Source organism: Macaca fascicularis, chromosome 14, assembly GCF_037993035.2.
Source record: "Macaca fascicularis isolate 582-1 chromosome 14, T2T-MFA8v1.1".
In the NCBI taxonomy this organism is placed as follows: domain Eukaryota; kingdom Metazoa; phylum Chordata; class Mammalia; order Primates; family Cercopithecidae; genus Macaca; species Macaca fascicularis.
The window spans coordinates 104,063,360-104,135,448 of record NC_088388.1 but is presented as its reverse complement, the minus strand read 5'-3'; the positions used below and the strand labels follow the sequence as shown (position 1 = coordinate 104,135,448).

The following is a 72,089-nucleotide window of genomic DNA, read 5'->3' as shown; positions in this document are numbered from 1 at the left end:
TCATCAAATGCTTTTCATACATCCATTGATATAATAATATGATTTTTGCCCTTTATTCTGTTGATGTGATGTGTCGTATTTATTGATGTTCATATGTTAAACTATTCTTGCATCCCTGGGATAAATCCTACTTTATCATGGTGAGTGATTTTTTTAATGTGCTGCTGGATTTAGTTTTCATTGATGATTTTTGCATGTGTGTTCATCAGGGATGTTGACCTGTAGTTTTCTTTTTGTATGTGTTTCTCCCTGACTTTGGTATCAAGTTAATGTGAGTCTTTAGAATGAGTTTGAAAGGATTTTCTCCCCCTCAATTTTTTGGAGGAGTTTGAGATAAATTTGTACTAGTTCTTTTTTAGATGTTTGGCATAATTCCACGGTGAAGCCCTAGGTTCTTGGCCTTTGCTTTGGTGAGAGACTTTTCCTCACAGATTCAATCTCATTACTTGTAATTGGTTCTGGTTTTCTACTGCTTCTTGGTTCAGTGTTGGCAGGTTATATGTGTCCAGGAGTCTATCTATTTTTATGTGGTTTCCTAATTTGTCAGTGTAGAGTTGTTTGTATTAATAACAGTTGTTAATGATACCTTTTATTTCTGTGATATCAGTTGTAAGTTCTCATTTTTTGTTTCTGATTTTATTTGGATCTTCTCTCTTTTTTCTTTGTTCACTTAATAATTTGTTAATTTTGCTTAGCTTTTTAACAAACTGGCTTTTTGTTTTGTTGATCTTTTGTGTTTGTTTTGTACCAATTTTGTTTATATGTGCTCCAATCCTTATTATTTTATTCCTTCAGCTAATCTTGGTTTTAGTTTGTCCGTTATCATTCCTTGAGATGTATCATCATGTTGTTTATTTGAAATCTTTCTACATTTTGTTTTGAGAAAATATGTCACTTTGTCACCTAGGCTAGAGTTTAGTAGTGTGGTCATAGCTCATTGCAGTCTTGAACTTCTGGCCTTCTACCTTAGCCTCCTGAGTGGCTATGATTACAGGTGTGTGCTATCACACTGAATTATTTCTACATTTTATCATGTAGATATTTATTGCTATGTTTTCTTTTTAAGGTGCTTTTGTGAATTTCATGGGTCTTGGTATATTGTGTTTCTATATTTGTTTTAAGAATGTTTTAAAGTTTCCTTGTAATGTCTTCATTGACACATTGGTTATTCAGGAGTATGTTTGATTTCCATTTATTTGTAAAAGTTTTAAAGTTCTGCTTTTTATTGATTTCTAGTTTTATTCCACTATGGTTAGAAAATATGTTTGATATGATTTCAATTCTTTTCAATTTCTTGAGACATTTTTTGTGTCCTAACATATGATCTGGCCTATAGAATGTCCCATGTGTTAATGAAAGAATGCACATTCTGTATCTTTTCAATGAAATGCTCTGTAAATAACTGTTAGACCCATTTGTTCTGAAGTGCAGTCTAAATCAAATGATATTTTGTTAATTTTCTGTGTAAATGATCTGTCAAATGTTGAGAGTATGTTGTTGAACGTCCAATTCTTATGGGAATGGAGTCTATCTCTCATTTCACATCTGATAATACTGGCTTTGTGTATCTATGTGCTCCAGTATTAGGTGCATATGTATTTGAAACTGATCCTCCTGTCTCTAAATTGATTCCTATACAATGTAATGACCTTCTTTGCCTCTTTATAGTTTTTCACTTAAAATCTGTTATTGGATATTACTATAGCTGCTCCTGTTTGCTTTGCTTTCTGGTTCTGTGGAATATCTTTCTTGAATCCTTCACTTTTAGCCTATATGTGTCTTTACAGGTGAAGTGAGTATCTTGTAGGTAGCATAAAGTTGGGTCATGTATTTACTTATTCAGCAAGTCTATATCTTTTAACAGAAGAATTTAATTGTTTTACGTTAAAGGTGATTGTTGATAAATGAAGACTTATTCCTGTTATTTTTTTATTTTTCCTGGTTGTTTTGTGTATCCTTTGTTGTTTTCTTCCTTCCGTATTGTTTTATATATCATATTCCTCTTGTATTGTGCTTGGGTGGTTTTCTGTAGTGACAAGGTTTGACCTCTTTATCTTTCTTTATTGTATATCTACACTCCCAGTGAGTTTTATACTTTTGAGGTTTTTGATGATAATTATTATTTTCTGTTTGTTTCCAGGTGTAGGACTTCCTTGATCATTTCTTGTAGGTTTGGTCTAGTGGTGATGAATTTCTTTAGTTTTTGCTTCTCTTGGAGAGACATTTTATTTTACTTCGTCCTCATTTCTGACAGATAATTTTACTGCCTGTAATATTATTGGTTTCTATTTTTTACAACACTTTGAATATATTACCCTGTTCTCTCCTCTCCTGGAAGATGTCTTTGAAGAAATTTACTGTTAGTCTAATAGGGATTATCTTCTATGTGACTTAATACCAGTCTGTGTGTTTGTATAATTCTCTCCTTGTCTCTCTGACTTAACGCTTTGACTATGATGGACCTCATAAATGACCTATTAGGGTTGAACCTTTTAGAGAACCATTGAGCTTCCTGGATCTATATGTTCATGTCTCTCTACAGACTCGGGAAATGTTCACCCAGCATTTCATAAACTTACCCTCTATCTTTTTTCTTCTCCTTTTGAAACTCGCATAATATGAACATTTGTTTACTTAATGGTGTCCTATGTATTTTGTAGACTTTTTTTTTCATTATTTTTATTCTTATTCTTTTAGTATTTCTCTGAGTGGGTAACTTGAAATAACTTTAAGTTCAGAGATAGTACCTTTGGGTTTCAGCTTTATATTGACTATTCATTTTATTTATGAGATTCTTCAGCTGCAGGAATTGTTTTTATTTTTAATTTCTATTTTTTGTTAACTTTTTCATTCATATTGTGAATTGTTTTCTTGATTTCATTAAATTCCTTATCTGTATTTTCTTTTATCTTAGTTTCCTCATGATTATTATTTTGAATTTTTTTCTGACACTTCATTGATTTTCTTTTCATTGGGATTTGATACAAGAAAGTCATGAAATTCTTTCAGTGGTGTCATATTTTCTTGTTTTTCATGTTTCTTTGTTTCCATGTGTTGGCATCTGTGAATATGATGAAACAACTGCCTCTTCCACTTTCACCTGAACTTGGGTTTTAGTGTGCCAGTAGGAAAGAGTACGGTGGTTCTATTTTTGGGTAGGTATAGTTGTATAGATTCCATGCCACTTCTTTAGGTGCATTCAATTTTGGCAATGACTATGGATACTTCAGTAGCCTAGGCTACAGCAGCTTATAGCAGCAGTATCAGTGACATACGTTGTTAACGCCCTCAGTGTTAAGAGGTTTTGGATCTCTCTTATTGTCATTTTCTCCACAACAGGGAGACTTAGTAAAGGGGATTCTTCTTGTTGTTAGAACTGACATGGCTTAAAAATAGTTGAGTTCCAGATTCAGTTCTTGGAGCAAAAGTGTGGCTGGAGTCCTAGCATCAGGGTCCTACAAACATATTGTGGCATATAGGTCTTGAGATCCTTGTTCATTCTCTGTGGCTGGGCTGAATGTAGGTTGCTCACAGAGACTGGACACATGACTCTGAAGCACTCACTAGGGTCACCAGCAGCTTGGACCCAGGGGACTTGTTTTTAGCTGTAGTTTTACCCCTCATGGGCAAGGTACAGCCCTACCCTGACTCTGTGAAAAAAGGGATATTTTGGAGGTTTGGGTCCAGAAAACAGGATATATCTATAATTTTGAAATTTAAACTAGTAGGCCTTTCTGGCAATTCAGGTCCCAGGAGATGGGATACTTTATAGTTGTGACTATAAATATGGAGATGTTGGGGTTCAGCAGTGTCCCAGATTCAGTGAGGCCAGGTACAGTGGAAGGAAGTAGTCCAGAATGGCAGAGCCCAGCTGCCACTTGGACTGTGAGGAAAGGCAGGGAGCAGCACAGTGATTATTTTACTTTCCAGCAAGTGGGGTATCTGAGCAGCTCATACTGTAGGACACTAGTCCAGATGCAGAGAAGCAAGGTACTAGAGTTGTTTTGCCTGTAGGGCAGAGTGTCTCAGCTTGGCCATTGGTTTGTGTTCTTGGGATGTGGGCTACTGCATCATCTCAGCCTTGCAGTTCACAGTTGGCCAGCTTAGCCAGGACATTGATTCCCCAAGTGGGTAATATGCTGCTAGAATTCAGACGTGGGGGATGTGATTGTTCTAGGAAGCCCAGGCATTGTTTCCCTGAGATGCAGGTTGTCACTTCAGGATAGATATTTGGGAGGTGTGATTGCTCTGAGTGGTCAGGGTACTTCTTTCCCAGGAGATTGCTTCAGTTCTGACCCAAGGTGCTAAGGGGAAGGATAGGTCTAGAGGCTCCACCTCTGTTTGGCCTCACAGAAGAAGATGTAACAGCTGCTTGCGGCATGGCTTAAGAATTTTGGGCCACCAATTTTGTGGTGGTTCAGCAGTGCCTCAGCCTCCAGGTTGAAGGAATGTCATGGTTACTTGCCCCAAGAACAAGACACACTCCAATTGTAGTTCTAATACCAAGATGGCATAGCACAATGTGGCCACAGGGCATGAGACAGATGGTCAGCTCCTTCTCTGGGGCAACACAGCGATGCAGAATCCAGGCAGTAGGAGATCATAATAGTGAAGTCTGAAGAAATCTAATATGTAGATGAGGGTTGCTGGGATCTTTTTGCTTACCTCTTCACTGAAACAAAAAGTGTTTCCTGGTTCCCAGAAGATCTTGGCTTGGGAATAGGTTGGTAGATACCTAACATTGTCTTCCTTTCTTCATGTGGCTATCAAAGCTTCTGCACTAACCTGGATTTCTGTTACTCCTCTGATGTACTCTGGCACTTCTCACTCTGTGTGCTTATTCTATTTATAATTGACAGTGTGGTACTGAAATCTCCTACTTTTTCTTGGTGCTATTTATCTTTTAAGTTCTGCCAATGATGCACCAAAGTATATTTTGAAGTTACAGTAATCTGGTTTTGGTAGAAAAACAGACACATAGGCCGGTAAAACAGAGTAGAAAACTTGAAAAGAAAGTCGCACACCTACAACAACAGAATCTTCACCAAGGCTAATAAAAACAAGCAATAGAGAAAGATATCCCTATTCAATAAACGATGCTGGGACAACTGGCTAGCCATATGCATAAGAATGAAATTAGAGCCTTACCTGTCACGGTATACAAAAAATAACACAAAATGGATTCAAATGTAAAACCTACAACTATAAAAATTCTAGAAGAAAACCTAGGAAATGACCTTCTCAACAACAATCTTGGCAAAGAACTTTTGGCTAAGTCCCCAAAAACAATTGTAACAAAAGAAAAATTGGCAAATAGGACCTAATTAAATGTAAGAACTTCTGCATAGCAAAATAAACTATCAACAGAGTAAACAGACAATCTACAGAATGGGAAAGGGAGAAAATATTTGCAAGCTATGCATCAAACAAAGGTCTGATATCCAGAATCTGTAAGAAACTTGAACAAATCAACAGGAAAATAACAAATAATCACATTATAAATAGAAAATGGACATGAACAGATACTTCTCAAAAGAAGACATACATGCATTTAACAAACATGTAAGAAAATCCTCAACCTCACTAATCACCAGAGAAGTACACATCAAAACCACAATGGAATATCATCTCACACCTGTCAGAATGGCTCTCATTAAAAAGTCAAAAAATAACAGATGCTGGTGAAGCTGCAGAGAAAATGTAGTGCTTACATACTGTTGGTGGGAATGTAAAAAAGTTCAGCCACTATGGAAAGGAGCTTGGAGTTTCTCTATGGGCTAAAAGTTGAACTACTATTCAGCCTATCAGTCATGTTACTGTATACATACTAAAGGGAAAATAAAATATATTCCAAAAAGACATGCACTTGTGTTCATCACTGTGCTATTCATAATAGCAAAGACATAGAATCAGCTCAATTGTTCAACAATTGGATAAAGAAAATGTAGTATATATATAACATGGAATACTACACAGCCATACAAAATAACAAAATTATATCCTTTTTAGCAACAATGGATGGAATTGAAGGCCATAATTCTAAGAGAGTTAGTCCAGGAGGAGAAAATCATGTACCACATGTTCTGACTTACAAGTGGGATATAAATATTGAATATATATTGTAATGGTTAATACTGACTGTCAACTTGATTGGATTGAAGGATACAAAGTATTGATGCTGGGTGTGTCTGTGAGGGTGTTGTCAAAGGAGATTAACATTTGAGTAAGTAGGCTGGGAAAGGCAGACCCACCCTAATCTGGGTGGGCACAATTTAATCAGCTGCCAGCATGGCTAGAATATAAAGCAGGCAGAAAGGTGTGAAAAGAGATTGACCTAGCCTCACCTACATCTTTCCCCCATGCTGGATGCTTCCTGCCCTTGAACATTGAACTCCAAGTTCTTCAGTTTTGGAACTCAAACTGGCTCTCCTTGCTTCTCAGCCTGCGATCAGCCTATTATGGGACCTTGCAATCTTGTGAGTTAATACTCACATGAGTATTGTGGGATACGTATATATAGTTCTATCCCTCTAGAGAACTCTGACTAATATAGGTTTTGGCACCAGGAGTGGTTCTAGAGGGAGAGAATAATAAGGATAGAGTTCTTTTGTTGATTTTGAGGTTTCTGGAGTTGGCTGCTTAATATGATTAGACCCAAAATTGCTTAGGACTGTACTTCCAATAGTATAGAGAACATTAATGGTCCTTGGCATGAATTGTTTAGAGAGTTATACAAAATAAATGCATTTGACACTCCTGATTTGTTGATTGTGAGAGGTAAGGAGTTTAATGAGTCTATATATAATACCTTTGAACATATGAAGAGAACCAAGGAACATAATGAAGTTGATTCATTGCTCCTGAGTTCACTGGACAAAGTGATGAAAGAAAATGATGAACTCAGAGATTCTGTCTCCCAGCTTCAGAAGCAGATACTGAGCCTCATTTCTGCTAAGATTGCCCTGAGTGAGAATCTTATCTCCTGTAGAGAAAGAGATGAAATTGTGAAAAAACAGACACAAGCTCTTATCATGCGAGTGGCTGTCCTGCAATGAAATGTGCATTCACAGCCTTGCCAGATGTCTATTGTTAAAGTGAGGGCATTGATTGGAAAATAATGTGATCCTGCAACTTGGAATGGGGATGTGTGGGAGGACCCTGATGAAGCTGAGGACGCTGAGTTTGTAAACTCTAATGAATCTTTTTTTGCCAGAAGGAACAGCTTCCCCATCCCAGTAGTGGCAACATCCCCTCCCCAATCCATGCTACCCTTAGCTTTTCTACATTTGTCTGAGGAGATAAACCCCGTGCTACCTGAGGCAACAGTGATGGCCTCCCCTGAGGCAGTTGCCTGGCAAGATAATGTTGATTCTCCTCAAAAGCCACCCCCAAGATCCCTGTTTGCCTCTACACCTATAATTATACTAAAGTCCTGGAGGGCCCCTAGAGATGAAGTTGAGAGTATGACCCATGAAGAGGTGCATTACACTCAAAAATAACTGCTTGAGTTTTCTAATTTATACAAACAGAAATCTGGAAACAGGTATGAAATGGATATTAAGGGTGTGGGATAATTGTGGAAGGAAGATAGAGTTGGATCAGGCTGAATTTATTGATTTGGGCCCACTAAGTAGGGACTCTGTTTTTAATGTTGCAGCCTGTGGAGCTAAAACAGGTTATAATAGTTTATTTGCTTGGTTAGCTGAAATATGGATTAACAGATGGCCCAGAGTGAGCTGGAAATGTCTGATTTCCCTTGGTTTAATGTAGAGGAAGGGATCCAAAGGCTTAGGAAGATTGGGATGGTGGAACGGATTAGTCACTTTAGACCTACTCATCCCAGCTGGGAGGGTCCAGAAGATATACCCTTGACCAGTACTTTGCAAAATAGATTTGTGTAGGGAGCACTGGCATCTTGGAAGAGCCCTGTAATTGCTCTTCTCTGTATTTCAGATCTAACAGTGGGAACTGCAGCCACTCAATGACAAAATTTAAACACAATGGTAATAATTGGATCCCAAGGTGGCAGGGGCCAAGTGGTGGCACTCAACCATCAAAGACAAGATGGGCATAGCTACTGTAATGGACAGCAGAGGCAAAGCAGCAATCAGAATAGTCTGACTTGTGTAGAGCTCTGGCATTGGCTAATCAATCATGGTGTTCCTTGAAGTAAAATTGATAGGAAGCCTACTACATTCTTACTTAATTTATATAAACAGAAAATTTCTAAGTTGAATGGACCAAAGACTAATTTGAATTATAAAAAACAGAGAATTACAGCCCTTCAATCAATTTCCAGACTTGAGCCAATTTACTGACCCAGAACACCTTGAATGAAGGGGAGGCTGGGTCTCCTTCTGGCAGGACCCCACTACATTATCGACAATTTATGCTATAATCTTCCTCCCATCCTTCCACAAGAAGACCTCCAGCCTTTTATCAGGGTAACTGTGCATTGGTAAAAGGAAACTGATCAGACATTTCAGGGACTACTGGACAGAGGCTCTGAGCTGACATCGATTGCAGGGAATTCAAAATGTCATTGTTGTCCTCCAGTGAAAGTAGGGGTTAGTGGATGTCAGGTCATTAATGGAGTTTTAGTTCAGGTTCTACTTACAGTAAGTCCAGTGGGTCCCTGGACTCATCCTGTGGTCATTTCCCGAATGCCAGAGTGCATAATTGGCGTAGACATACTTAGAAGCTGACAGAACCCCCACATTGCCTTCCTGACTGGTAGGGCAAGGGCTATTATGGTGGGAAAGGTCAAAGGGAAGTCATTAGAGCTGCTCCTATCTAGAAAAATAGTAAATCAAAAACAATATCACATCCCTAGAGGGATTGCAGAGATTAGCGCCACCATCAAGAACTTGAAAGACACACGGGTGGTGATTCCCATCACATGCCCATTCAACTCTCCCGTTTGGCCTTGAAGAAGACAGATGGATCTTGGAGAATGACAGTGGGTTACTGTAAGCTTAACCAAGTAGTGACTCCAACTGCAGCTGTTGTACCAGTTGTTGTTGCATTGCTTGAGAAAATTAGCACATCTTCTGGTACCTGGTATGTAGCCATTAATTTTACAAATGCCTTTTTCTCTATTCCTGTCCATAAGGTCCATCAGAATCAATTTGCTTTTGGCTGACAAGACCAGCAGTATACTTTTACCGTCCTACATCAGGCACATATCAAATCTGTGGCTTAGTGTTATAATCTTATTCTGAGAGAACTTGATTGCTTTTCACTTCTGCAAGATATCACACTGGTCCATTACAATGCCATTGATGGCATTACGCTGATTGGATTCAGTAAACAGGAAGTAGCAAGCACACTGGACTTATTGGTGAGACATTTGCATGCCAGAGGATGGGAAATAAATCTGACTAAAATTCTGGGACCTTCTACTTCAGTAAAATTTCTAGGGGTCCATCAGATATTCCTTTTAAGGTGAGGGATAAGTTGCTGCATTTGGCCCCTCCTACAATCAAGAAAGAGCCACAGTGCCTAGAGGGCTGATTTGGAGTTTGGAGGCAACATATTCCTCATGTGGGTGTGTTACCCCAGCCCATTTACCTAGTGACCCAAGAGGCTGCCAGTTTGAGTGGGGTCCAGAACAGGAGAAGTTTCTGCAACAGGTCCAGGCTGATGTGCAAGCTGCTCTGCCATATGACCCAGAAGATCCAATGGTGCTTGAGGTGTCAATGGTAGATAGAGATGCTGTTTGGAGACTTTGGCAGGCCCCCATAGGTGAATTACAGCAGAGGCCTCTAGGATTTTGGAGCAAGTCCCTGCCATCTCTGCAGATAACTACTCTCCTTTTGAGAGACAGCTCTTGGCCTGTTACTGGACATTGGTGGAAACTGAAGATTTAACTATGGGACATCAAGTCACCATGCAGCATCAACTGCCTATCATGAACTGAGTGATTTCTGACCATCTAGCCATAAAGTGAGTCATGCACAGCAGCCTTCCATCATCAAATGGAAATGGTATGTTCGTGATTGGTCTCCAGTAGGTTCTGAAGGCACAAGTAAGTCACATAAGGAAATGCCCATAGTCTCTGCTCCTGCCACCCTGCCTTCTCTCTCTTAGGCCTCATGGGGAGTTCCCCATGATAAGTTGACAGAGAAAGAGAAGACTAAGAACTGGTTCACAGATGGTTTTTCATGATAAGCAGGCACCACCTGAAAGTGGACAGCTGCAGCACTACAGCCCCTTTCTAGGACATCCCTGAAGGACAGCAGCGAAGGGAAATCTTCCCAGTGGGCGGAACTTTGAGCATTGCACCTGGTTGCACACTTTGCAGGAAAGGAAAAATGGTCAGATATGTTATTATATACTAATTCATGGACTGTAGCCAATGGTTTGTCTGGATGGTCAGGGACTTGGAAAAAGCACGACTGGAAAATTGGTGACAAGGAAATTTGGGGAAGAGGTATGCGGATGGACCTCTCTGAGTGGTCAAAAACTGTGAAGATTTTTGTATCCCATATGAGTGCTCACCAACAGGTGACCTCAGCGGAGGAGAATTTGAATAACCAAGTGAATAGGATGACCCATTCTCTGGACACAACTCAGTCTTTTTTCTCAGCCAACCCTGTCATCTTCTAATGGGCCCATGAAAAAAGAGGCCATGGTGGCAGGGATGGATATTATGCATGGGCTCAGTAACATGGACTTTCACTAACCAAGGCTGACCTGGTTACAGCCACTGCTTAGTGCCCAATTTGCCAGCAGCAGAGATCAACACTGAGCCCTCAATATGGCACCATTCCTTGGGGTGATCAGCTAGCTACCTGGTGGCAGGTTGATTATTTTGGGCCTCTTTCATCATGGCAATGGCAGAGGTTTATCCTCATTGGACTAGACACTTATTTGAATGTGGGTTTGCATCTATGGACTCACAGAATGCCTTATCCACCATCATGGTATTCCAAACAACATTTCCTCTGACCAGGTAAATGTTTTTACAGATAAAGACCAGGAATTCACTGGTCTTTCCATGTTCCCCATCATCCTGAGGCAGCTGGATTAATAGAACGGTGGAATGGCCTTTTGAAGTCACAATTACAATGCCAACTAGGTGACAATACTTTGGGGGCTGGGGCAAAGTTCTCCAGAAAGCCACGTGTGCTCTGAATCAGAGTCCAATATATAGTACTGTTTCTTCCACAGCCAGGATTCACAGGTCCAGCAATCAAGGGGTGGATGTGGAAGTGGCACCACTCACCATCACCCTAGTGATCCAGTAGCAAAATTTTTGCTCCTGTTCCTACGACTTTATGTTCTGCTGGCCACCAGGAGACACAACAACAATTCCATTAACATGGAAGTTAAGATTGACCCCGGGACACTTTGGACTCCTCCTAAATTTAAGTCAACAAGCTAAGAAGGCAGTTACAGTGTTGGCTGGAGTGACTGACACAGGCTATCAAGATGAAATCAGTCTACTACTCCACAATGGATGTAAGGAAGAGTATGCATGGAATACAGAAGATCTATTAGGGCATGTCTTAGTATTACCATTCCCTGTGATTAAGGTCAATGGGAAACTACAACAGCCCAATTCAGGCAGGACTACAAATGACCCAGACCCTTCAGAAATGAAAGTCTGTGTCACTCTAGCAGGAAAAATAAAAACAAAACAAAAAAAACAAAACAAAAAAACACAAAACCTGCTGAGGTGGCTTTTGAAGGCAAAGGGAATACAGAATGGGTAGTAGTAGAAGAAGGTAGTCATCAATACTAGGTATGACCACGTGACCAGCTGCAGAAGTGAGGACTGTAATTGTTATGAGTATTTCCTTATTTTGTTAAAAATACGTTTGTGTATGTATATACACTTGTACTAAGAAAATACCTTCATTTATTTTTTATTTATCATGTGATGTATGATTTATTGAATTCACATCGGCCTTTAAGTATTGTTAACTGTATGTAATTATATTGGAGTTGGGGATTGGTGTGTTTCCAGTTGTATAAAGGATAGTTGCATTAGGTTAGACATAATTATGACCTTATTGTTGTATTTATTTGAAGATTATGTATGATCTCAAGAGGTGCGTATGGGTTCAAATTGACAAGGGATGGACTTGTGATGGTTAACACCGAGTGTCAACTTGATTGAATTGAAAGATACGAAGTACTGATCCTGGGTGTGTCTGTGTGGGTGTTGACAAAGGAGATTATCATTTGAGTTAGTGGGCTGGGAAAGGCAAACCCACCCTTAAACTGGGTGGACACAATCCAGTCAGCTGCCAGCACAACTAGAATATAAAGCAGGCAGAAAAATTATGAAAAGAGAGACTGGCCTAGACTCCCATCTCTACATCTTTTGGAACTTGGACTGTCTCTCCTTGCTTCTCAGCCTGCAGACAGCCTATTGTGGGACCTTGTGATGGTGTGAGTTAATATTTAATAAACTCCACTATATATATTTCCATTAGTTTTGTCCCTCTAGAGAACCCTGACTAATACATATATGGACATAAACTTGGCAATAATAGACACTATGGATTCTCAGAGGTGGAAGGGAGGGACACATAGGTTGAAAACCGACCTATTGGGCACCCTGTTCACTACCTTGATGCAGTATGCCCATATAACAAACATAGATGTAATATACCCATATAACTAACATGCACATGTACCTGCTATATCTGAAACAAAAGATAAGATAAAAAACAAGTGAATAAGGAAATAAATTCTGTGGATGTTTGCTTCCCTCATTTGAGTGCTCTGATATTATGTGCATATATATTTATAATTGTTATTTCTTCCTAGTGAATTGGTTCATTTATCAATATAGGATGTCCTTCTTTGCAACTTGTGACAATTTTTAGCTTAAAGTCCATTTCTGTCCTGTAAGTATTGTCACTCCTATTCTTTTTTTGGTTACCATTTACACAGAATGTTTTTCTCTTTCGTTTCTTAATCTATGTTTCAGTTAAATCTCTCATAGACAGCCTATGGTTGGATTACTTTCTTGGTTTTTAATCTATTCAGCCATTCTATTTATTTTCACTGGGACACTTAAACTATTCACATTTAAAGTATTACTGATAGGAAAGAACTTATTATTGTCATTTTGTTAATTGGTTTCTGTATATCATGTAGCTATTACATTTAGTTCATTTTTTCTTCTCTTGCGACTCTCTTTTGTGTTTTATTGATGTATGATAGTGACATGATTCAGCTTTTTCCTCCTTTTATTTTGTGTATACTCTATAGGTATTTTCTTTGTTGTTAGGGATTACATAAAACATTTAGTGATAAAAATCTATACTGAACTGACTATAAGTTACCTTCAATCACATGCAAAACTTCTTCTTTGTATCCCCCTTTCTGTGTTATAGATGCCAGAAATTACATCTTTTTATATTGTGTATCTAGCAGCATAGTTTTATATAGTTATTTTTGATGAATTTTATCTTTTAAATTCTATACAAAAACTAAACATAATCAATTTACCACCAGTACATGACTTTGGACTTGGCACAAACTTTCAGACATGATACCAAAAGCAAGACTTAAAAATAGGGAAAATGTAAATAAATTGCACCTCATCAAAACTCAGAACTTTTGTGTATCAAAGAACATTATCAAGTAACTAAAAAGCACACAGAATTCAAGAAAATATTTTGTCATATACGTAATAAAAGTTTAATATCCAGAATATAAAGAACTCCTAGAACTTAATAACAAAAAATATAAGTAATCAAATTTAAAAATGGGCAAATAACTTTATATAGACATTTTTTGAAAGAACATGTATAGATGGACAATAAGCACTTGAAAAAGTCTCAATATCATTTTTCATTTGATAAATGCAAATCAAACCCACAATGGAATAGTACTTCACACCTTCTAGGATGACAATAATAATAATAATAATAATAATAATAATAAACATAAAACAACTTTTGGCAGGGATGTGGAGAAATCTGAATTCATTCATTGCTTGATGAGAATTGTTCAGCCACTGTGGAAAAGAGTGTTGTGGTTCTTCAAAAAGCTAAACATAGTTACTATTTTACCCAGCAATTTTACTTCTTGGTCTATTTCTAAAAAATATTGCCAACAGGTATTCAAACAGATACATATATTCCAAAGTTCATTGAAGCAGCATTCTGCACAATAGCCAAAAAGTAGAAACTACCCAAGTGTTCATTGATGGAGGAGTGGATAAACAAAATATGATATGCACATACAATTGCATATTATTTAGCCATAAGAAGAAATGAGGTTCTAAAACATGCTACAACATGGAAGTCCTTGAAAACATCTCCAGCATCTGTTGTTTCCTGACTTTTTAATGATTACTATTCTATGTGGTGTGAGATGGCATCTCATTGTGGTTTTGACTTGCATTTCTCTGATGACCAGTGATGATGAGCTTTTTTTCACATTTGTTGGCTGTATAAATGTCTTCTTTTGAGAAGTGTCTGTTCATATCCTTCACCCACTTTTTGATTGGGTTGTTTGTTTTTTTTCTTGTAAATTTGTTTAAGCTCTTTATGGATTCTGGATATTAGCCCTTTGTCAGATGGATAGGTTGCAAAAATTTTCTCCCATTCTATAGGTTGCCTGTTCACTCTGATGATTCTTTCTTTTTCTGTGCAGAAGCTCTTTAGTTTAGTTAGATATCATTTTTCAGTTTTGGCATTTGTTGCCATTGCTTTTGGTGTTTTAGACATGAAGTCTTTGCCTATGCCTATGTCCTGAATGGTATTGCCTAGGTTTTCTACTAGGATTTCTATGGTTTTAGGTCTTACATTTAAGTCTTGAATCTATCTTGAGTTAATTTTTGTATAAGGTGTAATTAAGGGGTCCAGTTTCAGTTTTCTGCATATGACTAGTCAGTTTTCCCAACACCATTTATTAAATAGGGAATCCTTTCCCCATTGCTTGTTTTTGTCAGATTTGTCAAAGATCAGATGGTTGTGGATGTGTGGTGTTATTTCTGAGGCCTCTGTTCTGTTCCATTGGTCTATATATCTGTTTTGTTACCAGTGCCATGCTGTTATGGTTACTGTAGCCTTTTAGTATAGTCTGAAGTCAGGTACCATGATGCCTCCAGCTTTGTTCTTTTTGCTTAGGATTGCCTTGGCTATGCGGGCTTTTTTTGGCTCCACGTGAAGTTTAAAGTAGTTTTTTTCTAATTCTGAAGAAATTCAATGAGAACTTGATGGAGATAGCATTGAATCTATACATTACTTTGGGCAGTATGGTCGTTTTCAAGATGTTGATTCTTCCTATCAATGAACATGGAATGTTTTTTCATTTATTTGTGTCCTCTCTTATTTCCTTGAGCTTGTAGTTCTCTTTGAAGAGGTCCTTCACATCCCTTGTAAGTTGTATTCCTAGGCATTTTATTCTCTTTTTAGCAATAGTGAATGGGAGTTCATTCACTCATGATTTGACTCACTGTTTGTCTATTATAGGTGTATAGGAATTCTTGTGATTTTTGCACATTGATTTTGTATCATGATACTTTGCTGAAATTGCTTATCAGCTTAAGAAAAACAATTTTAAAGATGTTCTTATATTTTTTCAAATCAAATAAAAGGTATGCACCAAATTTATGTACCTTCTTTTTTGTTGTTTATTTATTTATGTATTTATTTATTTATTATTTTTGAGAGTGAGTCTCACTCTGCTGCCCAGGCTGGAGTGCAGTGGTACGATCTTGGCTCACTGCAAGCTCCGCCTTCCGGGTTCATGCCATTCTCCTGCCTCAGCTCCACGAGTAGCTGGGACTACAGGTGCCTGCCACCACGCCTGGCTAATTTTTTGTATTTCTAGTAGAGATGGGGTTTCATCGTATTAGCTAGCATGTTCTCGATCTCCTGACCTCGTGATCTGCCCACCTCAGCCTCCCAAAGTGCTGGGATTATATTATTATTATTATTATTTATTTTTTTTTTTTGAGACAGATTCACACTCTGTCGCCCAGGCAGGAGTGCCGTGCGATGTCGACTCACTGCTACCTCCGCCTCCTGGGTTGAAGCAATTGTCCTGCCTTAGTCTTCCGAATAGCTGGGATTACAGGTACGTGCCACCACACATGGCTAATTTTCTTTCTTTCTTTCTTTTTTTCTTTCTTTCTTTCTTTCTTTCTTTCTTTTTTTTTTTTTGGCATTTTCAGTAGAGATGGGGTTTCACTATGTTACCTAGGCTGGTTTCAAACTCCTGGCCTCAAGCGATCTGCCCACCTCATCCTCCCAAATTGCTGGGATTACAGGCACCATGCCTGGACCAAATTTATGTACTTTCTTCACTTACTGTATAAATGTAAATTGTTTTTAAATTTTTTCTATTATAAAATTGATACAATGTAGAAACACCACTGCAGATATATGCAAGTATAAATGAACAGCAATTTCCTACAAGTAAATTGTCTAATTCAAAGGGTATATGCATTTTTACGTTTGATAGCAAAAATTTTCCCACGTTCTGTTTAATAGCCTATGAGAATTCTCATTTCTATACTACATTACCAAACTGTTATTGATATGGGAGAATTTAGACAATTTAATAGATGAAAAATTATTTATTCATTCACTTATTGAGTATATTGTAATTGACAAAATCATACAATATCTATTACACATGAAGTTTTTTATAGATCTGGAAATACAGGAACTGTTAGATATTGCTTCTTACTTCTAGTAGCTCATTCTCTTATGAAGGGAATCAAATAATAATAATAGAAAAAAAGTATATTGGATGACTCTTTGAAATTTAAATGTATATTATGCATGCATGTTCCATCATTTTACATGAAAAAAGTTATACTGATCTAAAAGACACTAATTACTAGAGTAATCCATCATAGTAAATTTAATTAGAAAAAATGAGACCCAGATACGTAAAGTAGAAATGAAGTATCATTATTCCTAAGCCAGTGTTCTTCCTATCAAATCGTCTCCTTTCCCATTGTAACACATGAAAGTAAGTTAATTTTTCAGAGAAGGCAGGCTGACAAATCTAAGAAAGAAAATTAAGGATGAGGTGGGCATAGAATATTAGAGGCAATTTAAGACATACATGCTATAAGATAAAGTCACAATAAAGTGGAATTACATAAATTTTAGGATCTTTGAGGAAGGGATCTTTCTTTTTTCAATGGATAGAAGCTAAAGAAGTTTAAGACCTGATATAAGGAAATTGGTATCAGAATAAGTTAGGAGAACAGAAAGCCTCTTCTAACTAAAGATACAGTAACTCTAATGTGCTTTTACATAAATAATCAGAGAATAAAGATTTCTCACATACGAATTTGGAAAGGTAAACCATAATAGCAAAAAAAAAAAAAAAAAAAAAAAAATCATTTATTGACCCTTCAGAGAACATTCTGAGTTGAGGTCAGGAACGGTGCTTTGGATCTATCAGAATATCAAAGTACAGGTCATGGCAAGGAGTCCTGAAACCAGTTTGAAGATAGGTTATAAGGTCAAAATATATGGCATTTGATGTCTCAGTGGTCAGATAAATGAAAAGGTTTTAGAGGTTAGGTCTTAGGGAGCAAAGTTCAGTATTTAAGCTTCAAGAGAATCATTTTTGGAAGAACAGCTCTTGGTGAAGATTGAGAGCAGAAAATTTCGAGGTCAAAATCTCCAAAGAGTTGACTCTGAAACATCTTTCAGAGTCCCTATTTGGTGATCATAGAAAGAGATTACATGAGGTAATACATGCTGAAAGATCTTAGGTTTAGATAGCTTATTTCATGGTAAAGTTCCAACTGTGACCTTGAGGTCACTCTAAAGAGAGGCTATGACCTGGATGATCCTCAGAATATCTAAGGGCTAGATATCCTTTAGAATTAACAAAGCTCTTCCTCCCTTACAATTCCACCAACATTCTCAACTCAAGTTATCTTTACCTTGGTTCATGGTACAATATTTATTTTTCTATGAAAGAATTCGAACCTGAAACACTCATTTTATTTTCAGATACAAGGGTACTATGAAGAACCAGGTATAAATGCTGAGATGCCCAAAATTAAAATAGTATTCACAACAGGATATTTCTACTATTTCACAGGCAATTAAACATGGTATCAATAGCTCTTTGGGCAACTTACATAAATGATCAGAATGAAAGATACAATTTGTGATAAATTGGGTTCTAATGCACCACCAATGGTATGGTGATGATTGCATTTACCTGCTGTTTTTTTCTTGTATTCTCCTGACATTAGCTGGGGGGGGGGGGGGGGGGGGGGCGGGGAAGTGAAGCAAGGATATTTTATGTAATGAAAGGGGCATTACATTCAAATAGTTATTTGTTTATCCCTACCCATGTGGCAAAACCACACATATTATTATCCATCAGTGGGAATAATTGGACCCTAATGCAGCAGGAATGGTCAACTACAGAAAAGCCGGGTCTTTGATCAACTGAGTACACAAGTATCTTTAAGTGACTCCAGTCCGAAAGTATTATGAGATATCCTTATGTATATCTAATGTTCAGTGGTTCTTTTGTTGCCCTATAAAAGTATCTTTCCAGAATGCAGAACCCACACACTCAAAATCTTACTTCAAGGACTAAGTTACATTTCAGACATACCCTAAATTTCTTATGCTAACAGTGAAACCACTCTGTGGTCAAAAACCTTTCCAATGTATACATTGATCTCAGTCAACAATTCATTTATGGATATCAACAGTCAATCATTATATTTAGAAAACTTACATACATTTTAGTAGACTTTTAATTACTAGTACACTTAACAATTATCAACTCAGTGTGGCAATTACTAAGTGCCCTTTTGTTAACATCTAAAATTTGTCGTCAACCACCCAGAGATTCAAGCACAATACCCACCACCACCTATGCCAATATTTGTTGACCATTTCTAATCGTCTGGGGATAATATTGCCGCACACCACCGTAAACATCTCCTTGCAATTTCTTACCTGTCTTGAACAAACATACATTTGGTGATTAGAGAATAATAATGTACATAATAAGGCAGTTGTGATTTCAGGAAATGGCTTAAAGCAGTTTTTCCCAAAGTCTCCTTTTTTTTTTTTTTTCATTTCTGCAGGAGATAACAATCCAGCCTTTCTTGACTAGAATCAAATTTGCCATCCTCTTTTTATCTCTTTCTGTATTCCAAGAAAATACAAAACAAATTGACAGTTTACCTTAATGGTCAATAAAATTGTCCATGAGGAGTGGGTAAGTGGAGCCTTGAGGTTAAAAGAGAGGATTTACTAATTTAATGCTCTTATTTTTTTCAGTTGGTCTTAAGGAGTAAACTATACTTCAGCTGAATCCAAATTCAGTGGCTTTGGAATCTTTTCAAGACAAAACTTTAGTGGTAAACCATTTGGTGCCTGCCCAGAACCTTGGACTGTTATTGGTAACTATTTTCGTATTTGCATTTTGTGATATCTTAGAGGGTATTAGTTGGTTGAAGCATTTAGAGCAGTGTTTTGAAGCTTAATAAACAAACAAACAAACCAACAAAAAAACCTGGTGATCTTGTTAAAATGCCAACTCAGATTCAGCAGATCTGGGTGGAGCCTGAGGTTCTGCATTTCTGATGAGCAACAGGTAATTTTAATGTTGCTGGGGTAAGGACTGACTTTGACTGTCGGAGATCTAGTAGATATTTCAAGTTTGCTGCAATACCGTGTTTCTAACAAAAGAAACCTGAAACTCTTCCTGATTTTATGGACAAACTTAAGCTCATCATCATCCAAGACTGCTATTGGATGACTGTTGTGTTGCTTTAGTGCAGGAAACATGAGGAATTTTCAGGTTCCTTGTTGTCATTGAGTGTTGTTTACTGAATCCAATGGTTACTGCTAGAGAATGACTTCAGTTTATTCATTTTCAAGGTTTATTGTGCTCAATTAGCGTTCTTAGGAAAAATAAATTATCCTTGACTATTTGTGAGAAGGTAGAACAGTAAAGTTATGTGTGTGTGTGTGTGTGTGTGTGTGTGAGAGAGAGAGAGAGAGAGAGAGAGAGAGAGAGAGAAATGCCATTAAATTTCCTTTTGTTAATCCATATAGTTGTTATATCATTTTATCCTCCCCTCTCTCTTGAAATAGATACATTTACTCACTTGTTTGAAATCTTCATGGAAATACACTGTTGTTTTTTCTTATGAAAAATTTTCTCTTATGTCACTAATCACATTTTGCGAGAGAAAGAGGAACAGTAGAATGGTAAGAAAAGAGACTATGAGAGAAAACAGAAAATATGAGAATGATTTCACCAACATTTGCTTCTTTTTCATGACCAGTAGCAATATAAAGAATCCATTCTGTGAAAGAAGAAAACGTATGAGTGAAGAACTTACTGGAATGGCTGAAAACACTTCTTTACTGGCCCCAGATGGTATCATTAGTAAAGCCCATGGGAGAAAGGACTTTTTTTCTATCCTTCAGTCCCGAGGAAGCAATTTCCTAGACAGTTTTTACGATTTGTCTGTACACAAACTTCAATAAATCCAGAAATGGAAGAAACAGGAGACCATGTGATATGCAAACCTAAGCAAAGATGTTTAGACAGCTCAAATGATAATCTTAGTATTTACATTAATTTTTATATGATTTTATGCATTCTGCCCTATGGTATCTCCCATTCCGTGTACTCACAAAAGATGATTCTACATATATTATTCCTAACATTTGCAGTTTCCCGTATTTACTAGTCTTTTCAGAGAGTAGTGGGAGAATCACAGAGGAATATGTAGAGTTCCCTCACACAAAAACAAAACCAAACTCCCAAATAAAAAAGTGTGTGGTGTGACTAGGCAGAAAAGACAGATATACGTGGAGGTTATTCACTAACTTGCTTTGTCTCGGCTAGTGAATAGACATTGTGGAGGGTGCTGAGACGTAAGTCTGGTGAGTCACCTCAGGAGCATAGTATCAAGGTATTAAAACCTAAGGGACGAAGTTGTTCTAAGAAGCAGGGGCTATCAAAAATAAATTATTCTAGCACTCTGCTCTGTCTAAAAAGGATTGAGGGAGTATAGCTAATATGGATTTGCATGCAAATCTATCCAAATTCACCTCTGCCCCATACTTGTTATTAGATGTGTGATTATATGTGTAATTAACTTAGCTACGGAGTTTTATCAGTGAGGAGAGTTAATCCTAGGAATTTTGTAATGTATTAATAATTACATGACACGATATATGTAGAAAAGTAACTATAGTTCTGTTCACACTTTAAGCGCTCAGTAAAGATAATGATGGCAACAATGATAATGGTGATGAGGATGATGATGATGATGATAATGACACAATTTGGTTGACCATGAAATAAGAGGAGTCAGGGCCGTGAGTGTAGGTACTATTTGGAAAGATCTCCAAAAAGCAGAAATGAGGGAGTAGGGAAGGGAGATGAAAGAAAGATAATATTCCAAAAAAATGCAATAATGAATTCATCACTGCTCTGAGAAACTGGGTTCCAATCTTTCTTCAGGACCCTCTGCAATTATGTAGATTCTACCTTACTAGAAGATGGGGAATTAGAGACATTCATCAATTGACTAATGTCATTCATTGGTTGAAATTAGCCCCCAGGAGTAGGTCCTCCTTCTCCCCAAATTCTGAACCCACATCTGCACAGCTAAACAGCCCTCAGCCCTCTGATGAACATCTCCCATCTTCAAAGCAGAAAGAACCTGAGGCACAGTGGCTTGATGTGTGAAAACAACCACATGAAGGGGAGTCCCCACTGTAGCAGCACTAAAGTCAGGCAGGCTGAAGTGATGTGTCATGTAATGACAATGATTTTTCTCAGTTCCATCGTGAAAATTAACATCACATACTACAATGCTTATGAAACTTATGTTGCATTATTTGTCCCTTAAATTTCCTTTCTTTTCTTAATCAATGTAGTTGTTATATCCTTTTGCCCTCCCTTCTCCCTTGAAAAAGATACATTTACTCACTGTTTTGGAAAAATGCTGTTGCTTTTCCTTATGAAAAATTTTCTCTTATGTAACTTATATTTTTCTAGCATTACAGATATGTGAAGAATCATATTGAGATAATAGGTAACATTACATTTGTGCTGTTCAATAGGTACTATTGGTTTTCAGACATTAAATTTAATCCAACAATTTCTCCAAGGCACGTAGTTGATAGATAGGGGAATGAGACTCGAAGTGAATTATCATACAAATCATTACATCAGTGTAAACTGGTGAGATTAATAATAATTTTTAATGATAACATTAAGAAGATTTACTGACTCCAAAGTCTGACCTCAGGTCTCCCAGGCAGAGGTCACAAATGCAAACACCATATAAACTTGACAGAGAACATACATTAAGTTAATCAGGTTAGGTGAACACAGGAAAAATCAGAAGGCATCATGAATGCATCATCATGGGCTCAGTACCAAGCAACTCTTTCCATGTTGAGATTCAAGCAACAGAGGCCTGGAATCCAACTCTTCATTTGAAATCTTACAATTTTTCACCTCTGATAAATAATTCAATATCAAGATTAATCACATCCAGGAGAGCCAAGGAAATATCACTGAGCTCATGATGGATTCGGTGGGTCCCCAGTTTTTACTTCTGTTCTAGCATGTGTGGTTGTTGTTCCATTATCAGCTTATAGATCCATGAGGTGAGATTTCTTCTCACTCCATTGGCTAATTCATCCATCTCTCTGAGAACCTGTTTTCTCATCTGCAAAATGGAACTAATAATACCTGCATTCATTTCCTAGGGCTGCCATGACAAATCACCACAAACAGGAAGGTTTAAATGGAAATGTATTCTCTCACAGTTCTGGAGGCGAGAAGTTTGAAATGAAGGTGTTAGTAGAGTAGGGCCATGGCCTCTCTCCTCACTATTGGTTGCCTTGAGCAATCTTGGTGTTCCTTGCTTAGACCCGCATCACTCTATTCTCTGCTTACATCATTATATCGTTGCCTTCCCTCTGTGTGTCTTTGTCTTCACATGTTGCTCTTTCTATCTGTCTTTGTTCCTGAGCCTCTTTCTTTTTTATGAACACGAATTATTCTGGATGATGGCCCTACACTAATCTAAAATAACCTCATTGTGTTTGATTATATTTGCAAGGACTGCATTTCCTAATAAGAGCACATTCTGAGTTACTTGGGGGTAGGACTTCAATAAGTTTTTATAGGACAGAATTGAACTCATAACAATGCCGAACTCAGAGGGTTGTTAGAAAGCAGTTATTATTTTAACTTACCTTATTGGAGATACATTGTGCTTCTTCAATCAGGGAACACATATTTTCCTCCAGTTCTGAAAAATTTGCTTTAAATATTGTGGCTTTTCTATTTTCTCTCTTCTGTCTTTCTAGTAATTTGATCAGATATATCTTACAGTTTCCCATTTCATCCTTCATACCTCTGAAGCCCTTTCAGAATTTTCAGCCTCTCATTTCTGTTTTTTTGCAATCTAGATAAGTTACTGTTAACCCATGAATAACAAGGATCTGAAAATCTCACTCTACTTATACATGTATTGTTTGAAAATAAACATTTGGAAAAATTTTTGGAGATTTACTACAATTTGAAGAAAATCACAAACCATCTACACTAGAAAAACTAAAAAAATTCAGTTAGGTATGTAAAAAACTGCACAAAATTTATGGAGATGTTTGTCTATTTTATTTTTTACTGCCATATTATAAAATATACACAAATGTAAAAATATACACAAAAGCAAGTTAAAGTTTATCCAAGATTATGTACACATAGATAATATATAATCCCACTTGCAACTGACAGAAATGTAAACAAATGTGAAGTTGCAGTATTAAATCCTAATGGCATAAAATTATCAATGCACACTGTACTCCTGTATTTTCATAGCCATTTCCTGTTGCTATTTCAGCGAGCTCAAGTTTGGTACCTGCTTAAAATGTCATGTGACACTCATTATCTCTACGTCAGCAGTTTGTATCTCCAGTAAATTTCATATTGCTATAAAAAGCAATATCTTTGGGTTATTAATTTATTTTTCATTGCATTTACTGCAGTACTGTAATTCTTTAATAATAACAACAGGGGACCCATACAACATGCCACTGCTGATGGTGTAATGTTCCCAAGAAGCAATGTCATGACAATACAAGAAAAAGTAGCGTTGTTTGATATGTACTTTAGATTGAGATCTGGATTTGAGGCTGCTCACCATTTCAAGATAAATGAACACAGAATGAGGACCAGTGTAAAAAAATAAAAGGAGATAATAAAGCTATCACTGCACTATGCCTGCCAGTGCCAAAACCTTGAGCTTTTGTGAAATAATTTTTAGTCCCCTTATATTGAAATTGAAGTGTATATGTGGTTGCAGGATTTTTATATGAAAAGTATATTTATAAACTCTAATATGATTCCAGAAAAAAATGAAGTCACTGTATACAACTTAAAGCAAAAGAAAGGGGAAGGATCTAAAGGTTGATGCTTTAATGACAGCCAAGGATGATTTGATAATTTTAGAGTGCTTTTGCTTTAAAAATGTCAAGATATCAGGAGATGCAGTTTTTGGTTATCAAGAGGCAGCAGATTAGCTCCAATAAACTGTTAAGAAAATCATTGAAGAGAAACTATACTACCGGAACAGGTTTTGAATACAGATGACAGTGTCTTATTCTGGAAAAAAATGCCAAACAGGACATTTATTAGTAAGAAATAGAAGCAAGCACCAGGATTTAAATTTAAAAAGGATAAGCTAATTCTACTGTTTTGTGAGAATGTAGTCAGGTTTATTATCAGGACTGCTCTTATCTATAAAGCTACTAACTCCTGAGCTTTGACCAGAAATGGTAAACATCAGCAGCCAGTGCTTTGGTTGTACCACAGGAATGCATGGGCAAAGGGAATGCTTTTTCTCCATTGATTCCACTGATGTTTTGTCCCTGAAGTCAGGAAATATTTGGCCAATAAGGGACTGCATTTTATGATTCTTTTGATGTTGGACAATGCCCCTGGTTACCCAAAACATGATGGGTTAAACACGTGAAGGGTCAAAGTAGTCTACTCACCCCCAAATGCAGCATTCTAATTCAGCCTCTAAGTCAGGAGGTCAGAAGGAACTTTAATGCTCATTACACATGGTTACTCTATGAAAAGATTTGCAAATGCCATGGAAGAGACCATCTATAGAGATGGCATCATGAAAGTCTGGAAGGGCTACACCACTGAAGATGACGTCAAAGATATTAAAAATGTAGAAGCCATGATTTTGGGTGCAGTGGTATTGGCCTATGATCCCAACTACTAAAGAGGCTGAGGTGGGAGGACTGATTGAGCCCAGGAGCTTAAGGCCAACCTAGGCAACATAGCAAGACCCCAGTAAATTCCTGCTAGAGGAAACTGTGTCCAGAAATTGTCCATGACTTCACCAGGGTTTATGAAAAAGCCAACCAAGAAAATAATGAAACAGATTGTGAATACGGCAAAAAAGTGAAGAGTTTTAAGATATGGATCTTACAACAATTCAAGAGCTAACTGCACATCAGAGAAAGTAACAGAAGATGACTTGAAAGAGATGAGTGCTTCTGAACCACTTCCAAATGATGAGGAAGAAGATACAGAAGAAGCAGTGCCAGAGCATAAATTGGCATTATAACCTGGCAGAAAGATTCCAATTATTCAAAGAAGCTTTTGACCTGTTCTACAACAAAGACCATTCTATGATATCAACACTGAAACTAAATGAAATGTTGAAAGATTGGTAGTGTCTAGAGAAAATTTTAAGGAAATGGGAAAGCAAAGAAAGTCATACAGAAATAACTATGTATTTCCACAAAGATACACTCAGTTTGCCTGCCTCTTCTCTCTCCTGTTCCATCTCTTCTTCTTCTTCCACCTCTGCCACCCACGAGACTGCAAGACTAAGCCTTCCTCTTCCTCCATCTCTTCCACTTCCTCAATGTGAAGACGATGAGGATGAAGACCTTATGATGATCCACTCCCAATTAATCAATAGTACATATATTTTCTCTTCCTTATGATTTTCCTAACAACATTTTCTTTACTTTAGCTTACTTTATATAGCAGCATATGATCCATATAACTTACAAAATATTTGTTAATCAGTGGTTTTTGTTACTGTTAAGGCTTCCCTTCAATAGCAGGCCATTACTACTTAAGTTTGGGGACAGTCAAAAGTTATATGCAGATTTTCAACTGTGTGTGGGAGTCAGCGCCTCTAAGTATTGCATTTTTCAAAGTTCAACTGTACTTCTCTGTATCTTCCAGATTATTTACTTTTTCACAGACTTTGTGTGTCTGTCTTTTAATCTGTTCATTATTAAATATAACTAATTTTTGTATTTATACATGCTCTATTTTATTATTTCTCTAATTATTTCTTATTGTATAATAATTACTTTTTGTATCTTTTATTTAAATCTCTCATACACTTTCATTCTATATTTGATATTTGGTTGGTCCAACATCTCAATGTCCTTTAAGATCTAAATTTATAGTCTTTTGTTTCTGTTGATATATCCTTATAGTGTCTTGCTTTCTAGTGTATTTATATATTTCATCTCTCAGTGTAGTTTTTATTTTGAGTGAACTGAAGGAGAAGAATGACTTCTGTTTCTGCTCCTAGGCAATACACCACATCCAAGACCACGTCTATCCCTCCTCAGGGATTTGGCTCTATCTGGTTCCAAGATGAGCCTTTGTTGTAGAGTTTCCATGGGTCAGTTATTTTCTATCCTGTTAGTATAGAAATGTATAGAAATCTGACACAAGGAGACCACATGCCTCCTGGCCACCTTCCTGCCCAGGTAAGCTCTTTACTGCTTCATACTAGTTCCTTCCTACTCTTTTGCAGCTTCTTTCTTTAGTCAGCACCAGCTCTGAGACATTCTTACCCCTTCTCCTGTCCCCAACACTCAGTCCACTCAGAGTTCAGCTCCTGTTTCTGTGGGTCCCTGCCTCAAAGAGCACGTCCTATTAAATTCTGGATGTTGTGGTGCATGGAGTCTCAAGGGTGAGGCTCAGGATGAGATTTTGATTTCATAATCTGTGGTTAGTCCAAGTACCAATATTTTTAAATGGTTCAACAAGAGGAACAAATATTGATGAAGTATCTATTAGAGGGCCTGGGCCTTGTTAAGCACTCAATATGAAATAGTTACTTCAGAAGCATGTTAACATGACTCTCCTACCTAGGAAGCTGCAATGGTTTTCTATTGCCCGTCTCATCAGTTTAAACAGCATACTGGGGCTGACGGTTATAAATTATCATAGTCTAGATGCATTTAACTCAGAATTTATTTCCCACTGACACACCTTGTGTCTGCTTATTTACTTGAGATTTCCCAGTATAGTGTCCAGGTGGAGAGAAGCACATCACATAGAACAAGTAATGAGTGACAAGGTAGGCTGGTTTCTCACCCAGTTCTCCAACTTGTGCTTACCAAGGCTTTGAAACAACTTTTTACCTGGTTTTCCTATTCATACAATGAAATTAATGCTTATTTAACATATTAAAATAAAGCATATGAAAAATTTACAAGTACTTAACCATTTGTACATGACCTTGCTTCTGTTCTATAGGTCATGACTACCATAAATGAGAGGTACTGTAGCATGCTCTCTACACCTGACATTGCATCCTAGAAGGTAAGAATGATTAGGAGGTCCCTCCTGTACATGAGAACACAGAAACTGAGAGATGTTAAATAACTTGTCCAAAATCCAATAGCTCATAAACAGAAATTGACCTCAGACTATTAGATTCCAAAGTCCACACTGATAAGCTATGCAGAAAGGAGGAAGGTTTTAGACAAATAAAAAAATAGTGTGTTATAGTTGACTAGTGCTGTAAGTTGTATTACTCAAAATGTGCAGATAGTCCACAAATATAAATAAGAAGAGGAGCTGGATAAACTGCAAGGGTATATGATTTTCTAAGGCTTGGAAATGGGATGGCCAAAACCCAAGCACAGGAATTTTCTGTCTTCTATATCAGAGGTTCTTATAGTACCTACTGTGTCATTTAAAATAACATTGCTTCACAGACCTCACACTGATAGAAGGATTTTTAAATCAATATGCACATTTTACATATTACTTATAGTAGAATTGCTACATTCATTTATTTTAAAACAATTTTCCTTATGCAATGCTATTTTCCAGGTACATATTTCAGTCAATAAATTGGTTCCTGTAAGTTATCTCCCCTCTGTCTATCTATCTCCATTCAACATGGGTGGCGGGTAATTACAGTTATAATTACACTATAAGAAGTGCTTCCTCTTACTAGAATTATGACTAATTTGTGGAGGATTGAGTGTGTCCTGAAATCAAGATTTAAAAAATCTTTTTCAAATCAGTATATTATTACTATAACAGACGTTTTTCATTTCAAGATTTTAATGTTATTTTAGTATAATTTACATAAAAGAAAATATGCCCCTTTTAAGAATACAAATTAGTTATTAAAGATACGAGGATATTTAGTATAATAACTTCCTAATCAATAGGCATACCTTTTTGTCACCCCAGAAAGTTTTGTCATGCCCTTTGTTCTAAAGCTCTTTCCACTTCCTCCTCAGATAAGTAGTCATTGAATTTCTCTCACTATATATTAGGTTTTTCTTCTAAACTATAACTTCATATAATTGGAATAACAGGGTATGTGCTCCTTCATATATGACTTCTTTCACTCGTAATGAATGCAGAAATTTTTTCATCCATGCTATTGCATGTCTTAGTAATATTTCTCTTTTATGACTGAATAGTATTCAGTGGATGTGTATAGCACAAAAATTGTTTACTTATGCTACTGAACTGGTTATTGAGTTGTTTCTAGTTTTTGACATCTTCATTTTTGAGGAAACAGTGGGCCCTTGCACTCTAGTGGCTCAATGTTTAGCTTCCCAGGATGTGAGACTCAAGGCTCATGGTTCTACATTCCCAGATATGAGCCTAGCTTCTAGTCATAGTCTAACTTCTGTGTCCTGGATGCCTCTTTGGCATGCTTCAACTCAGTGGTTCATGGCTCTGGCTGGGGGAGAAACCTTTGTGAAATCCTTAAGTTAATAGAGGAAATAAATGAATCAATAAATAAATTTAAAAGCAAATGAATGGAAGAGAAGTGATTTACAGGCAATTTCTGCTTTCTTCCATGCTGCAAATCCTCCCAGTGGCAAGGAGCACAAGATTGTGCTGCAAACGGATTAGGTCATTGCCAAAGTAAAGATAGAAACTTTGACCGATTTTGTCACCCCAGAAAGTTCTGTCATGCCCTTTGTCCTCAATCTCCTGCCACTTCCTCCTAAGATAAGCAGTGATTAATTTTTTTATCACTATATGCTAGTTATTTCTAATCTAAACTGTATTTAGTTGGAATCACAGGATATGTGTTCCTTTGTACGACTTCTTTCATGAAAGCGTAATGTTTTCATCCATGTTACTGCATTTATTAGTTTTTTCTTTTATGACTGCATTGTATTTCAGTGTATGTGTATGGCACAAATTATTTCCTTTGCTCCTGAATTAGATATTGAGTTGCTGTCAGTTTTTAACATCTTCATTTTTGAGGAAACGGTGGGCCCTTGCAATCTAGTGCCTCCATGCTTAACTTCCCAGGACATGAGGCTCATGGCTCGTATTTCTACATCCCCAGATAAATGGTCTAGTCATGGTTTCTGTGCTCTGGATGCCACTTTAGCATACTTTAACTCAGTGGTTCATGGCTCTGGCTCGGGGAGAAAACCATGTGTGAAATCCTTAAGTTAATAGAGAAAATAAAAGAATCAGTAAACATTTAAAAGTAAATGAATGTAAGAGAAGCAATGCACAGGTAATTTCTGCTTTCTTCCATATTACAAATCCTCCCATGGCAAGGAGCACGAGATTTTGCTGCAATTGGATTAAGTCATTGATAAAGTAAAGATTTAAAAAAAATAAGAAACCCCTTAGATTAAAAGCCACGTCATTGTCCTCCTACACAGTGCATTCTACTCTAACCAAACACATTTAGCTCATCGCCTAGAGCACAGGAAGTAAAGCTGGTGGCCCACATGTCAAAAGGTGAATGTTTTTGTAACTCCTCATCCTTATTCTCTAAAGATAACGAGGTAATAACACAAGAAAATTTTTGTTAAAGAAATTGATAAACGTAAAGTGCTGTCTGCATTTTCTTATTAGACCATCTTGCATCAAAGAGGTTCATAAAATTAATTGGCCACATTGAGTTTATTTCTGGAGTGATCAACTGAACATGTGCTTGCAAGACAGAGCCCTCTTCTGGCCTTCCCTGGCTACTCTCCATAGTTTTCATGACTCCTAAAATATTTTGTCTCCCATTTCTCCAATTAATTTCTTATTCTTCTCATCACTTGCCATATTTGCACATTCTGAATATTCCAGTTACATACTACATACTAGGCTTCATGTTTGTCTTCTCCTCTTGTATGTGAGAACAAGGGGGAAACAACCATGATATGTTTTGACTGAACTCCTGGCTCCTAGAACCATATCATTCATAGTATTTGTTAAGTGAATGACTAGATGCACTGCTTGAGGAGTCTAACAAAAGGTAAACTTAGCTGGATAATCAGCAAATCATTATCCTTGATTTTTTCTAATGCAAAATATTTGTATTAATTATAGTAATATCACTCATTATCTGCTTACCATTTGCCAGGCAATGTTCCGTGCAGTTTTTACACTTTCTCTCACTTAATGCTCAAAACTGCGTAGGTACATACTGTTAATAAAATTATTTTACAGACAGAGGAACCAATGCATAGGGGAGTTCAATTTCTTACCCACAAAATGAAGTTTAAAATGCTAAGTTCAACATTCTGAGTCCAGAGCCTATGCTCTGAGCCTCTATGGTGCAATGTCCCTCAAAACAAAGCCAGCCAGGATGGGTGGGTGGCTCACAACTGTAATCCCAGCACTTTGGGAGGCCAAGGTGGGTGAATCGCTTGAGTGCATGATATAAAAACTAGCCTAGGAAACAAAGGAAGACCCTGTCTTTAGAAAGATACAAATATGATCCAGCCATGGTGGCACGTGTCTGTGTTCCCAGCTACTTGAGAGGCAGAGCTAAGGGGATCATCTGAGTCTGGGAGATGGAGACTGCTGTGATCCATGCCAGCGCCACTGCACTCCAGTATGGGTGACAGAGTAAAAATCCTGTATCGGCCGGGGGGGGGGGGGAGGGAAGCCCTCTGAAAAGGAAGGACATTAAATAAGAAAAACTTTAATTATGGTAAAAAATATGTTCATTTCTTAAAGCAAAATTACTTCACAGGTTCATACATTTCTCTTAAAGCAAAATTGCTTCACAGGAACATACATTTCCTATGACCTTCCCCAGACCTGTGACTTGGGCCCGGGACAGAAGTGGTTCAAATTCTCTAAAGGTTGTGTTACTTTTCTCCATCAAGTTTTCTAATGAATGAGAAACTCTTCACTGTGTGAGTTTAATTGTACACATACTTTGTCATTCTTGTCTTATTCTCCAAGCCACATTCCCCTCCTACCCTGACCTGTTCCAAGCGTTGGTGAAGAAAATTCCACAAGGATACACTCTCTGATGCAGTCTACAGTTCAGGAATCTGATTCTTTTTTTTTGCTGGCAAAAAAAAAAAAGACATGCATATGCATGTGCAGTGGTTATTTCTCAATAGTGTACACGCTCTGCCAAAAAGGCAGGTGAAGCATGCTTTCAGTTTCAGCCCACACAAGAAGGGTAGGAGAAAAGCCATGGCCGGTGAGTCTTTCACTGTTCTAAGAAGAGATCCCTGGGAAGAAAGAATTTTGGAAGGTGCTGGCTTTTCTGAAAGCCAAAATTAGTATCTGGGGAAGTTTAGGTGAACAGAAATGAGGGAGAGGGTGGAGAGTGAGGAGAGAAGAAAGTAGAAGACACTTGCAGTCTTTAGAAAGGAAAAGCAAGCCCAGAAAGGAACCGAGGCTTTAGGGGCAGCCTGCTGTCATTTTGCAATCTTAATTAAACTCTTACTTACATGTTGAAAGTCTCACAGAGGGTACAGAATTGGCACAGGAGGAGTACTAGCAGCAGTGATTCCTAAATGAAATGGGCTATTTCTGTTTCATTACTTTATTAATCAGAGTTAAATAAACACGAGACACAAGAGGATGATCTCTGCTTTCCAGGGACTAATGTAAATGGTAAATTCAGTCTTCAGGCCACTCCATGCACATGTATGGAGACTATTGAGGGAAACAAGTAGGGCAGCGATACAGTAAGAAGATGGATTACCCAACTTCGAGGAGGGGGACATTTCACTGATGAAATCTAAGTGAGGTCACTTTCTGTTGATTACATGAGAGTAATATAAGGCTGTCTTTATGATGTGAGAAATCCTTGTGCTCCAAACAGACAAGGTCCTGAAGGAGAAGAGAAAGCTGTTAATCCGTTCCATGGGTGAAGGCACAATAAATGGCTTACTGGATGAATTATTAGAGACAAGGGTTCTGAACCAGGAAGAAATGGAGAAAGTAAAACGTGAAAATGCTACGGTCATGGATAAGGCCCGAGCTCTGCTTGACTCTGTTATTCGGAAAGGGGCTCCGGCATGCCATATTTGCATCACATACTTTTGTGAAGAAGACAGTCACCTGGCAGGGACGCTGGGATTCTCAGCAGGTAAGGGTCAGTGACTCACACGCAAGTTCATGTAGGGTCTATTATTGTGCCTACCATGTGATGTCTTTACTAGTCATGTTAAGTTGCAGAAAACTTTCTTATCTCTGGCTTCAGTGCCATATTTCTGTAGCTGGGCCCCTAATGCATGTCCTTTGACTCTCCTTTGTTTCTGTTCCTTTATCCTCAGTGGCCTTCTTCTGATTAAAGCTCATTTCCAGTTCTGAGTATGTGGGCCTTCATTTGTAGAAGGTCATGAGAACTATCTAAAAAGCTTTGTGCTATATGTTCCACTGTTCCTGGCAAGGCACAATATTTATTGATTGATTTAGTATTTTTGAGTCCAAGGTGCTAGGCTCATATGCAGTTGTCTGACATGAAGCTTTAAGGTCTGTAATTAAATAGGTTTAATAACTTCTCTCCAAAATTTTGCCCTCTGAGAAGAAGAAATTATATTTCAGAAATGGTGATACACTCAGAGAATACATTGAATAATTATAGAAAAGTAAGGATTTCAAGTTGGCTCTTTCCTCCAGTTGCCTCCTTGCATTTTCTTTTGAGTGAGATCACCCACTTGCCTGTTACCAGGCTGCAGATCATGCTGTGAGGTCTGGACTGCCTCCACCTGCAGCCCCCTTAGGGCCTGATGCAGTGCACAGGAAATGAGTTGGACCATTCTTGTGATCCCTTGGACTTACCACATGGTGAGGATGAGAGTTCTGGTGGACTCCTAGTCACTGGTCTCTGTGACACTTCCTAAAGCCATTTCAGAGGGAGATGTTCTTTGAAAGCAAAAGCCTTTTTTCGGTTAGGGGAGGCTTATACCTGTCTAAGCAGACATGGGAGAAGTTTATGTTTTCATCTATGTGTAATAAATATCGTATTTTTCTGACAATGTCTCTTTCATTTTATAACCCCCACCACTCACTAAATTAAAGAACATCTTGAACATTATTTAATGTCATTCAGCCAGAGTTCTGGGATGCATCTTTAGTCGGGAATGTTGTAAGCATTATGGTAAAGTTTTCCAGAGATGATTAGTGACTATTTCAGTGTCCTTCTTTTTCTAGGTCCGACATCTGGAAATCACCTTACTACACAAGACTCTCAAGTAGTACTGCCTTCCTTCCTAGGTAATGCTGTTTTTAAAGAAAGAGCATTATTTGAACCCCATCTTCCATGACATTAATGTTGTAGGATGAACCACAGTTAAAGGGGCTATGGAGAATTCCCGTAAAGTGATCATATAATTTTCTTTTTGTAATCTATTCTGCTTTTGTAGAAATTGTACTCACAACTTCACTATCTATGTTTATATTAAAAATTCTGAATCTTTATCTCAAATCCTGAACACCAAATAAGTACCATACTTTATTATTTAAGGCTCCTGAAATATTCCCTCATATGTCCCAGAGACACGATCATCTAAACAATTTTAGAGCTGAACGTGCCATTCTTCCACACCTTGCTTCTCTTCCAGTTTTGTGTAACTAGGTTGTTGGTGTCACCATCACTAGTTGTTCAAACCAGTAACTTGAAACTCATTTTGGTCCCTTTCCTCTCAAACACCTCCAATATTCAAGCCGAAGCCAAGTTTTACGCATTCTTCTCTCAAATTTGGAACTGTATCTCTCTTTCAACTTCTATTCCATTATTTCATTTATTAAGGTTGAAACTTCTATTTCATTTATTAAGGTTGATTAACTCATGAATGTCTTCTTTTCTTTTTTTTTTATTTTTAGACGGAGTCTCACTCTGTCACCCAGGCTGGAGTGCAGTGACACAATTTCGGCTCACTGCAAGCTCTGTCTCCCGGGTTCAAGTGATTCTCCTGCCTCAGTCTCTCGAGTAACTTGGACTACTGGCGCTCGCCACCATCCCCGGCTAATTTTTTAAAAAATATTTTTAGTAGAGACAGGGCTTCACTGTCTTAACCAGGATGGTCTCAATCTCCTGACTTCGTGATCCTCCCACCCAAGCCTCCCAAAGACGAATGTTTTCTTAAATGTTTTCCAGCACAGGATACTCACTATATAACCAAATACTGTATTTTCACACACACAAAAAAATTACCTCAAAAATAACCCATATACTTCTACTTAGTTTTTTTATATTGTTTTCATTCTTCTTTATGAAACCAAACATTTCTTCAACCAAATTATTATTTTGTAGTTTTCTCCGATATATCCATTCTGATTAGTTCTTCTGTGTCAACACACTTCATGCTGCCTTTATTTATCTGATTGTATAAGTTTCTCAAGCTTGTTTTCAAAATTGCATAATATTTTCTTGACTTAATAGTTTCTAAAAGATACTCCACAGATCTAGAAAACTCATTTCTATCTTGATACAAAGATTACATTAATTTCTTTAACAAGCACATCACATTGCTGGATGGTGTTGAACTTGTAGCTATTATATATGGAATTATTTTCTTGATTTCTTTTTCAGATTGCTTACCATTGGCATATAGAAATGCTACTAAATTTTGTACATTAATTTTTGTATCTTGCAATGTTTCTGAATTAGTGTATCAGGTCTAAGAGTTTTTTGGTGGAGTCTTTAGGATTTTTCAGATATAAAATCACATAATCTGCAAACAAGGATAATTTGACTTCTTCCTTTTGAATCTAGATGCACTTTATTTCTTTATCTTGTCTAATTGCTCTGCCTAGGACTTCCAACAGTATGTCGGACAACAGTGTTGAAAGTGGACATCCTGATCTTAGAGGAGAGACTTTTAGTTTTTCTCCACTCTGTATAATACTAGCTGTTGTCTGTACAAGTTGAAGTATCTTCTTTCAGTTCCTGTTTTTGTTTTTGTTTTGTTTTTTTTTTTTGAGGATTTTCATGAGGAAGGAATGTTGAATTTTATTAAATGCTTTTTCAGCATCAGTTAAAATGATTTTATGTTTTTTGACCTTTCTTCTGTTGATACAATGTATCACATTAATTGATTTACATATGTTGAACAATTCTTGCATACCTTGGATAAATCTTGCTTGGTCATGATGAATGATCTTTTTAATGTGTTGTTGAATTTGGCTTACTAGTGTTTTGTTATGGATATTTGCAGCAATATTCATCAATCATGTTGGCCGATATTTTCTTTTTCTTTTTCTTTTTTTTTTATGTGCCTTTGTCTGGTTTTGGTATCAGAGTAATGCTGTCCTTGTAGAATGAGTTTGGAAGTATTTATTCCTCCTCTGTTAGTCTGAGGGTTTTTTTTTTTTCCCTTCAAATTATTTTAAGTTCTCGTGCACTTGTGTAGGATGTGAAGGTTTGTTCATAGGTAAATGTTTGTCATGGTGGTTTGCTGCACAGATTAACCAATCATCTAGGTATTAAGCCCAGCATCCATTAGTTATTCCTCCCGATGCCCTGCCTTCCCCTGACACCCTCACAGGCCCCATGTGTGTTGTTCTCTTCGCTGTGTAAATGTGTCCTCATTGCTCAGTTCCCACTTCAAGTGAGAACATGAGGTGTTTGGTTTTTTGTTCCTGAATTAGTTTGCTGACGATAATGACTTCCACCTCCATCCGTGTTCCTGTGAAGGACATGATCTCATTTCTTTTTATGACTGCATAGTATTCCAGCATGGTATTCCATGATGTAGCAGCACAGTATTCCATGATGTGTATGTACTACCTTTTCTTTATCCTATCTATCACTGATGGGCATTTTGGGTTGATTCCACGTCTTTGGTATTGTGAATATTGCTGCAATGAAGATACTCTACCATGTATTTTTGCAATAGAATGATTTATATTCCTTTGGGTATGAAAGTCTCCAATCTACTTCCCACAATGCTGAACTAATTCAGGTTTCCACCAATATTGCATAGGCATTGATTTTTCTTCACAGCATTGCCAGCATCTGTTATTTTTGACTTTTATTTTCACAAAAAAAGGAGAAAACACATCTCAATTTATTCTGTGAGACTGATATTGCCTTGATATCAGAACTTCACAACAGCAAAGACATGGAATCAACCCAAATGCCCACCAATGGTAAACTGGATTAAAAAAAACTGCAGTACATATACACCATCTAATACTATGCAACCATAAAAAAGGATGAGATCATGTCATTTGCAGAGACATGAATTACCTGGCAGCAATTATCCTCAGAAAACTGGCACAGAAACAAAAAACTAAAGATTGCAAGCCTCACTTTTATGTGGGAGCTGAACAATAAGAACACATGAACACATGGAGGAGAACACCACACACTGGGTCCTGACAGGGGGATTTGAAGGGAGGGAGAGCATTAGGAAAAATATCTAATGCATGCTTGGCTTAATAGCTAGGTGATAGTTTGATCTGTGCAGCAAACCACCATGGCACACGTTTGTCTAAGTAACAAACCTCCACCTGCTACACATTAATCCCAGAAATTTTTAAAAAGTATCTAATAAATTCATACATAAAAATTATCAAAAATTCTAAAAAATTCAATCCAGCAACATATAAAAATTATTATACATGATGACCAAATTGATATACTTTTGAAATTTTATTAACAGTCATTCTAATTGGTGTGAGATGGTATCTTATTGTGCTTTTGATTCGTTTTTCTCTGATGATTAGTGATGTTGAGCATTTTTCCATATATTTTTTGCTATTTGTATGTCTTCTTTTGAGAATCGTCTGTTCATATCTTTTGCCTGCTTTTTAATAGGGTTATTTATTTTTTCCTGCTGAGTTGTTTTAGTTACTTACGGGTTCTGGACATGGGACCTTTGTTGGACACATTGTTTGTAAATATTTTCTCTTATTCTGTCTCAGCACCATTTATTGAATAGAGAATCAATTCCTCATTGCTTATTTTTTGTCCACTTTGTCAAAGAACAGATGGCATACAGTTTTATTTCTAACTTTTTCATTTTTGTCTATTGGTGTATGTGTCTGTTTTTGTACCAGGACCACACTGTTTTTGTTACTGTGGCCTTATAGTACAGTTTGAAGTTAGGTAAAGGGATGCCTCCAGTTTTGTTTTTGTTGCTCAGGGTTGCTTTGGCTATTCAGGCTCTTCACTTGTTCCATATGAATTTTAGAATTGGTTTAATTTTTCACTCTGTGAAAAGTGGCATTGATCATTTGATAGGAATAACACTGAATCTGTGGATTGCCTTAGGCAGTATGTCATTTTAATGGTATTGATTCTTTTACTCCATGAGCATTGAATATTTTCCCATTTGTTTGTGTCATATCTGATTTTAGTGTTTTGTAGTTCTCCTTGTAGAGATCTTTTAGATGTAGTCCTAGGTGTTTTATTTTTATTTTTTGGCATTTGCAATTGAGATGAGTTCCTAATTTGGCTCTCAGCTTCAACGGTTTTGGTGTACAGAAGTGTTACTGAATTTTGTACATGGGATGACAGTTTGACTTCTTCTTTTCCTATTTGGATACCTTCTATTTCCTTCTGTTGTCTGATCACTCTGGCTAGGAATTCCAGGATTATGTGGAATAGTTGTGTTGAGAGAGGGCATCCTTGTCTTGTGCTGGTTTTCAAACGGAATGCCTTGAGATGTTTGGCTATGAGTTTGTCATAGATGACTCTTATTATTTTGGGGTCTGTTCCCTTTGTTGCCTAATTTGTTGAGGGTTTTCTATCATAAAGGGATTTTGAATGTTTTCAACAGCTTTTCTGGGTCTGCTTTTTTATTTGAAATCCTGCTTATTTGGTGAATCACATTTATTGACTTGTGTATGTTGAATCAATCTTGCATTATGGGAATGAAGTGCACAGAACTGTGGTGAATTAACTTTTTGATGCGCTGCTGTTATTCAGTTTGCTAGTATTTTGTTGAACAAAATCAAAAACTTTTTGGGTGTTGACATGATATTCAAAGGAAATGCTTATTGAAGTATTTCAGAGTTTAGGTTTTGGGATTAGGAATGCTCAACTAGAAATTACAATGTAGATATTCCAAAATTCAGAAAAATCTGAAATCCAAAACATTTTGTGTTCCCAGCATTTTGAAAAAGAGATACTCTACCCATAGTATAATAAACAGGGGATACTGAAAGAACACCTTCCTTCTGGTCAGTGCAGAGTACACTGCTCTACTCTCAAAGTTCATTACTTAAACCACTCCTTTTAAGGGTCAGTTGATGTTGATTTCTGAGGTGGTAATAAGATCACAAATGCTCACTTATAGGTGTTTCTCATTTCAGCAGAGGAATACTTAGACACAGCATGGGCTGTTTCCTCTTCAGAATGTGTATAGTCCCATTGGTGGTATGACACTATAACTTGCATACCTTTTTGTGGAACTTTTTAGAATGTTTGCTTTATTTGTTTTCCCCACAGGAAGCCAAGAATTCTCTTTATGCACCTAATTTTGAGGCATATCTGTTCCAAAACACACAGTTCTGTAAGCCTTCTGTTAAGTCTGATATAAAAATGAAAGAATTTTTATTTTTTTTATCACACAGAAAAAAAAAAAAAAAAAAAGACAAAAGAAGAAACTTAGAGGAGGTAATGGATTTAGAGTCTTTAGGCTTGATTCATAAGACCGGAACTGGCTAATAGCCCCATTTTCTCCTTCAGAAAACCATTTTCAGGGCTTTCTGCTTTAGGAATACAGATATAAATTATAGTAAGCATGTAACTTTGAAGAATTTAGAACTCAGCAGGAGAGGTGGGGAGAAGAAAGACAGTTATGATAGTGAAAGCATGATGTGAAAAGGGACATTTTTCCAAATCCCAGAGTCTACTACTGACAAATCCATGAAGAGAATCTACACATATCTAATATTTGCTAAGAGTGTTGAGAAATATAAAGTAAATTTTGATTCAACCCTAGATGCCTAAGATTTCAGTCTCTTTAAGAATGTATAATAGTCAACAAACATAAAAGCAATAGCAGATAGAGCATGACACTCTGAAGAAACACTACAGTGCACTGAATGCAAAATTATGCACCTGCATTGTTCAGGGGAAAATAGTTTGGGGTTAAATCAGTTACTCAGTGATGTGAAGATTCTGAAGAACTGGGAGAACTACAGATTCAGTTTCAATCATGAGCCTTTCTAATCCCAAACTCATTAAAAGTGAAGGCGAATTTCTGACCTCTTGAAATCCTTCAATGCTGAACATCATAATGCCATTTTATTTTATTATTTTTTTTAAGTTCTGGAATACATGTGCAGGATGTGCAGGTTTGTTACATAGGTAAATGTGTGCTCAGATGGTTTCTTGCACAAAACAACCCATCACTTATTTATTAGGTCAAGCATTCATTAGCTCTTTTCCCTAATGCTCTCCTCCATCCCCCATCTTCTTCTCTGGCCCCAGTGCATATTGTTCCCTTCCCTGTGTCCATGTGTTCTCATTGTTCAGCTATCACTTATAAGTGAGAACATGCAGTGTTTGGTTTTCTGTTCCTGCATTAGTGTGCTGAGGACAATAGCTTCTAGCTTCATCCTCGTCCCTGCAAAGGACATGATCTCATCCTTTTTTATGGCTGCATAGTATTCCATTGTGCATATGTGCCACATTTTCTCTATCCAGCCTATCATTGATGGACATTTGGGTTGATTTCATGTCCTTGCTATTGTGAATAGTTCTGCAATGAGCATATGCATGCATGTAATGTATCTTTATAATAGAATGATTTATACTCCTCTGTGTATATACCCAGTAATGGTATTTCTGTGTCAAATGGTATTTTCAGTTCTAAATCTTTGATGAATTGCCACACACTCTTCCACAATGGTATAAATAATTTACATTCCCACCAACCATGTCTCTTGAACACAGCATACTGATGGGTTCTGTCTGTTTATCCAACTTGCCATTCTGTGTCTTTTAATTGGGGCATTTAGCACATTTACTTTTAAGGTTAATATTGGTATGTGTGAATTTGATCCTGTCATCATGATGTTGGCTGGTTAATTTTGCAGACTTGTTAATGTAGTTGCTTCATACTGTCATTGACCTGTGTATTTTAGTGGGTTTTTGTAGTGACTGCTAACAGATTTTCCTTTCCATGCCTAGTACGTCCTTCAGGATCTCTTGCAAGGCAAGCCTGGTGGTGACAAAATCCCTCAGCATTTGCTTGTCAGAAAAGAATTTTATTTCTCCTTCACTTATGAAGCTTAGTTTGGCCAGATATGAAATCTGGGTTGGAAATTATTTTCTTTATGAATGTTGAATATCAGTCCCCAGTCTTTTCTGGCTTGTAGGGTTTCTGCTGAGAAGTCCACTGCTAGTCTGATGGGCTTCCCTCTGTAGGTGACCTGGCCTCTCTCTCTGGATGCCCTTAACATTTTTCCCCTTCATTTCAACCTTGGAGAATCTGATGATTTGTGTCTTGGGATTGATCTTCTTGTGGAGTATCTTACTGTGGTTTTCCAAAATTCCTGAATTTAAATGTTGGTCTGTCTTGCTAGGTTGGGGATGTTCTCCTGGATGATATCCTGAAGTGTGTTTTTCAACTTCGTTCCATTCTCCCCATCTATTTCAGGTACTTCAATCAGCCATAGATTTGGTCTTTTTATATAGTCCCATGGTTCTGGAAGGTATTGTTCATTGCTTTTTTTCCCCTCTAATCTTGTTGCTTGCCTTATTTCAGCAAGAGTGTTCAAGCTGTGATAGTCTTTCTTCTTTCTCTTTGATTCAGCTATTAACACTTGTGTTTGCATCATGAAGCTCTCATGCTGTGTTTCTCAGCTGCATCAGATCATTTGTATTCCTTTCTAAACTGGTTATTCTAATTAACAGTTCCTGTAATCTTTTGTCATGGTTTTTAGCTTCTTTGCATTGGGTTAGAACATAATTCTTTAGCTCAGCAAAGTTTGTCATTACCCACTTTCTGATACCTACTTCTGTCAGTTCATCCATCTCAGCTTCAGCCCTGTTCTATGCTCTTGCTGGAGAAGTGTTGCAATCATTTGAGGAGAAAAGGCATTCCATCTTTTGGAATTCTCAGTGGGTTTGCGATGGTTTTTCATCTTTGCGGATTTATCTACCTTTAATCTTTGAAGCTGTTGACCTTTTGATGGGATATTTGTAGGGTCTTTTTTGTTGATGCTGTTATTATTATTGCTTTCTGATTTTTGTTTTTATTTTAACAGTCAGGCCCCTCTTCTGCAGGTCTGTTTCAGTTCCCTGGGGGTCCACTCCAGATACTGTTCACTTGGGTATAACCAATGGAGGTTGCAGAAAAGCAAAGGATGCTGCTTGCTCCTTCTTCTGGAATCTTCATCCCACAGGGGCACTGACCTGATGCCAGTCGGAACTCACATGCATGAAGTGTCTGGTGACCCCTATTGAAAGGACTCACCCCCTCAGCAGGAAAGAGATCAGGAACCCACTTAAGGAAGCAGTCTAGCTATCCCTTAGCAGAGCTGGAGCACTGTGCTGGGGAATCCCCCTTGTCTGGATCTCTGGGAATCTTCAGAGCCAGCAGGCAGGAAAGATTAAGTTGGCTGAACCTGAGACCACAGCCACCCTTCCCAACAGGTGCTCTTTCCCAGGGAAATGAGAACTCTGTCTGTAAACTCCTGGCTGGGTTTTCTGGAATTCCTGCAAGGGTGCCTTGCCCAGGGAGGAGGGATGGATCCCGTTCCCACCTAAAAAAGCAGTCTGGTCATGATCTGCTCCAGTGGTTGTGCTGTGCTGTAAAGACTGCTGACCAGTCCAATCTAACCAGCATCCTTAGCACTGGTAGGGGAAAACCACTGACTAGAGCTACAGCAATGGCAGTCGCCCCTCCCCCGTGGAACTCAGTCATCTTTGGCCTACTCCATGCTCTATGCTGTCTAGTGGGGATACTAATCCAGTGGATCTAAGCTTGCAGGCTTCTGTGAGAGTGGATCTGCTGAGCGAGGCCATTTTGCTCCCTGGCTTCAGCCCCCTTTCCATGGGAGTGGATGGGACTCTGCCTCACTAGAGTTCTGGGAGCTGCTGGACTATGTAAAAACTCCTGCAGCTCAGTCAGTGCCTGCCCAAACAGCTGCCGACCAGAACAGCAGCCTTGGGTCTGTCCAGTTTTGTGTTGAGACCCAAGGCCGTGATGGTGTACACTCATGAGGGGAACTCCTGAACCCTGGATTGCAAAAATCCTGGAAAACATAGTACCCCGGTTGGGTAGCACAGTCCCTCACTGCTTCCCTTGCCTGAGGGAAGGAGGTCCCTTTGTCCCATGTAGCTCCTGGGTGAACTGCCGCCCCACTCTGCTTTTCCTTGTTTTCTGTGGGTTGCACTTACTGCCTAGGTAGTCCTAGTGAGAGGACTTGGGTACCTCAGTTTGAAATGCAAAAATGTCTCACCTTGTGTGTTTCTCTCTGTGGGCGCTGCAGACCGGAGCTGTTTCTACTTGGCCATCAAGGCTTTTTCTTTCTCCTTTTACTAACTGTTATTCTGGGCATATCTTTTTTGTATAATCACACATTAATTCTACTACAGCCTGAGACTCCTTCTACAATCAGCTTTCATTCAGGGAATGTCAAAAAGGTGAGCTTCCACCCTCAGTAAAAATTAAATGTTATGGCCATCTCAGGTAGTAAAAGGAAAGCACGCCGGGGAGTAGAGCACAGGGTTCTTGCAGCACTATCTCCAATAAAAGGTTAAGACCACAGGGAGACAGAGAGGGGAAGACATCGTGACGATTCATCAACACAGTTTAAGCAGGAAATATGAACTATTTGTTTAATTCTTATGAGGAAATGAACAGAGACTTTTTAGATTAAACTCCTTCAGTCATTGTGGTTTTATGTGATCAGAGAAAGAAAAACCGAGATATCAGGAAGAGAAGAGACAGATGGATAGGAGAAGTAGGGGGGCCACAGGAAACAAGGAAAAGAAACAGCCTGAAGTGTCAACCCACAGGACAGTGTTTTGTCATTTTTTTTTTTTTCTTCCCACAGGAAGAACCTAAATTCCAGTACTTGGATGCCAACTTGCTGACATCATGGCACTTCCTGTCAATGAGCCTGGAATTCTGAGCAGCAGTTTCACAACCTGTAATTACATGTTTCTGCCCTTTGCAATAAAAAAATACACAGTTTACTTTCATTTTTCCATCTGAAGCTCTTCTCAATGCTGTAGGGAAGAACAGAGGCTGTTACCTATGGCAGGTGATTCCTTTTCTGACTAGGAGCTTGGGAGTAGAATCTTAGGAAACACTTGATTTATTGATGTGTAATAAACACAAGAAAGGAAGAGAGCCGATAGCATGCATGCTGAATTCTTTTTTTTAATGATTGTGTGTAGTTTGAATCACCGAACCCGGTGTTAGAGATACTGAAGGGGATCATATGTTTTCCAGATGTCTTCTAGCCAGAAAGAAGTTAATTCCTTTCTTTCAGCTTCTGGTAATCATAGGAAGGGTAAAGAAAGCTAGAGGAAATTATTTGTGGGAGACAATTCTGGAAGTTGCAAAATGCACTCTGAAATCTTTCTCTTGATTTCAAACTAATTGCCCAGATCAGAAACATTCATCTCAGAACCAGACCTGAAAGCCTCTGAATTGTTAATCTCTTTGCCATCTCTTATTGTGAATTATACTCTTGGTCTGTTTAAAGTGATTCCTTTTCTCCCCCTTTCTCTTTGGTCCTGGTACTGACTACTTTAAACCGATATTTCATGGGTTACTATCACAGCTGTTTTGTTTTGTTATTGTTGTTGTTGTTTTTAAGTGGTCTCCCTCTCTCCAGGACTTAACTCTAAAATCCATTCTGTACACAACTTTCAGGTCTCCTGTCTTATATATCAAAGCTGAAAAAGCCTAAGTGATAATGTCATGAGTTACTTAGGCAGTTAGTATTCCATTAGGTAATATCGCTTCTTTGGCTTCATTCTCCTCACAGGAAAAGGAAGAAATTGGACTAGATCAGTGGATTCTAAGCCTTATAACATACCACAGTAATATGTAGTCATATAAAAATGTCTGATGACTACCCCCTTCCTTACCCTGAATAACTCAATCTTAAATACTTTGCAGGCATTTATTGCCATTTGAAAATCTGCAGATAATTCTTATGAAACTGACTTGGCATAGGTTTGTCTGCAGATTAGTGTTATTAGGAAGGTTGATCAGTTAGTTAACTCTCTCTGCTTACCTGCTAGTGATCTATTAATGTAATTAACTTTGCTCAGGGACATACAGTGGCACCCTATTTCCTTTCTTAAAAAAATCTGAACTTTCAGATGAGTTTTTGTACCTTCTGAAACATGTGTATTCATTTTCTCCATTAATCCCTGTAAAGCATGATTTCAGCTTCATAACAAAATTGCTGTATTTACTTCACTCATATTTTCTTGTGTTGAGTTTCTTTATTGCTTTGATTCTCCCTATAGAACAATTCTATCCGGGGTTTATGTCTCACCTCACAACACTTAACTTAAGCTCCAGAATCAAGGATCATTAGGTAATAGATAGGAGAAATTGAAAGCCACTAGTCATAAACAAGTCACGGTCTGATAATTATAAACAACCAAGTGTAGACAGCTATTGTTACCTTAAACTCCTGAGGAATTGTATCCTATAATGTGTTTAAGCATTACATCACTTTACCTGGAACCAAAACTGTGGTCCTGATGAGTTTTTTCCTCTAATCCATTCCTTCCATTTTTATTATCACTGCAGCTTTCATTCAGTAATTATAGTAATAACAAAAATAATCTATAATGACAGTCTCTGAAAAATACTTACCATACGATAGCTATTTCATGCACCTTCTCTCATTTAATATTTAAAACCAATCAATACAGTTGTGTTATTGCTGTATTATAATTGAAGGGGATACTTAGAGAATGCCATCAAAATATGCTTTAGGTCACAAGTCTGTTGAGAGGAGTGATCTCAGCTTGGCATGACTCTCAAATTCTGCCATTACTCTACCTGTCTGCAAACATCTTCAAATACTTGCCCTGTCTCTGATCACTCTCACTTCAGTCCTGGCTTCACATTTCTATTCCTTCTAAAGCTCAGCTCTCCCAGTTTTGTGGTTACATCAGACACCCTCAAGCCTTTGTGCTTCTTCCCACACTGCTCTCTGCCAGGAGACCAGTCCCCAGTTGTCCAAGGAACAAATTCCTTCTAGTCCTTCCAGATTCAGTGCCATGCCCTCTTCTCTGGAGAGCTATCTTCCTCCTGAGACACAGTTTACTTATGCTTTTCTTAAGCATCTCATTATTTATATTCTTATGTTTCATTTTGCTTATTTGCATATCTATCCACTTGACTGCATACTTTAAAGTGTACGAACATGTTTCCAAAATGGTATCCCCAACACAAGCAGAGTAAGTTTTAAGAACTGATGATCATGAAATATTCCTGAATGGGGCCAGGTGCAATGGCTCACGCCTGTAATCACAGCAGTTTGGGAGGGCATAGTGGGTGGATCACCTGAGTTCAGACATTCGAGACTATCCTGGCCAACATGGTGAAACCCTGTCTCTACTAAAAATACAAAAAAACTAGCCAGGCATGGTGTTTCATGCCTGTAATCCCAGCTACTCAGGAGGCTAAGGCAGCAGAATTGCTTGAACCCGGGAGGTGGAGGTTGCAGTGAGCCGAGATTGCGCCATTGCACTCCAGCCTGGACAACATGAGAGAAACTCCATCTCAAAAAATGGATAGGGGAATGAATATGCCTTCTTTCTGTTTGAAACTTCCAATATGCACTTATCATTTTTAAATGAGCTCAAACTTACCTGGTTTGCTATTAAGAATTTGTTACCGCACAATGAGTTCACCTTGTCCACTGCTTAGACAGAGCCGATTTATCAAGACAGGGGAACTGCAACGGCGAAAGAGTAATTGACTCAGAGCCGGCTGTGTGGGAGATCAGAGTTTTATTATTACTTAAATCAGTCTCCCCTAGAATTCAGCTCTTCGCCTAGAGCACAGGAAGTAAAGCTGGTGGCCCACATGTAAAAAGGTGGATGTTTTTGTAACCTCGGGTCCTTATTCTCCAAAGATAAAAAGGTAATAACACAAGAACATTTTTGTTAAAGAAATTGAAAAACGTGAATTACTGTCTGCATTTTGTTATTAGCCTATCTTGCATCAAAGAGGTTCATAAAATAAATTGGCCACATTGAGTTTATTTCTGGAGTGATCATTTGAACATGTGCTTGCAAAGACAGAGACCTCTCGTGTCCTTCCCTGGCTACTCTCTCTATAGTTTTCATGACTCCTAAAATATTTTGTCTTCCATCTCTCCGATTAATTTCTTATTCTTCTCATCACTTACCATATTTGCACATTCTGAATATTCCAGTTACATATTACGCACCAGGATTTGCACATTCTGAATATTTCAGTTGCATACTACATACCAGGCTTCATGTTTGTCTTCCCCTCTTGTATGTGAAAGCAAGGAGGAAATGACCATAATGACTGAACCGCTGGCTCCTAGAACTACATCGTCGCTATATATTTGTTAAGTGAATGACTAGATGCACTGCTTGAGGAGTCTACAAAGGATACATTTAGCTGGATAATCTGCAAATAATTATCTTTGATTTCTTTCTAATATTAAATATTTGTGTTAATTATAGTAATATCACTCATTATCTGCTTACCATTTGTCAGGCAAGGTTCCATGCATTTTTTACATTTTCTTTCAATGCTCAAAACTGTGTAGGTATGTACTATTATTAAAATTATTTCACAAACAGAGCAACCAATGCATAGGGAAGTTCAATTTCTTGCCCACAAAATGAAGCTTAAGATGCTAAGTTCAACATTCTGAGTCCAGAGCCTATGCTCTGGGCCTCTATGATGCAATGTCCCTCAAAACAAAGCCAGCCAGGATCGGTGGGTGGCTCACACCTGTAATCCCAGCACTTTGGGAGGCCAAGGTGGGTGAATTGCTTGAGTGCATGATATAAAAAACAGCGTAGGAAACATAGGGAGACCCTGTCTTTAGAAAGATACAAATATTATCCATCCATGGTCGCATGTGCCTGTGTTCCCAGCTACTTGAGAGGCAGAGCTGAGAGGTTCATCTGAGTCCAGGGAGAGAAGGCTGCTGTGAGCCACGTTAAAGCCACTGCACTCCAGCCTGGGTGGCAGAATAAAATTCTGTATCAGAAAAAAAAAAAAAAAACAAAAAAAAAACCCTCTGAAAAAGAAGGACTTTAAACAAGAAAAGCTTTAATTTTTGTGAAAAATGTGTTTATTTTTTAAAGTAAAATTCCTTCACAGGGACATAGGTTTCCCACGACTTTCCCAGACTGTGAAATGGGCCCAGAGAGCAGTGGTTCAAATTCTCTAAAGGTTGTGCGACTTTTCTCCATCAAGTTTTCTAATGAATGAGAAACTCTTCACTGTGTGAGTTTAATTGTACACATACTTTGTCATTCTTGTCTTATTCTCCAAGCCCCATTCCCCTCCTACCCTTACCTGTTCCAAGGGCTGGTGAAGAAATTTTCCCAAAGATACACTCTCTGATGCAGTCTACAGCTCAAGAATCTGATTCTTTCTCTGCTGGGGAAAAAAAAAAAAAAAAGACATGCATATGCATGTGCAGTGGTTGTTTCCCAATATGTTTACATGCCTTGCCAAAAAGGTGTAAAAGGAAGGTAAAAAGAAAGGTGAAGCATGCTTTCAGTTTCAACCACACAAGAAGGGTAGGAGAGAAAAGCCGTGGCCGGGTGAGTCTTTTACTGTCCCAAGAATAGGTCCCTGGGAAGAAAGAGTTTTGGAAGGCGCTGGCTCTTCTGGAAGCCACAATTAGTATCTGTGGAATTTTTGGTGAGCAGAAGTGACGGAGAGGGTGGAGAGGGATGAGAGAAGAAACTAGAAGATGCTTGCAGTCTTTAGAAACAGAAAGGCAAGTACAGAAAGGAACTGTGGCTTTAGAAGTAGCCTGCTGTCATTTTGCAATCTTAAACTCTTACTTACCTGTTGAAAGTCTGACCGAGGGTACAGAATTGGCACAGGAGGAGTACTAGCAGCAGTGGTTCCTAAATGAAATGGGCTATTTCTGTTTTATTACTTTATTAATCATTACTTTATTAATCAGAGTTAAATAAACATGTGACATAAGAGGATGATCTCTGCTTTCCAGGGACTAATGTGGAAATGGTAAACTCAGTCTTCAAGCCACTCCATGCACATGTATGGGGACTATTGAGGGAAACAAGGACAGTGATACAGTAAAAAAAGGGATTACGCAACTGTGAGGGGGGGAACATTTCACTGATGAAATCTAAATGAGGTCGCTTTCTGTTGATGACATGAGAGGACTATGAGGCTGTTTTCATGATGTGAGAAATCTTTGTGCTCCAAACAGACAAGGTCCTGACGGAGAAGAGAAAGCTATTAATCCGTTCTTTGGATGAAGGTACAATAAATGGCTTACTGGGTGAATTATTCAAGAAAAGGGTGCTGAATCAGGAAGAGATAGAGATAGTAAAATGTAAAAATGCTAGAGTTATGGATAAGGCCCGAGCTTTGCTTGACTCTGTTATTCTGAAAGGGGCTCCGGCATGCCAAATTTGTGTCACATACATTTGTGAAGAAGACAGTCACCTGGCAGGGACACTGCGACTCTCAGCAGGTAAGGGTCAGTGACTCACACTCAAGTTCACCTAGGGCCTGTCATTGTGCCTACCATGTGATGTCTTTACTAGTCATGCATGTTAAGTTGCAGAAAACTTTCGTATCTCCGCCTTCAGGCAATATTTCTGTAGCAGGGCCCTATTGCATGTCCCTTGACTCTCCTTTGTTTCTGTTCCTTCATCCTCAGTGGCCCTCTTCTGATTAAAGCTCATTTCCTGTTTTGAGTATGTGGTAGCTAATTTCCTGAAGGTCATGAGAACTATCTAAAAAGCTTCACACTGTATGTTCCACTGTTATTGGCGAGGCACAATATTTATTGATTGATTTAATATTTTTGAGTCCTGGGTGTACCCAGGCACTTATATAGTTGTCTGACATGAAGTTTTAAGGTCTGTAATTAAATATGTTTTATAACTTATCTCCAAAATTTTGCCCTCCAAGAAGAATAAATTATATTTCAAAAGTGGCAATATACTCAGAGAATACATTGAATGATTATGAAAAAGTAAGGATTTCAAGTTGGCTCTTTCCTCCAGTTGCCTCCTTGCATTTTCTTTTGAGTAACATCACCCACTTGCCTGTTATCAGGCTGGGGATCATGCTGTGAGCCCTGGACTGCCTCCATTTGTGGCCCCCTTAGGGCCCAATACAGTGCACAGGAAATGAGCTGGCCCATTCTGGTGATCCCTTGGACCTACCACATGGTGAGGATGAGAGTTCTGGTGGACTCCTAGTCACTGGTCTCTGTGGTACTTTCCAAAGTCACTTCAGAGGCAGATGTTCTTTCAAAGTAAAAGCCTTTTTGTTTTGTTTTGTTTTGTTTTCTAAGGGTTGGGGGAGGCTTATCCCTGTCTAAGCAGATAAGGGACAAGTTTATGTTTTCATCTATGTGTGATAAATGTAATATTTTTCTGACAATGCCTCTTTCATTTTATACCCCCCACCACTCTCTAAATTAAAGAACATATTGAACATTATTTAATGTCATTCAGTTAGGGTTGTGGGAGGAATCTTTAGTGGGGAGTGTTGTAAGCATTAGGGTAAAGTTTTTCAGAGGTACTAAGTGACTATTTCAATATTCTTCTTCTCTTTCTAGGTCCAACATCTGGAAATCACCTTACTACAGAATATTCTCAACTAGTACTTCCTTCCTAGTTAATGCTGTTTTTAAAGAAAGAGCATTATTTGAACCCCGGCTTCCATGACATTAATGTTGTAGGATGAACCACAGTTAAAGGGGCTATGGAGAATTCCATAGAGTGATCATGTAATTTTCTTTTTGTAATTTATTCTGATTTTGTAGCAACTGTCCAAACAGCTTCACTATCTATGTTTACATTAAAATTTGAAACCTGTATCTCAAATCCTGATTACCCAAATAAGTATCAAACTTCATTACTTAAGCCTACTGGAACATTCCCTCACATCTCCCAGAGACAAACTTATCTAACCAATATCAGAGCCGAACATGCCATTCTTCCCCACCCTGCTTCTCATCCAGTTTTGTGTCACTCGGTTGTTGGTGTCACCATCACCAGTTGTTCATACCAGGAACTTGAAACTCATCTTGGCCCCTTTCCTCTCATGCACCTCCAATATTCAAGCCACGGCCAAGTTTTATGCTTTTTTTCCTCAAATTTGGAACTGTCTTTCTATTTCTTCTTCTATTTTATTAAAAACCCCTATTCATCAAGGGACCTCTTAAAATAAAAGAAACTTGCATTTAAAAGCAATTTAGAGGCAAGAAATGCTAATTTTTTCTGCCAAGTTCAGGTTTTACTCTATTGAATTTATTAAGGTTGATTAACTCATGAATGTTTTCTTAAATGTTTTACAGCATGGGACACTCACTATATAAACAAACACTGCATTTTCACTAAGAAAAATTACCTGAAACATAACCCATATACCTCTATTTAGTTTTTTATGTTGTGTTCATTCTTCTTTCTGAAGAAACCAAACATTTATTCTATCAAATTATTATTTTATAGTTTTCTCCAATATATCCATTCCAATTAGTTCTTCCCCAAGTCAACACACTTCATGCTGCCTTTATTTATCTAACTAATTGTATAGCAGTTTCTCAAACTTGTTTTCAAAATTAAATATTATTTTCTTGACATAATAGTTTCTAAAAGATACTCCACAAATCTAGAAAACTCATTTATATCTTGAAACAAAGATTACATTAAGTTCTTTAACAAGTATATCACATTGTCGGATGGTGTTGTACTAGTGATGAAATAAAAGCCTCAAGGATTTTCTCACGTAAACTCTGTGAAAACATTTCCTACTATGTCTGTGTAGTCAATGTTAAGTGCTATAAATCCATCTAGTGTGCACTTTGATTTTAGCATTTATCATTCTGGTTCATATATTTAATTATCTCCTTCTTCCATATGTATACATAGTAGGAAGAGATCCTGAAGGACAGGACAAAGGTTCATTAACAAAATATTCCTAGTGCTTACTACCATGTCTATTAAGTAAATAAATAAAAAGATAAATATATTTCTTAAATATTTTTAGTAGATTTAATTAAGGCCCCTCTCATTAAATTTTATTCTGTGGTTCAAATCTTTTGAAATACATTTATATTCTAATTATTTTATCTCACACATTTGACTGTTTTCTGAGCGTTTTTTTTTTCATGCATGGCATTGAAAAGCTTTCTTTCTACATTTTTTTTTTCTGAAATACTTGTAAAAATACTGATCCTGAAATATGAAAGGAGAGCCCTGTTTTGCACACCTGGAAATCTCTGACTGGAAATGTACTCCATTAGCAGTGAAATTACTTCGCGGTGAAAGATCAGGATTTTCTTCCTAAGAATGCATTTCCACTTTTGTGATTTCATCCTTAGGTGAGGCTGTAAGAAACACAAAGTGAAACAAAGAGGGATGCCAATGTTCATGATGTTCTGTGACTCTTGCAGCTCCTCAGGCAGTGCCAGTGTGGGGCAACCCTGCTATGCCTACATCCTCAGGCTCAGGAAGAAGCGTCAAGCTTTGCTCCCTAGACGAAGCTAAAAGGATATGGAAAGAAAAGTCAACAGAGGTGCCATGCTCAGAACACAAGGTTAGAGTGGGGTGAAAGATATATTTGAGGCGATTTTGAAATGCAGTGGCTTTTTATTAGAGTTGTTCTCAATGGAGAATTGTACTTCTGCTTCCTTTACACACACACACAAAAATTCCTTTATCCTAGAATCCCAGGTTTATAGAAAGAGTTCCTAAATAGATCCAATTCCTGGATAAATAACATCAACAAAGGCAGCTACTGAATGTTCACTAAGAGTGGGCAGTATTCTAGGCATTTTGTACGTGATAATAAATAATGTTTAACATTAAAAATAATCCATTTTAGAGAGATCTAGAAGCTGAGACATGGGGTTGTTAAATATTCTGCCCAAAGAAAAACAATAAAAAATTAGAGCAATCAGTTTTAGAATTCAGTCATTCTTGCTTTAGAGCTTGTGCATTTTTCAAAATCTCACCTATCAAGAACAATGAAGTCAGTAGCTCACCTGCCATCTGGGCCTTTGCAGTTTCTATGCCTATTCTCCAAGTAGCACTCAATTCCGTTCCGCATTTTCAATGTATAGTCGATGGGAGTTCGTATCCTGATAGGTCTAAGAAAGGGAAAACGGTCATAAACTTAGCAGGTGAATATTAAGTTACAGAGAATAAGGCTACTAATCCAAACTGCATTTCCTACAGATTTATCCAATAATGGACAAGTCAAGTCGCACACGTCTTGCTCTCATTATCTGCAATGAAGAGTTTGACAGTCTTTCTAAAAGAACGGGAGCTGAGGTTGACATCATAGGCATAACGATGCTGCTACAAAATCTGGGGTACAAGGTAGATGTGAAAAGAAATCTCACTGATTTGTTAAGGTCTGTTATACCATAGAGACAACGGTCACGCCCTTTGTGTAACTAAATAATATTAGAAAGCTTGGTTGTAGGACCAAGGAATATAATCTTTTGATTATCTAAAATATAAACTTCCCATGAGAGGGTGCTGTATGCTACATGTTCTCTTGAAACATCAGAGTCATTCAGCACGAGCCTGGTTTAACGTAGTGGTGAATTTTTTTTTTTAACTCAGTAATGCCACGTTCTCTCTACAAGACAACTCTGAAAGACTTCCTACAACATCTTCCTCCACCTTTCTCAAAATTAAGACTGAAAGTTTTTTTGGCATTCCATTGTTTGTCATGAAATTCCTTAAAAAAAAGTTTCAGTACGGGTCTCTGAAAATATATCGTTACCTACTCCAGGAGATTTTGAGGATGATGCTATTAAGAAAGCCCACATAGAAAAGGATTTTATTGCTCTCTACTCTTCCACATCAGGTAACAGGTTTCTTCTACACAGAACATCTTTGTGGGGGTTATCAACGCAAAAGCTCACAACCACCCACTAGAGGGCAGATACGTGTGTGGAACTTTAGATAAGATTTTTGAACACAAACTAAAGCTTTGTTCCAAGTTATACACACAATTCCCTTTATCCGCAAAGAGCAAGTAAGCACTTCTTTTGACTGAGTTAGTAAATAATGAACTCTGTTGCAAAATATTTTAGAACTGTGAGCGATAACAGATAATTAAATGGAAGGCGATCTGTGCTGTAGTACATTAGAGTCTGATTCTACATAGAAATCCGCCACGTTGAAATCATTCAATGGACCAATTGGGCCCGACATCAAGTATTCACAGAAGGGTAAGAGCAGGGTTCAGAAAAGTAGAACAGTAAGCGAGGCACTTTGGGCCCCTAAATTAAAATGGATTTTACCTAGAAGCATGAAGTATACAAAGCAGAATACATACGCATTATTCTAAATGTATGCTTTGCAGTAAGAATCTTGCTATTCTTGACTGATCTAGTCATTTAGTACTTTGTAAACTAGCTCCACTAGTTCCTCCCTGGGCTTTCCTTGAATTGCTCACTAATATATATGAATATAAATATCACTTTTTAAGGATTAAATAAATTAATATATGTGAAATATTGCACATGACAGAAAGAAGTACACATTAAAGAACTGGTATTATTTAAAATGTTTTTATTTTAGAACTTAATCCAGTTACTTTTCTTAGCAAGGTTTAAATAAAAATGACTTGAATGCTTTTATCCACAGTGTATGGCAGTTTCCTGAGAGGACTCGCATTGTCTTGGTCATTTCTGGCCCAAAGGCCCTGACTCTGGTCAAGTAGTTAAATTTTCTAAAATAATTTGTACTATGAGATATCTTCTTTCAGAAGAAGTTTGGTTCTATATTGTCTTGAACATGCACTGATGTAGGACTCAATATTTTTTTCAGTGATTTAAAAAAAAAAAAAGACAATCACACAAAAAATACATTTCCAGCCTGAGTACATAGAGTAGACTATAACATTAGACAGAACTGTTCTTTAATATCCTTTGGTCCCAGCCTTCCACATGACATTCATGGCTCTCTATATAGCTCTTTGTAAGCCCCTGGCTTCTCATCATCAATCTTGCTTATTTCTGTGTTTTTCTTTTCTTTCACTTTCCTTACTCCTCCTTTCCATATGATTGTCAGAAACTCCAATTTAGTTATTTATAACTCCCATGTTAAGCCTAGCTCTACATTCTGCTGTGCAAATCCCAACTATATCATAGTGCTCTCCTGAGGAAAAATAACTATCTACTTCCTTAATTTCACAAAACATTTGCAGAGACACTTGTCTCCACCCTATCTCTTACCTACTTCCTTCAACTAAGATAGCTGTGGTTCTAAATAGAATTTTATTATTAATATACACTTTATGACCATTATATTTGGCTGTAATGTGTCATTAAAGAATGTGTTTGTGATTATACACAGAGCTATTGCTACTGCTTTTCTCTTACTCCTTCTTTTGTATAATTTTCACGTCTTCATTATTTCTGTGTCTACCATGTAATAAATTAATATTGTTTTCTTTAATATTTCTTTTCTTCATAAGAACTTCTTATTCTCCATTATGATGTTATCATCCTTTTATTGACTTTTCCCAGATTTCTACTTTTGTTCTGTTTTGTGATTTTTATGGTTAACTCTTTGGGTGTAAATATCTTACAGTCAATGCTATTAAATTTTAATTAAAATTTTATGTGAAGTACATAAATTGAGATTTTATTAACATAATTACCCTGTATAGACTGAGTATTACATATCCTTAGTTAGCTCAGGCACTAGTGTAGACTCAGATATTTCCTGTGTATGAAATTGTTACCATTCCCCATATAGCTGAGTCTATTACATATCAGAACGGACAATTAACTTAAATCACAGTTAGTAACGCCACGTTGGGGATGCACATTTAGATATTTCTTTCTAAAATCCCAATTCCTTCTCTTTACCGCATTCTGCCTTTTTCTAACTCTCTACTAAATTTACGACTGTAACTCTGGGACTGTGTGATGTTAATACCTGCACCATATACAGCACTATTTAGAGTATCAGTAAAAATATACTCACTGAACTTCAAATGTATTTACTAAAAAATACAATGAAGTGTATGGAAAATAGATGAATTCCAAAATATGCCTGGAGCAGAAATACTAGGGTTTCCTGTCTTTCTTCAGGCAAGAGTCAATCTTGAGATTTGAAATGTGCTTTATAAACAGATAATGTTTGTTGGGGACATCCCGCAAAAGGCTGTTTTTATTATGAAACTGGTTGAACATCTGCAAGAATATGCCCATTCCTGTGATGTGGAGGAAATTTTCCACAGGTAGGGCTCTAGTGGATGCTATTTTCATTCTACTTCCCCGAATGCTTGCCTATTGCAATTGGAAGCATAGAAAGTAGATACAGACATGATTATCTTCCAATAATGCCCTTCTTTCCAAAAAAGTTTTGAAGTTCTTTGGAGAGTGAACAAGCCTGGGAGCCAGATCCAATCTGTTAAGACCAACAGCCTCAATAAAACAATCATTTAGTTTCACCCACCTCCTGCCCTGTGTCCCTCATGGGTATTAGATCCAACCACAGATTTAAAAAGTCCTGAGGAGAGTGATTCAATGCTTAGATAACCACATGACTATATTTGTTGCAGATACAAGTACTTTTTGTTTTTGTAACTTACTTTGCTATATTTGTTGTAGTCTTTTTGGTCAATAATCTTTTCTGAAAAACAGGTCTCTGGACTGTCCTTTCTCTTTTAGGTTTGACTTTCATTTGAGCAGCCAGATGATAAAGCACAGATGCCCAGCACTGAAAGGGTTACTTCGACAAGATGTTTCTACCTCTTCCCAGGACATTAAAATAAGGAAGCTGTATGAATGTCTCTGGGCAGTTATGTGTATATGGTCGGGAGTGTGGGAAGGTTGAGGAAAGTGTACTGAAAGTCCATTTTAGTCAAGGACTCTAGGTCTACAGGTTGAGAATTTTTAATCCAAAAATTTGAACTTTGAAATGTTCTAAAATCCAAAACTGTGTGAGTGCCCACATGATATTCAAAGGAAATGCTTATGGAAGCGTTTCAAATTTTTGTTTTTTGGAATAAGGATGCTAAACTAGTAAGTATAATGCAGATATTCCAATATACAAAAATATCTGAAATTCAAACTACTTCAGGTAGCATGTATTTTGGATAAGGGAAATCAAGCTGTAGCATAATATACAGAAAATACTGAAGTAATGCCTTTCTACTGGTCAGTGCAGAGCATGTTGCTCTTTTCCCAAGGTTTTTCTTTTTTTTCTTTTAGACCCTTTCTGAGGGTCACTTAGAAGTGGCCATAAGTCTATGAAGGCTGACTCTTAGATGTTTCTCCCCTTGACCTCAGCAGGATAAGATTTTAAAATAGTATGTGGCCTTTCCTTTTAAGTTGCATATGTTTCTATTGGTGATATAACTTTATAACTTACATTTCTTTTAGTAAAATTCTCTTTTATGTTTTTTTTTCCCATAGGAAACCAAGAGTTCCTTCATTCTGTAATGGTTTTTGGAATTATATCTGCTTAATAATAGACTTCTTTGAACATTTTCATAAATCTGATATAAAAGTAAAAATGTGTCCTCAGTTTTATTCCACATTGAAGAAACAAAGGTTGGAAATCAAAGAGAGTACTGAGTTTAGAATGTTAGACTTAATCTATAAGACCTGAACTGGCTATTGGCACCATTTTTCCATTCAAAATACCATTTGCTGCTGGGTTGCAGACACAAATTACAAATTAGGGATGCAGATAAAAATTACCACAGGTACCGGACTTCAAAAAATTTAGAGCTCAGCAGGAGACAGGGACAGAAGACGAATAATTATGACAGTGACACTGCAGTGTGATAAGGGACTTTTCCCAAATCCCACAGTTTACTGCTGACAAATCCACGAACAGAACCTGCAGATTTCTACCCTTTGTTAAGGTATTTAAGAGACAGAAAGTAAATTTTGAATTAACTCTAGACCCTCAGTATTCACAGACTTCTTGAAAAGGTAAGACGGCCATCAAAAATGAAACACTTGGCAGATGGTGCATGACACCCTGAAGAAACTCTAGGATGCATGGTGTGCACAGTGAAATCCCTGCATGGTGCAGAGAAAATGAGTTTGGGGTGAAATCACTCACTGAGGGATGTCAAGATTTAGGAAGGATTGGAAGAACTACCCTTTCACCTGCAGATATGAGCCTTTTCTAATCTTTATCCTATTAAATCAACGTGAATATCTGACCTTTTAAAAACCTTTATAGTTGAACACATTACAATCCCCCCCCCTTTTTTTTTTGGCCTTTTATTAACTGTTTGCCTGGGCGTATCTTTTCTGTACTATCGTGAATGTTTTACTACAACCTAAGACTACATCTGTGATCAATCTTTGCTTCGAGAATATCAAAAAGCAGAAGTGAATTGTCACCCTCAGTAAAAATTAACTATTAAAGCAATCTTAAGCACTTGAAGGAAAGCATTCCAGGGAGTAAGGGGATTCCTTCAGAACACTCTCCAATCAAAGGGTAAGATTACAGGGAGATGTAGAGGGGAGGTGGCATCATGATTCCTCAGCACAGTTTAAACTGTTGCAGGTGCCAGTACTTTTTGTTTTTGCCATTTATTTTGCTGTATTTGTTGCAGTTTCTCTGGTTTAAGATTTTACATCACAAATGGTCCACAGGCTTTCTCTTTTTAGGTCCGATTTTCATTTGAACTTCCAGAGGGTAGGGCACAGATGCTCATCACTGAGTGACATTGACAAGTTGTTTCTATCTCTTCCTAGGACATTAAAAGAAGTAGGTTGTATGAATGTCTGTGGGCAAATGTCTGTATGTTTGTTTTTGGGATTTGACAAAGTTGGAGAGGAGTACTGAAGCTCCATTCTGGTCAAGGTGTCTAGTTCTAAATGTGTTACTCTTCATCCAAAATTTCAAAATCTGAAATCCTCCGATATCTACATTCTTTCCTATTACCTCCCACTTTTTTTAATCAAAAAAAGGCAAGGAAAAGTCCCCAGTAATTGCTAGTTTAAATGTCTTCATTCCATTAAACTGTAAGAGTATCTCCTATTGATATTGATTTTTAAAATATAGTTCCGACTTTTATTTTGCATCAAGGGATACATGTGCAGGTTTGTGAACTAGGTATATTGCATGATACTGTGGATTTATTGACAATTGTTCCTCTCATCCAAGTTGTGAGCATAGTACACCATAGTCAGTTTTTCAACCCTTGACCCTCTACCTCCGTCCTCCCTCTTATTGACCCCAGTGTCCATTGTGCCCAGTTGTATGTCTGTGTGTGCCCAATGTGATTATTCTGTTTCTGTGCCCATTAACATTCCCCAAATTCCCCCACACCACACTATGCTTCCCAGCCTCTGGAAATAATTCTTCAACTCTCTGTTTTGTTGAGTTCAAATACTTGAAACTGTAGCTCCCAGTTTGATTTGCATTTCTCTAATAATAATGTTGTGCACCTTTTCATATACCTGTTTGGCATTTGTATGTACTCTTTTCAGAAATATCTATTCAGATCTTTTGTCCATTTTTAAATCAGATGATTAAAATTTTCTCCTACAGAATTGTTTGAGCTCCTTATGTATTCTGGTTTGTAATCCCTTGTCAGATGGATAGTTTGCAATTTTTTTTTGCTCATTCTGTGGGTTTTCCCTTTACTTTGTTGATTGTTTCCTTTGCTGTGCAGGTTTTTAACTTGATGTAATCCCATTTGTCCATTTTTGCTTTGGTTGGTCATGCTTCTGGAGTGTTGCTCAAAAAAATTTTTGCCCAGTCCAAAGGACTGGAGAGTTTCTCCAATTTTTTGTAAGAGTTCCATAGCTTGAGGTCTTTGATTTAAGTCTTTGATTCATTTTGTTATGATTTTTGTATATGACAAGGAGGTAGGGGGTCTAGGTTCATTCTTTTGCATATGAATATCCAGTTTATTTTCAGTACCATTTATTAAAGAGATCGTCCTCTTATCAATGTATTTGTGTTCTTAGCACCATTGTCAAAAATGAGTTCACTGTAGATGTATGGATTTATCTCTGGGTTTTGTAATCTGTTCCATTGATTTATGTGTCTGTTTTTATACCAGTACTATGCCATTTTGATAACTACAGCTCTGCAGTGTAATTTAAAGTCAGGTAATGTGATTCTTACAGTTTTGTTCTTTTTCCTCTGGGTACCTTTGGCTATTTTAGATCTTTTGTGGTTCTATATACATTTTGGGATTTCTTTTTATTTTATTATTTCTGTGAAGAATGCCAATGGTATCTTTATAAGGACTGCATTGAATCTATCGATTGCTTTATGTAGTAGAGACATGTTAACAATATTGACTCTTCCAATACATAAACAATTTAAACAACTTTTGCATCCTCTTTAATGTCTTACATTAATGTTTTATAGTTTTCATTGCAAGGGTCTTCTATTTCTTTGGTTGATGTAATTCCTTGGTATTTAATTTTACTTCTGGCTATTGTATATGGAATTATTTTCTTGATTTCTTTTTCAGATTGCTTACCATTGGCATATAGAAATGCTACTAAATTTTGTACATTAATTTTTGTATCTTGCAATGTGTCTGAATTAGTGTATCAGGTTTAAGAGTTTTTTATGGAGTCTTTAGGATTTTTCAGATATAAAATCACATAATCTGCAAGCAAGTATAATTTGACTTCTTCCTTTTCAATCTGGATGCAGTTTATTTCTTTATCTTGTCTAATTGCTCTGCCTAGGACTTCCAACAGTATGTCGGACAACAGTGTTGAAAGTGGACATCCTGATCTTAGAGGAGAGGCTTTTAGTTTTTCCCCACTAAGTATAATACTAGCTGTAGATCTGTAGTATATGACTTTTATTATGTTGAAGTATGTTCTTTCTGTACCTGTTTTTTTTTTGAGAATTTTCATGATGAAGGTATTTTGAATTTTATTAAATGCTTTTTCAGCATCAATTGAAATGATTTTATGCTTTTTGTCCTTTCTTCTGTTGATACAATGTATCACATTAATTGATTTACATATGTTGAACAATTCTTGCATCCCTTGGATAAATCTTTCTTGGTCATGATGAATGATCTTTTTAATGTGTTGTTGAATTTGGCCTGCTAGTATTTTGTTATGGATATTTGCATCAATATTCACCAATCATACTGGCCAATATTTTCTTTTTCTTTTCTTTTCTTTTTTTTTTTTTTTTTTGATGTGCCTTTGTCTGGTTTTGGTATCAGAGTAACGCTGTCCTTATAGAATGAATTTGGAATTATTTCTTCCTCCTCTGTTAGTCTGAGGTTTTTGTTTTGTTTTGTTTTGTTTTTTTCCTTCAAATTATTTTAAGTTCTAGTGTACTTGTGTAGGATGTGCAGGTTTGTTACCTAGGTAAATGTTTGGCATGGTGGTTTGCTGCACAGATTAACTAATTATCTAGGTATTAAGCCCAGCATCCATTAGCTATTCTCCTGATTCCCTCCCTTCCCCTGACACCTTCACAGGCCCCAGTGTGTGTCGTTCTCCTCGTTGTGTAAATGTGTTCTCATTGTTCAGCTCCCACTTCAAGTGAGAACATGAGGTGCTTGTTTTTCTGTTCCTGCATTAGTTTGCTGAGGATAATGGGTTCCACCTCCATCCATGTTCCTGTGAAGGACATGATTTCATTTCTTTTTATGGCTGCATAGTATTCCAGCATGATATTCCATGATGTAGCTGCACAGTATCCAATGATGTATATGTACCACCTTTACTTATTCCTATCTATCACTGATGGGCATTTAGATTGATTCCACATCTTTGCTATTGTGAATAGTGCTGCAATGAAGATATGCTACCATGTATCTTTGTAATAGAGTGATTTATGTTCTTTGGGTATGAAAATCTCCAACCTACTTCCCACAGTGCTGAACTAATTCAGGTTTCCACCAATATTGTATAGGCATTGCTTTCTCTTCACAGTGTTGTCAGCATCTGTTATTTTTTGACTTTTATTTTCACAAAAAAAAATAAAAGGAGAAAACATTTCTCAATTTATTCTGTGGGACTGGTGTTACCTTGATATCAGAACTTCGCAATAGCAAAGCCATGGAATCAACCCAAATGCCCATCAACGATAGATTGGATAAGAAAATGTGGTACATATACAGCATCTAATACTATGCAACCATAAAAAAGGATGAGATCATATCCTCTGCAGATACATGAATTACCTGGTAGCAATTATCCTCAGAAAACTGGCACAGAAACAGAAAACCTAAGACTACATGTCCTCACTTTTATGTGGGAGCTGAACAATGAGAACACATGAACACATGGAGGAGAACAACACACACTGGGACCTGACACGGGGATTTGAAGGAAGGGAGAGCATTAGGAAAAATATCTAATGCATGCTTGGCTTAATAGCTAGGTGATAGTTTGATCTGTTCAGCAAACCACCATGGCACACGTTTGCCTAAGTAACAAACCTCCCCATGCTGCACATTAATCCCAGAAATTAAAAAAATATATATCTAATAAATTCACACATAAAAATTATCAAAAATTCTAAAAAAATTGAATCCAACAATGTATAAAAATTATTATACATAATAACCAATGATATACTTTTGACGTTTTATTAATAGCCATACTGATTGGTGTGACATGGTGTTTTATGGTGCTTTTGGTTCATTTTTCTCTGATGATTAGTGATGTTGAACATTTTTCCATATATTTTTTACTACTTATATGTCTTCTTTTGATAAATGTCTGTTCATATCTTTCTCCTACTTTTTAATAGGGTTATTTATTTTTCCTGCTGAGTTGTTTTAGTTACTTATGGGTTCTGGATATTGGACCTTTGTTGGATACATCATTTGTAAATATATTCTCTCTTTCTGTCTTAGCACCATTTAATGAATAGGGAGTCCATTCCCTGTTGCTTATTTTTGTACACATTGTCAAAGAACAGATGACATACAGCTTTATTTCTAAGTTTTTTCATTTTGTCTATTGGTCTATGTGTCTGTTTTTGGACCAATATCACACTGTTTTTGTTGCTATCGCCTTATAGTACAGATTGAAGTCAGGTAACATGATGCCTCCAGCTTTGTTTTTGTTGCTTAGGGAGGTTTTGATTATTCAGGCTCGTCACTGGTTCCATATGAATTTTAGAATTGTTTTTATTTTTCATTCTGTGATCATTTGATAGGAATAACACTGAATCTGTGGATTGCCTTAGGCAGTATGGCCATTTTAATGGTATTGATTCGTTTACTCTGTGAGCATGGAATGTTTTCCCATTTGTTTGTGTCATGTGTGATTTCAGTGTTTTGTAGTTCTCCTTGTAGAGACCTTTTAGATATATTCCTGGGTATTTTCTTTTTATTTTTTGGCTATTTCAATTGAAATGAGTTCTTGATTTGGCTCTCAGCTTCAGCGGTTTTGGTGTACAGAAGTGATACTGAATTTTGTCCATTGGATGACAGTTTAACTTCTTATTTTCCTATTTGAATGTTTTTTATTTCCTTCCGTTTTCTGATCACTCTGATTAGGAATTCCAGGATTATGTGGAATAGTTGTGTTGAGAGAGGGCATCCTTGTCTTGTGCTGGTTTTCAAAGGGAATGCTTTTGGATGTTTGGCTATGACTTTGTCATAGATGACTCTTATTATTTTGGAGTCTGTTCCTTTTGTTACTTAATTTGTTGAGGGTTTTTATCATAAAAGGATGTTGGATTCTATCAACAGCTTTTCTGTGTCTGCTTTTTTGTTTTAAATCCTGCTTATTTGGTGAATCACATTTATTGACTTGTGTATGTTGAATCAATCTTGCATTATGGGAATGAAGGGCACTGGATTGTGGTGAATTAACTTTTTGATACACTGCTGTATTCGGTTTGCTAGTATCTTGTTGAACAAAATCAAAAACTTTTTGAGTGTTGACATGATATTCAAAGGAAGTGCTTATTGAAGTATTTCAGATTTTAGGATTTGGGATTAGGAATGCTCAACTAGTAATTATAATATAGATATTCCAAAATTCAGAGAAGTCTGAAATCCAAAACATTTTGTGTCCCCAGCATTTTGGAAAAGAGATACTCTACCCATAGTGTAATAAACAGGGGATACTGAAAGAACACCTTCCTTCTGGTCAGTGCAGAGTATACTGCTCTTCTTTCAAAGTTCTTTGCTTAAACCACTCCTTTTGAGGGTCGGTTCACGTTGATTTCTGAGGTGGTAATAAGATCACAAATGCTCACTTATCGGTGTTTCTTGCTCATTTCAGCAGGGGAATATCTAGATGCAGCATGGGCTTTTTCCTTTTTAGAATGTGTATAGCCCCATTGGTGGTATGACACTATAACTTGCGTATCTTTTAGTGGAACTTTTTAAAATGTTTGCTTTGTTTCTTTCCCCAGGGGAGCCAAGAATTATCTCTTTATGCTCCTGCTTTTTGAGTCATGTCTGTTCAAAAACATACAGTTCCATAAGCATTCCACTAAGTCTGATATAAAAATGAAAATGTCCTATGTTTTTTACCACACTGGGAAAAAAACAAAAGATGAAACTTAGAGGAGGTAATGGATTTAGAGTCTTTAGACTTGATTCATAAGACCTGAACTGGCTAATAGCACCAATTTTTTCCTTCAGAATACCATTTTCAAGGCTTTCTGCTTTAGGAATACAGATATAAATTATAGTAACTACATAACTTTGAAGAATTTAGAACACAGCCAGAGAGGTGGGAAGAAGGAAGACAGTTACGATGATGAGAGCATTATTTGAAAAGGGACATTTGTTCCAAATCCCAGAGTTTATTATTGGCAAATCCATGAAGAGAATCTTCATATTTCTCAACTTTGCTAAGTGTGTTGAGAAATACAAAGTAAATTTTGATTAAACCCTAGATCCCTAATATTTCACAGTCTCCTAACAGTCAACAAATACAAAAGTAATAGCAGATAGAGTATAAGACTCTGAAGAAGCACTACAGTGCATTGAATGCAAAATTATGCACCTGCATTGTGCAGGAGAAAATAGTTTGGGTTTAAATCAGTCACTCAGTGATGTGAAGATTTTGAAGAACTGGAAGAAATACAAATTCAGTTGCAATCATGAGACTTTTCTAATTCTAAACTCAATAAAAGTGAAGGTGAATTTCTGACCTCTTGAAAACCTTCAGCATTGCTCATCATACTGCCATTTTATTACTTATTATTTTTTAAGTTCTGGAATACATGTGCAGGATGTGCAGGTTTGTTACATAAGTAAACATGTGCCATGGTGGTTTGCTGCACAGATCAACCATTACCTATTTATTAAGCCAGGCATTCATTAGCTCTTTTCCCTAATGCTCTCCCCCAGCCCCCATCCTCTTTTCTGACCCTGGTGTTTGTTGTTCCCTTCCCTGTGTCCATGTGCTCTCATTGTTCAGCTCCCACTTGCAAGTGAGAACATGCAGTGTTTGGTTTACTCTTCCTGCACTAGTCTGCTGAGGATAATGGCTTCCAGCTTCATCCTTGTCCCTTCAAAGGACATGATCTCATCCTTTTGTATGACTGCATGGTATTCCATGGTATATATGTACCACATTTTCTCTATCCAGCCTATCATTGATGGACATTTGAGTTGATTTCATGTTTTTGCTATTGTGAATAGTTCTGCAGTGAGCATATGCATGCATGTAATGTATCTTTATACTAGAATGATTTATATTTCTCTGGGTATATACCCAGTAATGGTATTTCTGTGTCAAATGGTATTTCTGGTTTTAATCTTTGAAGAATCACCTTCCATAAGGGTTGAACTAATTTACATTCCCAGCAACAGTGTCTCCTGAATACAACATATTGATGGGTCCTGTCTTTTTATCCAGCTTGCCATATTCTGTGTCTTTAATTGGAGCATTTAACCCATTTGCTTTTAAGGGTAATATTGGTATGTGTGAATTTGATCCTGTCATCATGATGTTGGCTGGTTAATTTTGCAGACTTGTTAATGTAGTTGCTTCATAGTGTCATTGGCCTGTGCATTTTAGTGGGTTTTTGTAGTGGCTACAAAACTTTTGTAGTGGTAACAGATATTCCTTTGCATGCCTAGTATGTCCTTCAGGACATCTTGCAAGGCAAGCCTGGTGGTGACAAAATCCCTCAGCATTTGCTTGTCTGAAAAGAATTTTATTCCTCCTTCACGTATGAAGCTTAGTTTGGCCAGATATGAAATTCTGGGTTGGAAATTATTTTCCTTATGAATGTTGACTATTGGTCCCCTGTCTTTTCTGGCTTGTAGGGTTTCTGCTGAGATATCCACTTTTAGTCTGATGGGCTTCCCTTTGAAGGTAACATGGCCTCTCTCTCTGGCTGCCCTTGACATTTTTTCCTTCATTTCAGTGTTGGAGAATCTGATGATTTTGTGTGTTGGGATTGATCTTCTTGTGGAGTATCTTACTGGGGTTGTCTGAATTTCCTGAATTTGAATGTTGGTCGGTCTTGCTAGGTTGGGGATGTTCTCCTGGATGATATCCTGAAGTATGTTTTTCAACTTGGTTCCAAACTCCCTATCTCTTTCTGGTACTTCAATCAGTCAGAAGTTTGCTCTTTTTACATAGTCCCATAGTTCTGGAAGATATTGTTCATTGTTTTTTTTTTTATTTTTATTTTTTTTCCTCTAATCTCATCTGCCTGCCTTATTTCAGCAAAATAGTGTTCAGCTCTGATATTCTTTCTTCTGTCTAGTTGATTCGACTATTGACGCTTGTGTTTGCAACATAAAGCTCTCATGCTGTGTTTCTCAGCTCCATTAGGTCGTATGTATTCCTCTCTAAACTGGTTATTCTAAGTAGCAGTTCCTGTAATCTTTTATCATAGTTTTTAGCTTATTTGCATTGGGTTAGAACATAATCCTTTAGCTCAGCAAAGTTTGTCATTACCCACTTTCTGATACCTACTTCTGTAATTTCATCCATCTCAGCTTCAGCCCTATTCTGTGCCCTTGCTGGAGAGTGTTGAAATCATTTGGGGAGAAAAGGCATTCCAGCTTTTGCAATTTTCAGCAGTTTTGCATTGCTTTTTCATGATCGTTGGAGATTAATCTACCATTAATCTTTAAAGCTGTTGACCTTCATATGGGATTTTTGTAGGGTCTTTTTTGTTGCTGTTGTTATTATTGTTGCTTTCTGTTTTTTGTTTTTCTTGTAACAGTCAGGCCTCTCTTCTGCAGGTCTGCTGCAGTTTGCTGGGGGTCCACTCCAGACACTGTTCACTTGGGTATAACCAATGGAGGCTGCAGAACAGCAAAGATTTCTGCCTGCTCCTTCCTCTGGAAGCTTCGTCCCAGAGGGGTACTGACCTGATGCCAGTTGGAACTCTCCTGCATGAGGTATCTGGCGACCCCTGTTGAAAGGTCTCACCCACTCAGCAGGAAAGGGATCAGGAACCCACTTAAGGAAGCAGTCTGGCTATCCCTTAGCAGAGCTGGAGCACTGTGCTGGGGAATCCCCCTTGTTTGGATCTCTGGGACTCTTCAAAGCCAGCAAGCTAAAAAGATTAAGTTGGCTGAACCTGAGACCACAGCCGCCCCTCCCCACAGGTACTCTGTCCCAGGGAAATGAGAACTCTGTCTGTAAACTCCTGGCTGGGGTTGCTGGAATTCCTGCAAGGATGCCTTGCTTGGTGAGGAGGGATGTATCTGGTCCCACCTAAAGAAGCGGTCTGGCCATGATGTGCCACAGTAACTGTGATGGGCTGCGCAGAGTGCTGCCTAGTCCAATCTGCGCAGCCTCCCTAGCACTGGTAGGGGAAAACCGCTGACTAGAGCTGCAGTAATGGCAGTCGCCCCTGCCATAGGAAACTGGATCATCTTTGGCCTACTGCAGGCTGCTATGCTGGCTAGTGGGGATTCTCATCCAGTAGATCTAAGCTTGCAGGCTTCTGTGAGAGTGGACCTGCTGAGCAAGGCCATTTTGCTCCCTGGCTTCAGCCCCCTTTCTATGAGAGTGGACAGGACTCCTGCCTCACTAGAGTTCTGGGAGCTGCTGGACTATGTAAAAACTCCTGCAGCTCAGTCAGTGCCTTCCCAAACAGCCGCCGACTAGAACAGCAGCCGTGAGTCTGCCCAGTTTTGTGTTGAGACCTAGGGTCCTGATGATGTACACTCATGAGGGGATATCCTGAGCCCTGGATTGCAAAAATCCTGGAAAACATAGTACCCTGGTTGGGTAGCACAGTCCCTCACTGCTTTCCTTGTCTAAAGGAAGGAGGTCCCTTTGTCCCATGTAGCTCCTGGGTGAACTGCCGCCCCACTCTGCTTTTCCTTGCTTTCCTTGGGTTGCACCAACTGCCTAGATAGTCCCAGTGAGAGAACTTGGGTACCTCAGTTTGAAATGCAAAAATCTCTCGCCTTGTGTGTTTCTCTCTGTGGGAGCTGCAGACTGGAGCTGTTTCTACTTGGCCATCCCTTGCCTTTTTCTTTCTCCTTTTACTAATGTTCTTCTGGGCATATCTCTGTTGTATGATCACACATTAATTCTACTACAGCCTGAGACTCCTTCTACAATCAGGTTTCATTCAGGGAATGTCAAAAACCAAAGGTGAACTTTTACCCTCAGTAAAAATTAAATGTTATGGCCATCTCAGGTAGTAAAGGAAAGCACGCCGGGGAGTAGAGCACAGGGTTCTTGCAGCACTATCTCCAATAAAAGGTTAAGACCACAGGGAGACAGAGAGGGGAAGACATCGTGACGATTCATCAACACAGTTTAAGCAGGAAATATGAACTATTTGGTTAATTCTTATGAGGAAATGAACAGAGACTTGTTATATTAAACTCCTTCAGTCATTTTGGTTTTATGTGATCAGAGAAAGAAAAGCTGAGAGATCAGGAAGAGAAGAGACAGATGGATAGGAGAAGTAGGGAGGCCACAGGAAACAAGGAAAGGAAGCAGACTGAGGTGTCAACCCACAGGACAGTGTTTTATCATTTTCTTTTTGTTTTTTTGTTTTTTTTCTTCCCACAGGAAGAAACTAAATTCTAGTACTTGGATGCCAATTTGCTGAGGACATGGCACTTCCTGATAATCAGCCTGGAATTCCGAGCAGCAGTTTCACAACCTGTAATTACACGTTTCTGCCCTTTGCAATAAGGAAATACACAGTTTCCTTTCATTTTCAAGTCTGAGGCTCTTTTGGACGCTGTAGGAAAGAACATAGGCTGTTACCTATGGCAGGTGATTCCTTTTCTGACTAGGAACTTGGGAGTAGAATCTTAGAAAACACTTGATTTATTGATGTGTAATAAACGCAAGAAAGGAGGTGAGCTGATAGCACGCATGCTGAATTCTTTTCTTACTGGTTTTGTGTAGTTTGAATCACAGTACATGGTGTTAGAGATACTGAAGGAGATCACATGTTTTCCAGATGTCGTCGAGCCAGAAATATGTTAATTCTTTCTTTCAGCTTGTGGTAATCAAAGGGAGAGTAAAGAAAGCCTGAGTAAGTTATTTGTGTGAGACAAGTCTAGAAGTTGCAAAATGCACTCTGAAATCTTTCTCTTGATTCCAAATTAACTGCCCAGATCAGAAACACTCCTCCCAGAATCAGACCTGAAAGCCTCTAAATTGTTAACCTCTTTGCCATCTCTTATTGTGAATTACATTCTTGGTCTGTTTAAAGTGATACATTTTTTACCCTTTCTCTGGTCCTGATACTGACTACTTTAATGTAATAATTCACAGGGAACGATCACATTTGTTTTGTTGTTGTTGTTGTTGTTGGTGTTGTTTTTAAGCAGTCTTGCTCTCTCTAGAACTTAACTCTCCAATCCATTCTGCATACAAATTTCAGGTTTCCTGCCTTATAAATTGACGCTGAAAAAGGCTTAGTGATAGAGTTGTGAGTTACTTAGGCATGTAGTATTCCAGCAGGTAATATCGCTTCTTTGGATTCATTCTCCTCATAGGGAAAGGGAGAAATTGGACTAGATCAGTGGATCCTAAACCTTATAACATACTACAGTAATCTGTAGTCATATAAAAATGTCTGATGACTACCCCCTTCCTCACCCTCAATGACTCAATCTTAAATACCCTGCAGACATTTACTGCCATTTGAAAATCTGCAGATAATTTTTATGAAACTGACCTGGCATAGGTTTGTCTGCAGATTAGTGTTGTTAGGAAAGTTGATCATTTAGTTAACTCTCTCTGCTTATCTGCTAGTGATCTATTAACGTAATTAATTTTGCTCAGGAACAGACACTGGCTCCCTATTGCCTTTCTTAAAAAAAAATCTTAACTTTCAGACAAGTTTTTCTACCTTCTGAAACATGTGTATTCATTTTCTCCATTAATTCCTGTAAAGCATGATTTCACCTTCATAACAAAATTACTGCATTTACTTCATTCATATTTCCTTGTTGTTGAGTTTCTTTATTCCTTTGGTTCTCCCTATAGACTAATTCTATCTGGGGTATATGTCTCACCTCACAACATTTAACTTAATCTCTGGAATCAAGGGATCATTAGATAATAGATGAGAAAAATTGAAAGTCACTAGTCAAAAACAAGTCATGGTCTGATAATTATAAACAACCAAGTGTAGTCACCTATTGTTACCTTAAACTCCTGAGGAATTGTATCCTATAATGTGTTTAATCATTACATCACTTTACCTGGAACCAAAACTGTGGTCCTGGTGAGTTTTTTCCTCTAATTCATTCCTTCCATTTTATTATCACTGCAGCTTTCATTCAGTAATTACTATAACAAAAATAATCTATAATAACAGTTTCTTCGAAAACTGCTTACCATATGATAGTTATTTCATGCATTCTCTCTGGTTTAATATTTAAAACCAATCAATACAGTTGTGCTATTATTGCCATATTATAATTGAAGGGGATACTTAGAGAATGCCATCAAAATATGCTTTAGGTCACAAGTCTGTTGAGAGGAGTGATCTCAGCTTGGCATGACTCTCAAACTCCGCCATTACTCTACCTATCTGCAAACATCTTCAAATACTTGCCCTGTCTCTGATCACTCCCACTTCAGTCCTGGCTTCACATTTCTATTCATTCTAAAGCCCAGCTCTCCCAGTTTTGTGGTTATATCAGACATCCTCAAGCCTTTGTGCTTCTTCCCACACTGCTCTCTGCCAGGACACCAGTCCCCAGCTGTCCAAGGGACAAATTCCTACTAGTCCTTCCGATTTCAGTGCCATGCCCTCTTCTCTGGACAGCTATCTTCCACATGAGACACACTTTACTTATGCTTTTATTGAGCATCTGCTCATTATTTACATTCTCATAAAATGTTCCATTTTACTTATTTGCATATTTATCCACTTGACTTCAAGCTTTAAAGTGTACGAACATGGTTCCAAAATGGTACCCCTAATACTAGCATAGTAAGTTTTAAGAATTGATGATCTTTAAATAATCGTGAATGGGGCCGGGCGCTGTGGCTCATGCCTGTAATTCCAGCACTTTGGAAGGGCGAAGTGGGTGGATCACCTGAGGTCAGTCATTCAAGACTAGCCTGGCTAACAAGGTGAAACTGTCTCTACTAAAAATACAAAAATATTAGCTGGGCATGGTGGCTCATGCCTGTAATCCCAGCTACTCGAGAAGCTGAGGCAGGAGAATTGCTTGAAACCAGAGGCGCAGGTTGCAGTGAGCCGAGATTGTGCCATTGCACCACAGCCTGGGCAACAAGAGTGAAACTCTGACTCGAAAAAAAAAATATATATATATATATATATATTCCTGAATATGTAGGAGAATGAACATGCTTTCCTTCTGCTTGAAACTTCCAATGTGCACGTATCATCTGTTTAATGAAATCAGACTGACCTGGTTTACTGTTAAGAATTTGTAAGTGCCTGATGGGTTCACCTTGCCCACTGCTTAGACAGAGCTGATTTATCAAGACAGGGGAATTGCAATGGCGAAAGAGTAATACACTCACTGACGGCTGTGTGAGTGATCAGAGTTTTATTATTACTTAAATCAGTCTCCCCAAGAATTCAGAAATCAGAATGTTTAAAGATAATTTGGCAGGTAAGGGCTTGGGAAGTAGGGAGTGTTGATTACTCAGGTGGGAGATGGAATCATAGGATGTCAAAGTGAGGTTTTCTTGCTGTCTTCTCTTCCTGGGTGCGATGGCAGCCTTGTTGGGTTAGATTACTCCTCTGGGTGGTGTCAGCTGATCCATTGAGTGCAGTGTTTGAAAAATATCTTAAGAGCTAATCTTAGGGTTCACAATAGTGATATTATCCCCAGGAGCATGTTGGGGAGGTTCAGACTCTAGGAGCCGGAGGTTGCATGACCCTTAAATTGTAATTTTTAATCTTGTAGCTAATTTGTTAGTCCTGCAAATGCAGACTGGAATCCAGGCAAGGAGGGGCTCTTTTCGGGAAAGAGCTGTTATCTATTTTGTTTCCGAGTCAAACCATAAACTGAATTCCTTTCCAGTTAGTATGGCCTATGCCCAGGAATGAACAAAGACAGCTTAAGGGTTAGAAACAAGATGGAGTTGGT

At 37.7% G+C, this 72,089-nt stretch overlaps 2 protein-coding genes across 4 annotated transcripts; both read left to right on the top strand.

Annotated features, from left to right (window-relative positions):
• The first annotated feature begins 31,674 nt into the window (after positions 1-31,674).
• On the top strand, positions 31,675-50,728 carry LOC102117275 (putative caspase recruitment domain-containing protein 17P). Of its 2 annotated transcripts, XM_065528929.2 has the most exons (5): positions 32,430-32,608; positions 33,676-33,738; positions 43,483-43,578; positions 48,862-49,128; positions 50,227-50,728. In XM_065528929.2, exons 3-5 carry the CDS (start codon positions 43,527-43,529, stop codon positions 50,283-50,285), a joined length of 378 nt encoding a protein of 125 aa, XP_065385001.1. In that variant the 5' UTR covers positions 32,430-32,608; positions 33,676-33,738; positions 43,483-43,526; the 3' UTR covers positions 50,286-50,728. The 2 variants fall into 2 exon arrangements, with proteins under 2 accessions (XP_065385002.1, XP_065385001.1); XM_065528930.2 differs by lacking the exons at positions 48,862-49,128; positions 50,227-50,728 and adding an exon at positions 31,675-31,711 and having other exon boundaries at positions 32,342-32,608; positions 43,483-44,868.
• On the top strand, positions 50,282-60,391 carry LOC123568700 (caspase-1-like). 2 transcript variants are annotated; one of them, XR_010580981.1, is made up of 6 exons: positions 50,282-50,397; positions 52,066-52,208; positions 52,850-52,993; positions 55,771-55,877; positions 56,311-59,724; positions 60,319-60,375. XR_010580981.1 is itself a non-coding variant. In XM_045371105.2 (5 exons), the coding sequence occupies exons 2-5, from the start codon at positions 52,101-52,103 to the stop codon at positions 56,474-56,476; spliced, it is 525 nt and encodes a 174-aa protein (XP_045227040.1). In that variant the 5' UTR covers positions 50,282-50,397; positions 52,066-52,100; the 3' UTR covers positions 56,477-60,391. The 2 variants fall into 2 exon arrangements, 1 of the variants encoding a protein (XP_045227040.1); XM_045371105.2 differs by having other exon boundaries at positions 56,311-60,391.
• The last annotated feature ends 11,698 nt before the right edge of the window (positions 60,392-72,089 follow it).

Bases quoted from the DNA above. Each gene is read 5' to 3' on its own strand.
- LOC102117275 (XM_065528929.2), top strand. From the start codon at position 43,527: ATGGCACTTCCTGTCAATGAGCCTGGAATTCTGAGCAGCAGTTTCACA. The intron at 43,579-48,861 runs GTAATTACATGT...TGCTCCAAACAG, and splicing joins GAGCAGCAGTTTCACAACCT to ACAAGGTCCTGACGGAGAAG. The intron at 49,129-50,226 runs GTAAGGGTCAGT...TTCTCTTTCTAG, and splicing joins GACACTGCGACTCTCAGCAG to GTCCAACATCTGGAAATCAC.
- LOC123568700 (XM_045371105.2), top strand. From the start codon at position 52,101: ATGCCTACATCCTCAGGCTCAGGAAGAAGCGTCAAGCTTTGCTCCCTA. The intron at 52,994-55,770 runs GTAGATGTGAAA...CTTTATAAACAG, and splicing joins TACAAAATCTGGGGTACAAG to ATAATGTTTGTTGGGGACAT. The intron at 55,878-56,310 runs GTAGGGCTCTAG...TTTCTCTTTTAG, and splicing joins GTGGAGGAAATTTTCCACAG to GTTTGACTTTCATTTGAGCA.